The 72,089-nt window shown below is 45.6% G+C and overlaps 1 protein-coding gene across 1 annotated transcript; it reads left to right on the top strand.

Moving 5' to 3' along the window:
- The first annotated feature begins 29,621 nt into the window (after nucleotides 1-29,621).
- fkbp6 (FKBP prolyl isomerase 6) lies at nucleotides 29,622-67,114 on the top strand. Its single transcript, XM_078422249.1, has 9 exons — nucleotides 29,622-29,706; nucleotides 30,983-31,100; nucleotides 31,863-31,952; nucleotides 35,260-35,462; nucleotides 38,779-38,898; nucleotides 44,447-44,644; nucleotides 51,430-51,539; nucleotides 52,689-52,774; nucleotides 67,029-67,114. Exons 1-8 carry the CDS (start codon nucleotides 29,671-29,673, stop codon nucleotides 52,747-52,749), a joined length of 936 nt encoding a protein of 311 aa, XP_078278375.1. The 5' UTR covers nucleotides 29,622-29,670; the 3' UTR covers nucleotides 52,750-52,774; nucleotides 67,029-67,114.
- Nucleotides 67,115-72,089: the final 4,975 nt, after the last annotated feature.

Genomic DNA, 72,089 nt, shown 5'->3' with positions numbered 1-72,089 from the left:
GATGGAGGGAAGGAGGGAGGGGGGGGGAGTTAGGGGAGGAGGGGTGAGGGAGGTGGGGAGGGAGTTGGGGAGGAGGGGGGGAGGGAGTGGGGATGGAGGTGGGAAGGAGTGGGGAGGAAGGGGTGAGGGGGGAAGGGGGGGAGGGAGGGAATAGGGGCCCCATGCTGATCTGTGTATGTTAAGTGACTTGCACAACTTTAAAAAACTGGCAGTTGCTTTTCGCAACAATGTTGCAACAATCTCACACAAGCATTGTGACGTCACAAGCTGAAGATGTAAATTTAAAACCGAGCTGATCTCTCATTGGTGCACGGGTGCCATTGTGACATCACGCACTGAAGCCCCTTCAAGAAAAGGGTTAGAAATGAAAATTTATACTTTAATATCTCTCTAGCTTTAAAAAGGTAGCTTCAATTTGAACGAAAGTACTTACAATAGTTGCCCATGTTAATGGTGAATACGGCGGTACAAAAATCGTAGCGCTTTGGTGTACCGTCTGGGAGGAGTAGGGTTTGGACCCTTCAAGAAAAGTGTTAGAAATGAAAATTTAAACTTTAATATCTCTCTAGCTTTAAAAAGGTAGCTTCAATTTGAACGAAAGTACTTACAACAGTTGCCCACGTCAATGGTGAATACGGCGGTACAAAAATCGTAGCGCTTTGGTGTACCGTCTGGGAGGAGCAGGGTTTGTAAGTTATGGACAGAAATCTTCGGAATCTTCCGTATATACATACGGAATCTTCCGTATATACATACGGAATGTTGGACCGCAGAGTTTTAGTAGTATATAGACTAGACCGAGTGGGCCCGTTGGGCCCGTCCTCGTAGGGTTTCCATTGTAACCGGGAGGGGAGGAAAGGGGGAGGGTTAGGGGAGGGAAGGGGGAGGGAGGAGGGGAGGGAGGGGAGGGGGGAGGGGGGAAGGGGGGAGGGAGAGGGGAGGGAGGGGGGTAGGGGGGAGGGAGGGGGGAGAGGGGGGGATGGGAGGGGGGAGGGGGGAAGGGAGGAGGGAAGGGGGGAGGGAGAGGGGAGGGAGGTGGGTAGGGGGGAGGGAGGGAGGGGGACCTCCCCTTTTCCCAGTACCCCTCTTTCCCCGTTGGGCCCGTCCTCGTAGGGTTTCCATTGTAACCGGGAGGACGGGAGGGCGGGAAGGGGGAGGGAGGGAGGAGGGAGGTGTGGAGGGAGGAGGGGAGGGGAGGGAGGGGGGAGGGGAGGGAGGGGGGTAGGGGGGAGGGGGAGGGAGAGGGGAGGGGGGAGGGGAGCGGGAAGGGGGGAGGGAGGGGGACCTCCCCTTTTCCCAGTACTCCTCTTTCCCCGTTGGGCCCGTCCTCGTAGGGTTTCCATTGTAACCGGGAGGGGGGAGGGAGGGAGGAGGGAGGTGTGGAGGGAGGAGGGGAGGGTGAGGGAGGGGAGGGGGAGGGGGGAAGAGGGGTAGGGGGGAGGGGAGGGAGGAGGGGAGGGAGGGGGAACTCCCCTTTTCCCAGTACCCCTCTTTCACCGTTGGGCCCGTCCCCGTAGGGTTTCCATTGTAACCGGGAGGGGGGGAGGGAGGGTGGAAGGAGGGGGAGAGGGGTGGAAGGGTGGAGGGAGGGGGGGAGGGAGTGGGGGAGGGTCGGATGGAGGGAAGGAGGGAGGGGTGAGTTAGGGGCTGAGTGGTGATGGAGGTTGGGATTGAGGGGGGAGAGAGTCGGGATGGAGGTGGGAAGGAGGGGGGAGGAAGAGGTTGAGGGGGAAGTGGGACCTCCCCTTTTCCCAGTACCCCTCTTTCCCCCACCACCAAGCCCCCACCGCAACGACCCCTGTTGTCCCCCTACCCAGTCCCCATTCTCAGACCCCCCCCCCATTCTCTTGGAATAAAAAAAAATACTTTTTTAAAAAAAGTGCTTTTTAATTGCTTGTTTTGAAACATTCGCGGTTAAGTGCTTTTTAAAAAAACATTCGCGGTTAAGTGCTGGTTTTGAAACATTCGCGGCTACTTAGTGCTTCTGTCAGTTGCTTTTCGAGGGAGGGAGTAGGGAGGTGTGGAGGGGGGAGGGGAGGGGGAGGGGAGGGGGAGGGGAGGGGGGAAGGGAGGAGGGAGAGGGGAGGGAAGGGGGTAGGGGGGAGGGGTAGGGAGGGGGGAGGGGGGAAGGGGAGGGAGGGGGGAAGGGGAGGGGGAGGGAGGGGGGGAGGGAGAAGGGAGGGAGGGGGGAGGGAGGGGAACCTCCCATTTTCCCAGTACCCCTCTTTCACCATTGGGCCCGTCCTCGTAGGGTTTCCATTGTAACCGGGAGGAGGGGAGGGAGGGAAGGGGGAGGGAGGGAGGGAGGAGGGAGGTGTGGAGGGAGGAGGGGAGGGGGAGGGGAGGGGGGGAGGGGGGAAGGGGGGAGGAGGGAGGGAGAGGGGAGGGAGGGGGGGAGGTAAGGGGGAGAGGGGGGAAGGGGGAGGGAGGGGGATCTCCCCTTTTCCCAGTACCCCTCTTTCCCCGTTGGGCCCGTCCTCGTAGGGTTTCCATTGTAACCGTGAGGAGGGGAGGGAGGGAAGGGGGAGGGAGGGAGGAGGGAGGGGTGGAGGGAGGAGGGGAGGGGAGGGAGGGGGAGGGGAGGGAGGGGGGAGGGGGAGGGAGGGGAAGGGGGGAGGGGAGGGGGAAGGGGGTAGTGAGGGGGACCTCCCCTTTTCCCAGTACCCCTCTTTCCCCGTTGGGCCCGTCCTCGTAGGGTTTCAATTGTAACCGGGAGGGGGGAGAGAGGGTGGAAGGAGGGGGGAGGGGGAGAGGGATGGAAGGGTGGAGGGAGGGGGAGGGATTGGGGGAGGGAGGGATGGAGGGAAGGAGGGAGGGGGGAGTTAGGGGGGAGGGAGTTGGGGAGGAGGGGGGGAGGGAGTGGGGATGGAGGTGGGAAGGAGGGGGGATGAAGGGGTTGAGGGGGGAAGGGGGACCTCCCCTTTTCCCAGTACCCCTCTTTCCCCGTTGGGCCCGTCCCCGTAGGGTTTCCATTGTAACCGGGAGGGGGGAGGGAGGGTGGAAGGAGGGGGGAGGGGGAGAGGGATGGAATGGTGGAGGGAGGGGGGAGGGAGTGGGGGAGGGTGGGATGGAGGGAAGGAGGGAGCGGGGGAGTTAGGGGCTGAGTGGTGATGGAGGTTGGGATTGAGGGGGGAGGGAGGGGGGAGGGAGTGGGGATTGAGGTGGGAAGGAGGGGGGAGGAAGGGGTTGAGGGGGGAAGTGGGACCTCCCCTTTTCCCAGTACCCCTCTTTCCCCGTTGGGCCCGTCCCCGTATAGTTTCCATTGTAACCGGGAGGGGGGGAGGGAGGGTGGAAGGAGGGGGGAGGGGGAGAGGGATGGAATGGTGGAGGGAGGGGGGAGGGAGTGGGGGAGGGTGGGATGGAGGGAAGGAGGGAGGGGGGGAGTTAGGGGCTGAGTGGTGATGGAGGTTGGGATTGAGGGGGGAGGGAGGGGGGGAGGGAGTGGGGATGGAGGTGGGAAGGAGTGGGGAGGAAGGGGTTGAGGGGAGAAGGGGGGGGGAGGGAGGGAATAGGGGCCCCATGCTGATCTGTGTATGTTAAGTGACTTGCACAACTTTAAAAAACTGGCAGTTGCCTTTCGCAACAATGTTGCAACAATCTCACACAAGCATTGTGACGTCACAAGCTGAAGATGTAAATTTAAAACCGAGCTGATCTCTGATTGGTGCACGGGTGCCATTGTGACATCACGCGCTGAAGCCCCTTCAAGAAAAGGGTTAGAAATGAAAATTTAAACTTTAATATCTCTCTAGCTTTAAAAAGGTAACTTCAATTTGAACGAAAGTACTTACAATAGTTGCCCACGTTAATGGTGAATATGGCGGTACAAAAATCGTAGCGCTTTGGTGTACCTTCAGGGAGGAGTAGGGTTTGTAAGTTATGGACAGAAATTCTTCGGAATCTTCCGTACATACACATATACATACATACATACGGAATGTTGGACCGCAGAGTTTTAGTAGTATACTAGAAAAGAGGGCCCGTTGGGCCCGTCCCCACACCCCCCATTCTCTCCTCCCCCAGCCCCACTCTTACTCTCCAAGTGTGCCCGTTGGGGAGGGCCCGTTGGGCCCGTCCCCACACCCCCCATTCTCTCCTCCCCCAGCCCCACTCTTACTCTCCAAGTGTGCCCGTTTTTTTTTTTTTCCTAATCAGATGTTTTTTTTTTTTTTCCTAATCAGATGTGCAGTACTTTGGTCAACGTGGGTTGTTTTTAAATGTGCTATACAAATAAAAGTGACTTGACTTGACTTGACTTGACTTGCAATAACAAAAAAGACTTCTTGGAAGCTTTTCGAAACAATGTAGCCGTCACAAGCTGAAAACTAAATCCTTGCTGAAAACTAAATCCTTTTCTGGAAACTTTTGGAAACAAATGTAGCCCCTTGAAGAAAAGGGTTAGAAATGAAAAATTTAAACTTTAATATCTCTCTAGCTTTAAAAAGGTAGCTTCAATTTGAACGAAAGTACTTACAATAGTTGCCCAGGTTAATGGTGAATACGGCGGTACAAAAATCGTAGCGCTTTGGTGTACCGTCTAGGAGGAGTAGGGTTTGTAAGTAATCTTCCGTACATACACATATACATACATACATACGGAATGTTGGACCGCAGAGTTTTAGTATTATATAGATAGATATAGATATAGATAGATAGATAGATAGATTACAATGCATATAACAACAACAGTAAACCCCATCCCTCCCCTTCCCTACATAATCATGAAAACAAACAAACAAAAACAAACAAATAAATAAATAAAAATACATTTTAAAAAAACATAACTACAATGTAACAAAAAAAGACAAAAGCACAAAAACATGAGGCAAGGTAATTTTCACAAGTCAAATATTTCAGTATTTTCACTGCTGGATTCAAAGAAGGTACAAAAGCATGTGGCATTGAGGGGATAGTTTTACTTGTCCTTAATATGCTGCAGCACTGGGTTCCATATGTTGAAAAACTTTTGAGGGTTGCCAGACAATTCATATCTCAACCTCTCTATGTGTAATATGCCCATTAATTCTCTTAACCAAGTCTCAAACTGAGGAGCGGAGTCTGATTTCCATAGTTTCAAAATACATCTGTTGGCAATTACCATACCATAAACCAAGATTGTGCGAGCATTATGGTCTAGCTTCTCAAGCGTTGTGGAATACCCGAATAGAGCAGTTTCAGGGTCCGGAGTTAAAGTGACGTTTAAAACAGTGGAGTACCATTGAAATAAAAGACACCAAAAGTTGTGAAGTTTTGGACAAGTCCAAAAGTGGTGAGCGAGTGTACCCTCAGCGGTCTTGCATCTATTACACAAAGGTGAGAGATCAGGAAAGATTTTATGCAGCTTAACCTTAGAGTAGTGTAATCTGTGTATAACCTTGAATTGAATCAGTTGTAGCCTAGAATTAATAGAACAGGATTTTATACTTTTCAGTACTTCCTTCCAGACATCGTCATCAATTTCAATGTTAAGGTCTTCTTCCCAGGTTTGTTTTATTTTTAAAGTAGATTTATCTAGTTTGTTTAAAAAGATACCTACAAACGATGAGATTAGGTTCTTTGCTTCCGGGGGACCCAGCAAAATTTTGGACAACAAGTCGTCTTCGGGCAGGGACTCAAAAAGCGAATTGTTTTGTCGAACATAATTTCTCAGCTGTAAGTACCTGAAGAATTGAGTTTTGGGCAATGAGAACTTGGATTGTAGCTGATCAAATGATGCAAAGTGTCTATTTATGTAAAGATCTTTTATTGTAACTATCCCTTTACAGCTCCATTCTTTGAATGCTGTGTCTGTAAATGATGGGGGGAAAGCGTGGTTATGCCAGATTGGGGCGTGCATTGACGTATTCGGAAGCTCACAAGCTTTCCTAATTTGGTGCCATATTCTCTGAGCATTGGACAGAGTGAAGTGATCCTCTCTAAGAGAGGTGAGAGATCTGGGTAATGAAAAAAGGAGAGCAGGGAGAGAAGTTTTTGGGGTTAAGCTTTTTTCAATCGCCAGCCAAGGTGGCAGGTCATATCCAACTCCCCGTTCATATGCATACTGCCAGTATACCATGACTCTAACATTGGCCGCCCAATAGTAATATAAAAAGCACGGTAACCCCAGTCCCCCATGTTCCCTCGTTTTTTGAAGATAAGCTTTTGAGATCCTGTGTGCTTTATATCCCCAAATAAATGGCATAATGATAGAATCGATTAACTTAAAGTAGGATTTGGGGATAAAAACAGGAACATTCTGAAATAAATACAGAAATCTCGGCAGGGAGACCATCTTTACTGCGTTCACGCGGCCAATCAAGGAAATAGGCAACGTTCTCCATTTCTCTATGTTCTCCTTTAGCTTGTTCAACCTTTCGGTAAAGTTAATTTTAAAAAGGGTCTTGGGGTTTTTAGATATTTTAATGCCCAGATATTTTATACTATCCGGATTTGTTTTAAACTGCATGTTGGCTAAGAATACAGGGTCTAATTCTGCTGTTATCGATATAAGTTCACTCTTCTGCCAGTTTATAGTGTAACCTGAGACCTCGCCAAAGGAATTAATAAGCTGGAATAGGTAAGGAACAGAATGTTCAGGGTCAGATACAAAGATGGCAATATCATCCGCATAAAGCGAAATCTTATGTTCCACCCCACCCAGTATTATCGGTTTTATAAGCGCATGCCCTCTTATGCCGATTGCCAGCGGCTCAATGGCTAACGCAAAGAGGAGCGGCGAGAGGGGGCAGCCCTGTCGCGTACCCCTCTGAAGGGCAAAAGGGGGTGACCTATCCTGGTTTGTGAGTATGGAAGCGGTGGGATGAGCATATATAAGACGTACCCAGGAAATAAAAGAGGCTCCAAGACCAAACTCTTCCAGCACTCTGAATAAATATCCCCACTCAACCTGATCGAAAGCTTTTTCTGCGTCTAAACACAGAATGGCTTGTTTGGAAGAACTATCGAATTTGTGATACATAATGTTCATTACTCTTCTAACATTAAAGAAAGAGAACCTATTGGGGATGAACCCGGTCTGATCCGTATGGATAATGGATTCTATACACTTATTTAGTCTAGTCGCCATTATTTTAGTAAAAATCTTGAAATCCAAATTAAGCATAGAAATTGGTCGGTATGAGGAGGGATTAGTTTCATCCCTATCTTGTTTCAATAAGAGAGAAATATTAGCATTGTACAATGACGGTGGGAGCTTTTTCAACTCGATTGAGTGGGAGAGCATCCTGTGCAGAATCGGAGTTACCTGGTCAGCAAACTTCTTATAAAATTCGACTCCAAAACCGTCTGGCCCAGGGCTCTTGCCGTTTTGCAACGACCTAATTGCATCCTTGATTTCTACAGAGGAGGGTTCTGAGTTTAAGGCCTCACAAGAGGCACTATCTAATTTTGGTATGTCCAACTTTTTTAACCATGCATTGATATCACCGTTAGCTTTGGATTTATACAGCTCTTGATAATACTCCTCAAAGCGTTCATTTATTAATTTTGGATCGGTTAAAGCAACACCCTTGCCTGATTTTATTATATGTATGGCCGTACTTGCTTGTTGCCCTCTAAGCTGACGGGCTAACAATGTATGCGGTTTGTCCCCTAATTCAAAATATCGCTGTTTCAGTCGCAGAAGCTGGTCACTGACTTGATTTGTTAGAATCGTGTTATACTCATATTTAAGACTGAGCATATTTTGCAGCGTTTGGGGGTTGTTTGTGCTCCGATACAACGTCTCCATTGGAGAAAGCTCCGAATCAATTTCTTGTAGACGTCTCTCTCTGGATTTCTTTAAAGACGCTTCATACGAAATAATATGACCCCTCATAACTGCCTTGAAAGCTTCCCACAAGGTGGAGTCCGAGACATCAGAAGTGTCATTGGTCTCCAAATATTCTGTAATTTTTTCAGACATGTATTTACAGAAAGTTCCATCATTAAGCAAGGAAAGGCGTAGTCGCCATTTAGCACATCGTTTAGACAGCTTAAAGTCAAAGATAATTGAGGTTGGAGCGTGATCTGAGATCAAAATGTTATGATATTTGGTATTTATTACATTAGGTATGAGTTTCGAGTCTAATAAAAAATAATCGATACGAGAGTATGAATTGTGCATTTTAGAAAAAAAAGAGTATTCTCTGTCTGTGGGATGCTGTATCCTCCAAATGTCAACTAAATTGGTGGAGGAGATGAGATTTTTCAAAACCGTGGATGCATTCGAAGGGCTACACATTTTATTTGATGACCTATCCAGGTGCCAGTCAAGGATTGTGTTATGGTCCCCTGCAACAATCACATTCGTATTAGAAAGGTCAGGTAGCTTATCAAAGATTTTGCGAAAGAAAGCTGCATCATCAATATTCGGACCATAAATGTTAAGCAGTGCTACATGAACAGAGTAAAGGTACCCAGTTACTATGAGAAATCGACCATTCGGGTCACTTACTGAAGAAATATGTCTGAAATCTATGTTTTTCTTAACCATAATTGCCACCCCGCGGGCTTTGCTAGAAAATGTGGATTGAAATATCTGATCTGCCCATCTGCAGCGCAACTGTCTCTGCCCCAATGTTCTAATGTGAGTTTCTTGGAGGAACACAAGGTCGGCAGATAAAGACCTAAGATGTGAAAACACCTTAGCTCGTTTAATTGGGTGGCCCATGCCGCGGACATTCCAGCTCACCATGGTAACCCTCCCACGCACATCATCATCCCCAGGTACCATCAGAAGGTGTAAATTGTATTACATAAGCAGCGACATAATAATTTGCCTCAAACAAAAAAACAGGAAGACCACCAACACAAAAACACACACAAAACTCGGACTTTCCCTCCCCCCATCCCCACTCTCCCAAACAAAGTGAGAGAAAATATCCTAACATACTGTAAACGGGGGTTACTTCAACTATCTAGCCTGTTAAGCCCAAAGGCTAGCTAAAGGCTAAATTGTGAAACCGCTAGCTAGTTAACTACAAATTCAGTCGGCATCCCCTCCGATGAACAAACAAAATTACGGATCTGTTCAACAAAAAAAACGATTCCCTTTGAAAAATTAGCAGGAACCCATCCTGTAAAATCATCCTATTCCTGAAACGAATTAAGCACATTAAACAAAGTTAAAGTTAAATCTATTGAGTCCAATGTCTACCTTTCGTGTGAATGACCATGTTGGCTTAGTATAATTGTAAATTGTTCCTAGTGTGTGTAGGATAGAGTTGGTGTGCAGGGATCGGTGGTCGGTGCAGACTCAGAGGGCGGAAGGGCCTGTTTCCACGCTGTATCTCTAAACTAAACTTAACTAATTAACTGGCTCCTGCTATGTTGGACTGGGGGTGATGATATTAAATAATGCCCCAGAAAAATCCAATGTGGATAAAACATTTTGGGTTTGGGAATCTAATCAAAACAGTCATGGACAGTACTAAATGTAGTATTTAAAATGGGTTCCTTGCTGGATTCATATCAATTAGCAAAAAAACATTGCTAATGCACTATTTAAAAGGTAGATAGGAGCTAATCAAATTTTCGTGGTTGAGAGAATATCCTAATCCTACAGGAAATAAATGCTGATCTTTTATTCATTGTTCAGTGCCAGCAAAATGATGCCAAATAATATCACTTAATTCTGAGTCAACATCAATATAGAAGCGTATTCACTGCACTTCAATAAGAGGTTTCTAGCTAATCTATATTGAGTGAAATGCAAATGCAGGCTATTGGAAATGGTTGCTTTTGGAAGGAATGCCTGAGAAACAGCTCTGCAGAATCCACCCACTGTCCGGTCCAGAGAGAGCAATTGGCTGTTAGAAATTGGAGCAGAGGGAAACCATACATCTTCAGAGAAAACACAATAAGCACTTGTTTATAAATAATGTCTTTGCATACTTTTTATTGACCTTATAACAGCATGGGCAACAATGTTTTCAAAACCCAGCGCAAAAATCTTTGTAAAATAAAATATATACCCATGGTCATGTAGCAGTGAAAGATTGTTATATTTATGTTAAAGCCAATTAAAAAAATATGAATCTCTAAATTGAAATAAAATCAAATATTTGGTTAGGCAGCTTCTATCGAGAGAGAAACTGAATTATGTTTCAAACTTTTGGGTGTGCAATCTGTATAAGGATGACGATGATTCAGGAAACCGATTACACTGCTCCCTTATTGCCAGCCTTTGTATGTCAAGTCATTGATCATTTCGCCTACTGCTAATCAAGTAGCACACCAACTCCTACTCAATGGCAAAACTGTCTCACCAGTGACAAAGCAGAAACTCCAGCAGTGCTATGAAGGTAACTCTGATAACTCTGACAACTGTGTCAGCCTTTCACAATGAAAGAACAAGATGCTGCTATCTGCACAGCCAAAATAGGTAAAGCTGCAGGTCTGGATAACATCATGACTGAACAGATCAAGCACTGGGACCAACTGCAAAACAGTGGTTGCTGGCCATGTTTAACACCTGCATGGAGAGATGTCCCATCCCAAAGATCTGGCGTCGCGCACGTGTCGTGGCATTGCTGAAGCCAGGTAAAGATCCTTCAGCAACAAAGAGCTACAGGCCAATATCACTTCTTTCCCACACCTGCAAGCTGTTTGAGCGACTCATCTTGACACACCTCAGCCAGGTGATAGAACCATCCCTAATAAAGGAGCAGGCAGGGTTCTGGCCTGGGAAGTCCTGCACAGGTCAGCTTCTCAATCACACCCAATACATAGAGGATGGCTTCCAGGAAGGTGTTATCACAGGCGCTGTTCTTGTTGACCTTTCAGCCGCTTAAGATACAGTAAACCATCGCCGACTGTTACACAAAGTACTTAATTTGACACAGAACTTGCACCTAACTAACCTGGTGAAGACTCTGGTTGAAAACAGACGCTTCTTTGTCGAGCTGTCAGGAAAGAAAAGTCTCTGGCGCAGGCAGAAAAACAGCCTCCATCAAGGAAGTGTCCTGGCACCCACCTTGTTCAATGTCTATGCTGACGACCAGCCTATCCATCCCAACACCAGGAGTTTCATTTATGCAGATGACCTGTGTATTACAACCCAAAGTGCTGACTTCCTTGAGGCAGAAGCTACTCTGTGTGAGCCTTTAGTCAGCCTGTCCTCATACTACAAAGAGAATCACCTGAGAGCCATTGCATCTAAAACCCAAGTCTGCGCCTTCCACATGAAGAACGTATGCAAATCGAAGGTTGAAGATCATATGGAATGGAGTCGGATTGGAGCACTGTGACAGTCCAGTCTATCTCGGTGTGACTCTTGATCGATCTCTGACCTACAAAGCACATATCACCAAGCTTAAAGGAAAAGTCAGTTCCAGAAATGCTCTTAGCAAGCTGAGTACCTCAAAATGGGGGATCAAATTCTAAAACCATTCGATCAACACCTCTGGCTCTCTACCTCTCCACTGCCTGCGCAGTATGGGATCGCCGAGCTCATGCAAGGAAGATTGGTCCTGTGCTAAACACAAGCTGTCGCTGCATCAGTGGATGCGTGAAATCTACCAAGACTGTCAACATCTACCTACTCTCTGGCATTGCACCTCCTGGATCAGAAGAGCTGTAGCCAGTCAAAAAGAACGCCTCAGACAATCAGAGGATGAAAGACACCCCCTATATGACCACCCTTTGCTACCTCAGTGTTTGAAATCACGCAGAAGTTTCCTCTCTTCTGTCCATCCCCTGGACTGTAGTGCATCGTCCAGAAGGCTCAAACTCTGGGAAGAGAGACTAGAGAAATCTCCGGAAGACACTCACATGGCAATCGATCCCTCTGAGAAACTCCCACCAGGTTCCGACCAACCGTGGATAACCTGGCGCAGTCTCAACAGACTGCGGACAGGCATGGGGAGGAGCAAATCAAACATGCTGAAGTGGGGATGTACTGAAGATGCGGCAGACTGCAAGTGCGGACGGGGCCTCCAGACTATGGAACATCTCCTGAGCTGTGACATGCTGCATGACACATGCACTGTAAAGGATCTTGCAGAGGCCAACGACGTGGCACTAAAATTTGCTCGCTATTGGCAAACAGCTGTGTGATGGCACGAATAAATAAATTTAGCAGGTAGGAACCCATTACAATAAGTTCAGTGGCCATCAATGTCAGCTTTACTGTTGCACTCTCTTCAGCCCAGTGAAGACCTACAAGATGCAGCTCTTGATGCAATGCATTCTTACCTACACCACTTGGTCACGGTGGCGCAACGGTAGAAATGCTGTCTTGCAGCGCCGGGGACCCGGGTTCGATCCCAACTATGGGTGCTGTCTGTACGGAGTTTGTATGTTCTCCCTGTGACCACTGGGTTTTCTCCGAGATCTTCAGTTTCCTCCTTCACTCCAAAGACGTACAGGTATGTAGGTTAATTGGCTTGGTGTATGTGTAAATTGTCCTTAGTGTGTGTAGGATAATGTTAATGTGCGGGGAACGTTGGTCGGTGCAGACGCGGTGGGCCGAAGGGCCTGTTTCTGCACTTTATCTCAAAACCACCTGATAATATCGTTCTATTTAATTATCACAGGATGTTTTATCTAATGTTTTCTCTGAAAACCAGTTCATATTTGGTTGTAATAATTTATTTTCTATTATTTTGGACATTTCAACGTTCTATTAGGTTTTCCATTTTCTTTACTGCTTGGTCACATTAAGCATTGAGTTTAATGTGATCTCTTCATCCTTGGTTATCTTAGCAACTTTAATGTTCCCCTTTTTCTTTCAGTCAATGATGTTTCATGGAGCTGATGAGAATCCACATGGGTCATTGGCTCAAGAAGTTTTTTAATCTATGTTGAAATTAATCTTGGTGAAGCTTGTGTTCATTTGCAGGATTTCTAAGGCTATTCTTTTTATTTCAGCTAATTTTCTTCGTGATTTATTTACAATCATGTGTTGGAAGAAGCTTCCCAGCTTTAAATAACTAATTATTCCACCTTTGTAAAGACAGTTCATTTTCTTATGGGATAAAGTTATACTGATGATTAATATCCACTAAGGGTTGTATGCTTGCACCAAGTTACCATAGGGAAATAAGTTGGCCCCAAAGATCTTTTGGTTTGTAATAGGTGAAAAGCTGAAAGGAATCCTGAAGTGTTTATGCAACCAAGATGTTATCCTCGTTGCCTTGGAGATAGCAAGCAGCACTTGATGGTGTCGAGTGCGATGTACTATTTACCAGGTTGTGGGGATCTGAGCTGGGACCTCTGCTGTTTGTGATATATATAAATGACGTGGACGGTTTGGTTAGTAAGTTTGCAGATGACGCCAACATTTCTGGGGTCGCAGACTGTGAGGAAGGTTGTCAAAGTGCAGCAGGATATAGATCAGCTACAGAAATGGGTGGAGTTTAATCCGAGAAAGCGTGAGGTGGTGTACTTGGGGAGGTCAGATGTAAGGGGAAAATATACAATTAATGGCATGATCCTTAATAGCATTGATGTGCAGAGGGATCTTGGGATCCATAACTCCCTGAAAGTGGCAATGCAAGTAGATATCGTGCTGAGGAAAGCATGTGGTATGTTTACTTTCATAGGTATGGGCATTGGGTGTAAGGGTCAGGAAGTGATGATGCAGCTTTATAGGACTTTTGTATGCAGAACTGGTAATCCTAATGCAAGGAGGATGTGCAGGCTTTGGAAAGGGTGCAGAGGAGATTTGCTAAAATGATAGACACAAAATGTTGGAGTAACTCAGTGGGACAGGCAGCATCTCTGGAGAGAAGGAATGGGTGTCGTTTTGGATCGGGGAGTATCAATACAGGGAGTCGCTGGACAGACTTAGATGGGTTTGAAGTATATAAAATTATGAGGTAGTCAGACCTTTTTTCCCAGAATGGAAAAATCAAATACAAAAGGACATCACTTTAAGGTGCGAGGGGCAAAGTTTAAAGAGATGTGTGGGGGAAGTTTTTTAACACTGGGTGGAGATTACCTGAAAGGTGCTGCTGGGGTAGGTGGTTGAGGCAGATATGACAGGCATTTAAGAGACATTTTGATTGGCATGTGGATATGCAAGGAATGGAGGGATATTGACTGAGTGCAAGTACATAAGAGATGCTCTTGGAATCATGTTCGGCATGGGCATTGTGGGACAAAGAGCCTGCTCTTTTGCTGTCCTGTTCATTTACCAGGCTTGGCAATTATTCTCAGTCCTTTCAGGGGTTATTGCAAAAAAAATAAGGGTTTGTCTATGGGGTGAAGAAGAATAATCAACGGCATCTAAGTTATGTAGAGCTAACTGGTGAATCTTTTTTGGTTCATCATGACGATACAGAAATCAGTATTACGGTCATATAATTAATCTGACTTTGGGGTGGGTGTGGGTATCGCTTGTGCTGTAGAATCTGACTATGAACTACTAACTTGCATTTGTCTCTTGCACCCCCCAGTCCAGTAAGGACAATTATGTCATGATTGAAAGAGGAAATATGCAGATGATACTAAGATAGGTGGTGTAGTTGATAATGAGGTAGATTTTCAAAGTCTACAGAGAGATTTGGGCCTTTTGGAAGGGTGGGCTGAAAGATGGCAGATGGAGTTTAATGCTGATAAGTGTGAGGTGCTGCATTTTGGTAGGACAAATCAAAATAGGACGTACAGGGTAAATGGTAGGGAATTGAGGAATGCAGTAGAACAGAGGGATCTGGGAATAACTGTGCATTGTTCCCTGAAGGTGGAATCTCATGTGGATAGGGTGGTGAAGAAGGCGTTTGGTATGCTTGCCTTTATAAATCAGAGCATCGAGTATAGAAGTTGGGATGTAATGTTAAAATTGTACAGGGCATTGGTGAGGCCGAATCTGGAGTATGGTGTGCAGTTCTGGTCGCCAAATTATAGGAAGGATGTCGACAAAATGGAGAGGGTACAGAGGAGATTTACTAGAATGTTGCCTGGATTTCAGCACTTAGGCTACAGAGAGAGGTTGAACAGGTTGGGTCTTTATTCTTTGGAGCATAGAAGGTTGAGACTTGATAGAGGTTTTTAAAATTTTGAGAGGGACGGACAGAGTTGACGTGGGTAGGCTTTTCCCTTTGAGAGTGGGGAAGATTCCAACAAGGGGACATAGCTTCAGAATTGAGGGACAAAGGTTTAGGGGTAACATGAGGGGGAACTTCTTTACTCAGAGGGTGGTGGCTGTATGGAATGGGCTTCCGGTGGAAGTGGTGGAGGCTGGCTCGATTTTATTATTTAAGAGTAAATTGGATAGGTATATGGATAGGAGGGGATTAGAGGGTTATGGTCTGAGTGCAGGTAGATGAGACTAGGTCAGGGAGAATGGTCGGCGTGGACTGGTAGGGCCGGACAGGCCTGTTTCCGTGCTGTAGTTGTTATATGTTATATGTTCTGACCATTATTGTTGGGATTACTCTGTTATTGAAGGTTGTAATTTGCAGGCATTTTTCTCTGGTCATGGACCTTAAAAATTGATTTTTGGACCAAAGTTGTCTATTCCAACCATGGAGGCAGCATGACAATAACAATAGTGTTGCATTTGGATTAACCCTCTGCATGATTGGACAATTGGTAGAATGGTTGTCTGGTCATCTGATAGTGACTGAGGAGATCCAACCCTTCCGGTGATGGCCACGTGGACTGCTAGCGAGTCAACGTTACCTAAAGCGAACCCTAGTTCCGATTCTGACGTACATGCACTCTGCATTTGGGAATTGTTCATGGGATGGTGGTGGCCAGAGGTTGATCAAGATCTTGAATGTCCTGAAATCGTGGTCTACTTACAGCCCACAATGATGCAGCTATATTGCAGCCAGCTCTTCTCTCCTCGAGAATTCTTGCATTGTTGTTGGGCCATTTTTTTGTGCTGGTCGACAGTAACGCTTCCAATCTCCCTAAGTGGCTATTACAATTCTGCATCTCCTATAGTGTGGACCATAGACCCTTGGGTTGTTGCCTTCCATCACAGTGAGGTGGTGTTTGGAGTCACTGTGATGGATGTTGGTGTTGGGGTCGTGTGTCCTGTGTTCTTTTCTTTTTTGCTGTGTCTTGTGACTGCTGAAATTTCGTTCGGTATTTATACCGAATGACAATAAAGTTCTGTTATACTGTTATGAAGCAGCCACTGCTGGACAGGGCATGGGTCAGAAGGCAACAGAGCCCAAAACTGAATAGTGATACAGGTCCTATTGGTGGAGGTAATCCTTCAGAGTTGAGGCCATCTGGAAAGGTCAACAGAAGGAGAAGAAAAAGATCTTATTTTAATTGAGGAGAGCTCAGAAGTTAAGAAACTCAGCAGATTGACTGAATTCATAGCTGATAACTGTATTTGTATGTAAATGTTATTTAGAATTATATAAATAGTTCTATACATGGAGGCAATGGTGTTTTGGTTCAAGTGAGGGAGTATATACCAAATACATAATTTTTTCAAGAGTTGAGTACCTATGTATGATTCATAATATTATGAAATAGCAGCCATTCCTTTTATAGACACAAAAAGCTAGAGTATATCAGCGGGACAGGCAGCATCTCTGGTGAGCAGGAATGGGTGAGGTTTCGGGTCGAGACCCTTCTTCAGACTGGTTAGTGATAAGGGAAACGAGAGATATCGACGATGATGTAGAGAGATAAAGAACAATGAATAAAAAATATGCAAAAAAGTAACGATGATACAGGAAACAGGCCATTGCTTGCTGTTTGTTGGGTGAAAACAAGAAGCTAGTGCGGCTTGGGTGGGGGAGGGATAGAGAGAGAGGGAATGCCGGGGTTGCCTGAAGTGAGAGAAATCAATATACCACTGCCCAAGCAAAATATGAGATGCTGTTCCTCCAATTTGTGTTCAGCCTCACTCTGGTAATGGAAGAGGCCTGGGACAGAATGGTCTGTGTGGGAACGGGACGGAGAATTAAAGTGTTTAGCAACCGGGAGATCACATAGGTTCAGGTGGGCTGAGCGAAGGTGTTCAGCAAAACGATCGCCCAGTCTACATTTACAAACTAATCTCCTCTGTCTGTATGTGCCATGTGCCTATCTAAAAGCCCTTTATACATCACTGACCTATCTACCTCTGCCATCCCTGGCAGCAGATGCCCTGCACATCTCCTTTAAACTTTCCCCCTCTGACTTTAAAGCCATGCCATCTAGTCTTTGACATTAGCACCCTGGGAAAAAGATTCTGATTGTCTAACCTATTTATGCCTCTCATAATTTAAGATATTTTTATCAGGTCTCTCCTCAATGTCTGAAGCTCCACAGAAAATAGTCCCAAGTTTTTTTCAACATCTCCTTTTAGCTAATACCTTCTAATCCAGGCAACATTCTGGTAAATCTCTTCTGCACACTCTCCAAATCCTCCCCATCCTCCCTGCAATGGGGTAACCATAACTAAAATGGCGCCTAACCAAAGTTTTAAAAATGTGCTAAATAGCTTCCTAACTCTTGTACTCATTTGCAGTGTCCAAGGAAGGTAAGAATACTATCTGCCTTCTTTACCGCCTATCTGCTTGTGTTGCCACTTTCAGGGAGCTGTGGATCTGTCTCCCTAGATCCCTCTGTCCATCAATATTGGTCCTTCTATTAACTGTATACCGTTACTTTCTACCTCCAAATATGCAACACCCCGCACTTGCTCAGACTAAGCCCCTTCTGCCATTTCTCCACCCGTATCTGTAACTGATCAATATCCTATTAAAAACCTTGACAACCTTCCTCACTGTCCACTGTTCCACCAATTGTGGTGTCATCTGCAAATCTACTAGCCAAGCCATCTATATTTATGTCTAGGTCGTTTATATGCATCACAAACAACAGAGGTCCCCACACAGATCTCTGTGGAACACCACCAGTCACAGACCTCCAGCTGGAAAAGCACCCATCCACCTCATTTACATTCCTCCAGTTTCAGGAACATTCTTCCCAGTTTTTTCAGGCAACTGGAAGTTCCGCTCATCAGCTAAGGTGCGGTCCAGACCTCCCGTCTATCTCAATGGGGACCTTTGAACTTTCTTTAATCGGACTTTATCAGACTTCTGTGTTATATCTTTGTACTAAATGTTGTATCCTTTACCTTTGCACCGTGGATGGCTTGATTATAGACAGAAAATAGGTGCAGCAGGAGGCCATTCGGCCCTTCAAGCCAGCACCGCCATTCATTGTGATCATGGCTGATCGTCCACAATCAATAACCCGTGCCTGCCTTCTCCCCATATCCTTTGATTCCACTAGCCCCTAGAGCTCTATCTAACTCTCTCTTAAATCCATCCAGTGATTTGGCCTCCACTGCCCTCTGTGGCAGAGAATTCCACAAATTCACAACTCTCTGGGTGAAAAAGTTCCTTCTCACCTCAGTTTTAAATGGCCTCCCCTTTATTCTAAGACTATGGACCCTAGTTCTGGCCCCTGATACATTATGTTCATGTATAGGTTTTTTGTTTACTGGATAGCACGCAAACAAACGCTTTTCAATGCATCTCAGTACACACGACAATAATAAACAAGCACTACCCTTTCTCTTTGATAGTTAAGTCAGTTCTGAATCCAATTGACCAAGTTACTGTAAATCCCAGGAATCTTAATCTTCCTGATCAGTTTACGATAAGGGACTTTGCCAAATGTCTTACTATTATCCTTTTCCTTGTCTTGCTGAACAGCAAATCCAAAGATTGCATGCACATTACTCTGACGCAGGTTCAAATTGACTGCTGCGAGATTGCTCTGGATCTCTCTTACTTGTGATTTTAATTTCTGCTTTTAATTTAGTACCTTGAGATTTTGTGATGACAGTGGAGCATTTTATGTACCAGGAATCAATATTAACCACTACTTGGTACTTAATACGAGAACAAACTGAACTAATGAACCTGTTGTTGAGCTGTCGGTGGAAGCAAAGCCTTTTTTATTTCCTTCCACCAAAGCTCATTCCATGCTGGTTGACTAAAAAATTGCATGCTCAGGATATGAGACATGCTGGCAGAGGGGATTTCTCGGGAGCATTTGCCACCCACGCTCAGTGAGCTGCTGCTCTGTTTAGGGTGCTTTTAGAGCCCTCGGTTTCCTCTGAGCGTCAAGAAGCTGAAATTATTTCCGATCATGCTTCGTTATTGCTGGAAACGTCAGTGAACGTTGAACTCTGGAAAAATAATCTCTCCACTTTTCTTTTCTCCCTCCCGTTGCTCTCCTAATACTTATTGTCACAGGCAGCACACAATGCCCAAGGATGACTGCCACCCGTGGTGTAAACCAGGAGAACAAAGAAAAAAGGCGAATAGCTCCCTTGTGTGGCACTGTGTCTGTATGCCCTATTGATCAAATGTCAAGCTGAGAATTGATTGCATTGTGACCTCCTTTGCCTGACAACCCCTTTGTCTCACCTTTTGGGATCAGGCTATTAATACATTCAGAACTTGGATGCCGTGACTTTGTCATTAATAAGTGATTGATGAGGCTGAGCTCTTGAACATGGGGATGGCAGATTACTATGAAAAATGGTACTGAATGACTAAGCTGTTTTGAAGTGGAACCATTTCTGGATGGAGGTTGATGGCCATTGAAAATGACAAGGATGAAAATGCTTAGCTGCAACATATATTTTTCCGTTGGGTTGACATTTAGTTAATTGTCCTCGCTGGTCCAGATAGTTTGCTGTAGAGCACTCCACTGTCAGAGTTTGCTGGGAGCTACAGAAAAGTAGTGGTGCTGCTGGAAGGTGCAGATGATTGGCACACAGATGAACCATGAATTACTCTCCAAGTAGCTTGTTAATAGTCTGCTGCAGTGGAATAGCAAACTAATGCAGGACAGAAGAGCCTATTAAGCCTACTGATTGTGTCTTTTTCTTTTACAGAGGAATGCAACATTTCCCAACTTATTTTCTTCATTTTTTAGCAATTAGCCAGTTCCTTTTGAAATTGAATTAAACTTGTTATTTTATGGAGATTTGGCTATTGGCATTAATCGCCCTTGAAAAGTTGATGAGCTGCAGTCTTGATCTGCATTCTTCCAGAGAAGATACTCCTGTTGGAGAGGGAGACCCAGGACCTAGATGTAATGAAGATGGAGGAATGGCAATGTATATTGATGACAGTGGTATGCTACTTGGGGAGATCACAGTAGGTTGTGGCGTTCCTCTGCACCTGATTCTCTTGACTTCTGTTGTCGATGTCAGTAGTATGAACAGTTGCCAAGGCAAATAACTGCAATCCATTTTTGTGCATGGTGTACAGTAATCGCTGTACTTTTAGAGATGGATGTTTGAGATAGTGGACTACTTTGTTTTATGTAGTGTCAGGCTGCGTGGGTGTTTCTGTAGCCGCACGCATCCAAGCAAATGGGAAGGATTCTGTAATGCTCCTGACGTGCCCCTGTAGGTTTTACAGTGTGTCATCTTTGTATCCTGTAGTATATGTATGGCTGGTGCAGTTGAGTTTCTATCCAATGATGACCCATTCTTTCTTCCTCACTCCCCCCCCCCACCCTCCCCCTCTCCCACCCCCAAGAATGTTGATTTGGAGCACTTAGTGACAGGAATACCATTGAAATGTGAGAGCAGGTGATTAGATACTTATTGAGGTGAGTAATGCCTGGCACTTGCCACTTATCTGCTGGAGGAATGCAGCCGGTTAGGCAGCATCTTTGGAGGGAAATGGACAGGCGGAGTTTTGAGCCAAGAACCTTCCTCTGGACTGGGTGGAGAACTTCTTCAAAGTAGGCTTACACGGAAGCAATATAGCAGTAAACTGGAGACACAAGAAAATTAAGATACTGGAATCTGGAGCAAAAAGCTAACTGCTTGGGAAGCTCTTTGGGACAGGCAGCATCTGTGGAGGGAAAGGGCATTTGACATCACGGAAACGGCACATCCAGAGGAAGGAGCTCAACCCAAAACATCAACTGTCCATTTTCCACTGCAGGTGCTGCCTGACCCAGTTGAGTTCCTCCAGCAATTTGTTTTCTGCTCCAGATTCCAGCATCTGCAGTCTTTTATGTTTGCATTTTACTGCTGAAGGAACTCAGTGGGCCGAGCAGTATCTGTGAAAGTAAAAGCATTTAATATCAAAACAGCATTTGACAGAGCATAGCATCAAGAAACACTACCAATGGACGTTTAAAGACATCAAGAGATAAATCTGCCAGTGGTTGGAATTATATTTCAGACAAAGAACATCATTCTGGTTATGGCCAATTATTCCCAAATCCAGGACATCATTGTAAGGGTCCCTCAGGGCAACCATTTTCAACTGCTTCAAAATCAGAAGTGAGAAAGTTTATTGACGATTGCATGATGCTGCGAAGATAAGCTGGAGTAACTCAGCGGGTTACGCAGCACCTCTGGAGAAAAGGAATGGGTTGTAGTGAGTCCAGACGAGTGGTATTATCTAAATCCTTTATTAGTATAAAACCCGTAACAAACGCGACAGACTTCTTTCTGGACAAACACTAACTTCACTCACTAATCTAATCTCTACCTAACGTTTGGCGCCAAGCATTTAAATACCCCGCGCTTCCTCACCCCGTGACCGTAACCCAATCCGAGGGTTCTATTACCTGGCCAATCCCTATGTCCCTACATGACCCCCCCCCCCAGAACCCTCGAAACCATACCTCACGGGCGGCCGAACCTCCCGCCCAGAACGTGTACGGATGGGGGAAACCGATACCCCCAGCGTGACAGGAGGCGGGGGGGACGCCGCCGCTGGAGGCGATGGGGGGTCCACTGGAGCGGAGGGTGCAGGTGACGTGGGGCACTTGATGAACAACGGCAGCCCGGGACCAACCATAGGCGGCGGAGGCCCAAGAGGTGGTAAACTGGGCGCCGCTGACGGGACCAGTCGAGCAGCCACAGGCCGGCCCCGGCGCGGCGGCTGAGCCACCGACACGGGGAGGTCCTGGTCTAAATGGGCCGGCTTGAGACGGGACACTGAAACCAGCTCCTGACGATTTCCTACCTGCAAGGTGAAGGTTACAGTCCCTCTTTTGAGCACCTGGAACGGGCCCTGGTAAACCGGCTGAAGAGGGGGACGGTGGCAATCTTTCCGAAGAAACACGAAATCACAGCTCCGCAATTCCGAAGGAACGTGAACTGCTGTGCTTCCGTGACTAGAGGTGGGGACTGGAGCCAGAGAACCCACCCGTTCCCGGAGGGAGCCCAAGACTGACGTGACGGATGGCGGCAAGGCGGGAGTGGAAGGGAGAATGTCGCCCGGCACCCGCAGGGGCGAACCGTAGACGAGCTCAGCCGAAGATGTGCCCAGCTCAGCCCGCGGGGCCGTACGGATGCCGAGGAGGACCCAAGGCAGCTGGTCAGCCCAATCGTAGCCAGTCAGGCGAGCACAGAGGGACGCCTTCAGCTGCCGATGGAAACGCTCAACCATCCCGTTGGCTTGGGGATGATAGGCGGTGGTCTGCTGTAATCGAGCACCATAAAGCTGCGCCAGCACGGCCCAGAGAGACGAGATGAACTGGGCTCCCCGATCTGTAGTAATGATAGCCGGGACCCCGAAACGAGCCACCCAATGCAACGCCAGGGCCCGTGCACAGGAGGCCGCCGAGGTGTCCGACAACGGGAGCGCCTCCGGCCAACGAGTGAACCGATCAACCACCGTCAGTAGATGAGTGTAACCCCTAGAATAGGGCAATGGACCCACCAAATCCACATGGATGTGGAAAAAACGGGCGGGGGGAACCTCGAATGTCTGGTGCGGGGGCTGGACATGACGATGGACTTTGGAGGTCTGGCACGGAATGCAGGCGCGTGCCCAGGCTGCCACCTGCTTTCGCAGGCCATGCCAGACAAACCGGTCGGCCACCATGGCTGAAGTCGCCCTGATGGACGGATGTGCCAGGCCATGAATGGCCTCAAAAACCTTACGCCGCAGAGCGGCAGGCACCACCGGGCGAGGGCGTGGGAGAGTAACGTCGCACCACAACTTGGTACCTGTGGGGCCACACGCCACCTGCTCTAAACGCAGTCCCGAGGTTGTGGAGGCGTACACCGCGGCAGTTCCTTCCAGGCGCTGAGCCTCCGCTAGCTCCTGGAAATCCACCTGTTTACCAACCACGGCTACGGAGGGAATGGCCGGCCGGGACAGGGCATCAGCAACGGCATTCAGCCTACCCGCAATATGACGGACATCGGTCGTAAACTCCGAAATGAGGGTTAGGTGCCGCTGCTGGCGAGCCGACCACGGATCCGAAACCTTAGCAAAAGCGAATGTCAAAGGTTTGTGATCCGTGTAGGCCACGAAAGAACGGCCTTCTAAAAAGTAACGGAAGTGCCGGACTGCTAAATAAAGGGCCAGGAGCTCCCTATCGAACGCACTGTACTTGAGCTCCGCTCGAGAGAGCTGCCTGCTGAAAAACGCAAGAGGCTGCCATTCACCGTCAACCTGCTGCTCCAAAACTCCACCCACCGCCACGTCTGAGGCGTCCACCGTCAGAGCTGTGGGGGCGGAGGAGCGCGGGTGCACCAGCATGGTGGCATTGGCGAGGGCCTGTTTGACCGCAACAAAAGCCGTCTCCGCAGCTACGGACCATACCAACTCCGCAGGGTTACCTGCGAGACATTGAAAAAGGGGACGCATAACCCGAGCTGCTGCAGGCACGAACCGATGATAAAAATTGACCATGCCCACAAATTCCTGCAAGCCCTTGATGATAGTCGGGCAGGGGAAAGAGCGGACCGCGTCCACCTTAGCTGATAAGGGAGTGGCACCGGCCGGAGTAACCCGGTGACCCAAAAAATCCACCGCGGACAGGCCGAATTGGCACTTGTCCGGATGGAGAATCAGGCCATGGTCTTGCAGCCTCTGGAACACCGTGCGGAGGTGGACCAAGTGCTCCTGGACCGAACGGCTGGCAATCAAAATATCGTCTAGATAAATAAAGACAAACGGCAACCCTCGACCCACCCGGTCCATCAGACGCTGGAATGCCTGAGCTGCATTTTTAAGGCCGAAAGGCATACGCAACCACTCAAACAGTCCGAACGGGGTGATGGTCGCTGTTTTCGGAATATCCGGCGGGTGGACCGGGATCTGATGGTATCCCCGCACCAAATCAATTTTTGAAAATATTGTCGCCCCCTCCAGGCTAGCTGAAAAGTCCTGAATGTGTGGAATCGGGTAGCGGTCCGGCCGTGTTGCTGCGTTGAGTCGACGGAAGTCACCACATGGTCTCCACCCCCCAGATGCTTTGGAAACCATGTGCAAGGGGGAGGCCCACGGACTACTCGAAGGCCGAATAATTCCCAACCTCTCCAAGTTTAGGAACTCCTCTCGCGCCCTGGCCAGCTTGTCGGGTGGGAGGCGCCGTGCCCGGGCAAAAACCGGCGGCCCTTCGGTTGGAATGAAATGGACGACCCCGTGCTTCTCCGAAGGTGAATCAAAACGCTGGACGAGGAGCTGCGGGAAGTCGGCCAGGACCGCATCGAACTGACCGGGAGCCGTGGTAATGGACTGGATGACTAGGCTGGGTGGGGCGGCGCTTGTAGAAGCCTCTGGCCCAGTATCCCGAGGCCGTACATCAGCCGAGGGTTGTAGGCCCCTCCCTCGGACGTCTGCGACCAAGGAAAACGCCCATAGGAAATCTGCCCCCAATATGGCCTGGCCCACATCCGCAACGATGAATTCCCAACGGTAAGTCCTGGACTCGAAGGACAGGGACATGGTCCTTTTACCGTATGTACGGATGGTGCTACCATTCACTGCAATTAGGGGCGGGCCCTTTTCCCCCACTCGAACTTCACAGTCATAGGGGGGCACAATACTTACGACCGCTCCTGTATCCACCAGGAAAACGATCCCGGTACTCTGATCCGTAGCGTAGAGGCGGTGGTTACGGCCAACCGAGACTGCCTCTACAGTCGATCGGCCCAGGCGTTTCCCGGAAACGAACACGGGGATCTACAGCTTCGGGCCTCGCTGCCCCACCGCCGATGGAAAGAGCACCAGCCACGCCTATCCGGCTCTGTTGGTCGAGCCCGCTGCCAATGAACAGGCGCCGCCGCCCTCTCTTGGCGGGCCGGCTGCGCAATAGCGGCCGATGCGTCGCTCTCCCGGCCGCACCCCCGACTGCCGCTGGGCCTCGAGACCCGGTTAACGGAGCCGTCTCGGGCGTTGCGTTCCCTCACGAGCGTGTCTGCCTTCTCGGCGAACGCTACCGGATCTTCAAAAGGGACGTCTGCCAACACCAACCTGACGTCCCCAGGTAACTTCTCCCGGAAGGCCGCTTCGAATACCATGCACGGCTGATGGTCGCCCGCCAAAGCCAGCATCTCGGACATCAGCTCCGACGGCAGCCGCTGCCCCAGGTCTGGCAAATGGAGGAGCTTCAGAGCCCGCTGGCTCTGGGCCCAGCCGAAGGTCCGCAGCAGGAGCTTCTTGAGCCCCACGTACTGGTTCGTTTGGGGTGGACTGGTCAGGTATCGGCTGACCCGCGCAGCCACCTCCGCCTGCAGACAGCTCACCACGTGGTGGTACTTCTCCTGGTCTTCCTCCACCTTTTTGAGATGGAACTGTGATTCTGCCTGCACAAACCACAGGTGCGGCTGATGGGCCCAGAACGGCGGTAGATGGATTTCGCCCGCGCTCGCTCCCGCCTGCGACATGCTGCTGCTTTCTTCCTACGTTCGAGGTCACCAATGTAGTGAGTCCAGACGAGTGGTATTATCTAAATCCTTTATTAGTATAAAACCCGTAACAAATGCGACAGACTTCTTTCTGGACAAACACTAACTTCATTCACTAATCTAATCTCTACCTAACGTTTGGCGCCAAGCATTTAAATACCCCGCGCTTCCTCACCCCGTGACCGTAACCCAATCCGAGGGTTCTATTACCTGGCCAATCCCTATGTCCCTACAGGGTGACATTTCAGGTTTGAATCCTTCTTTAATCTCAATGTTCCCTTCTATTTGCACCTCCTCCTCAAAGCCATTGCAGTGGGTCAACATAATGGCTTTCAGGCCTCTGCTTTGATCACTGGGAAACCGTGACTCCCAGGAACAACCTTTCATTAGGCAGCCTGAGCAGAACATTGATTGGCAACTGGTCAATGCCCCCAAGTGTTCATTTAGGTAGAGAAGCACAGATCTGAAGTTGATTGCTCTGAGAGCCTGAGGTGGCTCTGGGATAGCTTTGGGGGGCTATGTGCTGGGAGATTGGGGGAGTCTGGTACAGTGCCTATGAGAAAGATATTGCCCAAAAAACCATGAAAGTAATGAATCACCTGCTGGACATTTGAAGTCAACTCCTAAAAAGCTCCCTGTGCTCTCCGGGGAATAGTTATGACCAATAATCTTGCATTCATTTGCTTTCCAATGAAAGTTTAATGTATAAAAAGCAATAAGTTGAAGAACACATCCAGTGTCATTACCTGACAGGTCAGAGAGTGCTTTGTAATTTAGCTTTTAGATGAAGATTACTGCTATAAAAATACCCTAAAGTAAAATGTTGAAAGGTCGCTTTCTGTAAGAAATGAGCCATTAAGCATCAGTAATAAAGCAATGTACATCAACATACCTTGGGCCAGATTGGATTTTGATATTGAAATACATTTTAAATGCGGCATTGTATTAACATCTCCAGTGTGTTACATGTGGATATGTTGGAGCTAGACTAAGATTGGAAATCATAAATTGAAAGCAACTGCAGTCTAAAAGTACATCAGGGATTAAGAGAAGATGTAATATTATCAAAGACTTTGCGATGGTGAGTTTTTGTTAGTGGAAATGGGAATTTGATTTTAAAAGGATAAGGCAGGGTTTATTGCGTTACATCCTATCAATAATCCAAACATGGTCAATTTGTTATTGCAGGATTGTGTGTCTCTTGTCTCTATAATAAAATATTTCATGGATCAGAGATTCCAGCTTCGCACTTGATGGAAAGCCCGGTAGCATTTTCATAGATCCGATAACATACCTACAATTCAGCCTGGAGAAAGGACGGTGATATTTTCCAGATAGTACCGTTTTAATTCATTTTGTGTCAAATATTAACTGGAAGAAATTAATGACATACTGAATGAGATTAAAAGGGAGATTTTCCTAACCATGAGATAGGAAATGTACAAATTAATCTTTATGATTATGACAGCTAAAGCAATGAACGCACTTCAGCTACTGTGACTATAAGGTTGGCGTATCCTGATTTTAATCGGGATAGTGAAAAGACTCGGCATTGTTCGTCATGTTTACTCTGAAAGGTTTAAATACAAGCTTGAAATTAAAAATCACTAATAAGATAAATAGATGATCATGTTGTGAAAACAGAGACACAAGGGACTGCAGATGCTGGAATCTAATGTGAATGCAAAGTGCTGGAGTATTGCTGTGGGTCAGGCAGCATCTCTGAAGGATGTGGATAGGTGACATTTTGGGTTGGCACCCTTCTTCCCGACTTGAAACGCTGCCTATCCACATCCGCCAGAGATGCTGCGTGACTCTCTGAGTTACTCCGGAACTTTGGTTCCATTTTGAAAAGAGTAACCTGAAGACTCGTGCCACGTAATGGTTGAGGTGAGCTGTTTGCTTGTCCCTCTATAGAGAAGGACCCGAGGGAAGTTGACGCATTGACAGAGGTTAGGATTCATGTTTGATGTTGAACTGGCTTGTTTTAGACAATAGACAATAGACAATAGACAATAGGTGCAGGAGTAGGCCATTCAGCCCTTCGAGCCAGCACCGCCATTCAATGCGATCATGGCTGATCACTCTCAATCAGTACCCCGTTCCTGCCTTCTCCCCATACCCCCTCACTCCGCTATCCTTAAGAGCTCTATCCAGCTCTCTCTTGAAAGCATCCAACGAACTGGCCTCCACTGCCCTCTGAGGCAGAGAATTCCACACCTTCACCACTCTCTGACTGAAAAAGTTCTTCCTCATCTCCGTTCTAAATGGCCTACCCCTTATTCTCAAACTGTGGCCCCTTGTTCTGGACTCCCCCAACATTGGGAACATGTTATCTGCCTCTAATGTGTCCAATCCCCTAATTATCTTATATGTTTCAATAAGATCCCCCCTCATCCTTCTAAATTCCAGTGTATACAAGCCCAATCGCTCCAGCCTTTCAACATACGACAGTCCCGCCATTCCGGGAATTAACCTAGTGAACCTACGCTGCACGCCCTCCATAGCAAGAACATCCTTCCTCAAATTTGGAGACCAAAACTGCACACAGTACTCCAGGTGCGGTCTCACCAGGGCCCGGTACAACTGTAGAAGGACCTCTTTGCTCCTATACTCAACTCCTCTTGTTACGAAGGCCAACATTCCATTGGCTTTCTTCACTGCCTGCTGAACCTGCATGCTTCCTTTCATTGACTGATGCACTAGGACACCCAGATCTCGTTGAACTCCCCCTCCTCCTAACTTGACACCATTCAGATAATAATCTGCCTTTCTATTCTTACTTCCAAAGTGAATAACCTCACACTTATCTACATTAAACTGCATCTGCCATGTATCCGCCCACTCACACAACCTGTCCAAGTCACCCTGCAGCCTTATTGCATCTTCCTCACAATTCACACTACCCCCCAACTTAGTATCATCTGCAAATTTGCTAATGGTACTTTTAATCCCTTCGTCTAAGTCATTAATGTATATCGTAAATAGCTGGGGTCCCAGCACCGAACCTTGCGGTACCCCACTGGTCACTGCCTGCCATTCCGAAAGGGACCCATTTATCCCCACTCTTTGCTTTCTGTCTGTCAACCAATTTTCTATCCATGTCAGTACCCTACCCCCAATACCATGTGCCCTAATTTTGCCCACTAATCTCCTATGTGGGACCTTGTCGAAGGCTTTCTGAAAGTCGAGGTACACCACATCCACTGACTCTCCCTTGTCAATTTTCCTAGTTACATCCTCAAAAAATTCCAGTAGATTTGTCAAGCATGATTTCCCCTTCGTAAATCCATGCTGACTCGGAATGATCCCGTTACTGCTATCCAAATGCTCAGCAATTTCGTCTTTTATAATTGACTCCAGCATCTTCCCCACCACTGATGTCAGACTAACTGGTCTATAATTACCCGTTTTCTCTCTCCCTCCTTTCTTAAAAAGTGGGATAACATTTGCTATCCTCCAATCCACAGGAACTGATCCTGAATCTATAGAACATTGAAAAATGATCTCCAATGCTTCCACTATTTCTAGAGCCACCTCCTTAAGTACTCTGGGATGCAGACCATCAGGCCCTGGGGATTTATCAGCCTTCAGTCCCATCAGTCTACCCAAAACCATTTCCTGCCTAATGTGGATTTCCTTCAGTTCCTCCATCACCCTAGGTTCTCCGGCCCCTAGAACATTTGGGAGATTGTGTGTATCTTCCTCAGTGAAGACAGATCCAAAGTAACGGTTTAACTCGTCTGCCATTTACTAAAGGTCTTGTCTACATTCACCTCTCATGGATTATTAAATAATGGGCAAAGCTGTCCAAGACATTTAAAATAGTGAATCCTGTCTCAGTTCTGACCAATCCCAATCTGGGAGTGAAAACAACCAGAGTTTGTGTCATCACTGGAGTAAGACCAATTGAATGCCATTTTCACCGATCTAAGAGGACCGCGCCAGACAGAAATGACCATGGCTTCTTTCAAAGAAAATCCTGTGTAAGATTGGCAATTCATGTACTAATTCTCATCTGTTTTGCAGCAGCTTTTCATCCATTAGAGCTCTCTTGGTGGAAATCTGTGGTGGAAATACAACCTTGCGACTGGGATCTCAGAATGATCAGAGCACCTGAAGATCCAGTGGACCAGCCGGTAACTTTTCAGGATATTATTTTAATAATTTTGTTTCAAGAGATCTGACTGGCCCGTCATCTACTTGCAAATACAGCTGGAATTTGCTTGCTGTTTAGAGAGTATAGGATCTGCGATTTTCCTGCTGCTGTATTGTGACATAATTTTCCGACCTAGTGATGATAATGCTCCTCGCAAATTAGAGGAACAGCACCTCATATTTTGCTTACAACCCAGTGGTGTGATTCCTCTGATTTTATGTAACCCTTGCATTCCGTCCCTCTTCTTTCCTCCTCCCCCCCACCCCACCTCCCCATGCAAGCCGTCCAACTAGTTCCACTGTTTGCAACCATGTATCCCACCATTATCACCGCTTCCCCAGCCAACAATGGGCCATTATTGGCTCCATCCTTCCTTGGTCATCTGTTGCCACCCTAGATTTGTTCTGGCATTTTGTTACCTCGAGTTCGCTCCCCTCTACTTTCAGTCTGAAGAAGGGCCCTGACCCAAAACGTCATCCATCCTTTTTCTCCAGAGATGCCGCTTGACCGGCTGAGTTACTCCAGCACTTTCTCTGATAGACTGTACCAGAGACTGATACTCTCATAGACTGTACAGAGACTGTACCAGAGAAATTGTGCAGTCCTCTCTCCCCCCCCCCCCCCCCCCATTGAGGCATGAAGAGACACAAAGTAATCATTTCTTGATTGCCCTTCAGCAGTATGATCTGCAGCTTCTCCTGTGAAGCCGTTCTATTCCCAATCTCTGCTTTGTTAGACAATCATCCTTGGGAGGTAATATTGGTTTTGTCAACCCCGAACTAAAGGAAAATGGTGATGTGGACTTCTGATCCCGAGATATCCAGCATTATGAATGCTTATGAGAAGCTTCATTGACTTGGATTGGGCTCTGATGCTTATCAGGGTTAAATGGCGCTTGATTTGTCTCATGTACAACTGCACAGTGAATTTTTGTTTTTTGCATATTTACACATGCAGACCCTGCCATGTTTTGGCAGCATGTCCAAAGTCCGGTCCAATAAATAGCATTGAACCAGACCGGGGTAAGTGGCATTGGACTGGACTGGGGGTAAATAGAATTTCCAAATTAGTGTATGTAACATGACATGTGTGGAAAATGTAGTATGGAGGTCAATATGGCAACACGAGTCTTCCTCCAAAAGGTAGGAGATTACATGAGGATTAGGGAAGAGTGCTATTAAGGGAGAATCTATGTCTGATTAATTATCATGGGTACTTGGCACATGTAAGTGATGTTCAATTACTTCTCTTTTCAGAGCCCTTTCCACTACATGTCTCTGAGAATGCAAGATGTCACTGGTGATGGTGGTGTGTTAAAGGAGGTTCTCCGACCTGGATTGGGCAGAATTGTCCCACTTACTGCATCAGTCTCTGGTACAGTCAATCATGGGGTATTCTGAACTGATGTTGGTTTCAAGAAAGGGGTGATCGCATTTTGTTAGATTCTGCCTTGCAACTTAGTGCACTGCATGGTACTGCTTGGTAACCTAAAGCCTTCCATTAGTCTTCCTCTGTTATCCTTTCCCCTTCCCCATCTGTTGACCCATCCAGCCATTCATTGACTGTCATGGCAAGGAAAAGGTCTCCAGTTTCAGGCTGGTCCTGGTAACTGAACAGCAGCCAGGCTGTTTAAAGTGGCAGTTCCTGTAACGGAGACAAACCACACAGGAATTCTGTAAGGCAAACAAATATGGCAGGTTGTGAGCGTCAAGAGTGGGTCGTTGATGAAATTCCTTTTCTGATGTCCTTCCTTGCCGGCCCATCTACAGTTGCAGGAGTAGTAACTTCAATTTGGATGGGGGTTAACTCATTCAAAATTAAATTTAACTGGCCATGAATCCATCTTATGTATTTTTGGATTAGATGGTGAAGGAGATAAATTGAGCAGATTCCACGCCCAGCTTGCTCTTGGAAAGCACTGAATTGGCTAGCCTTCTCCACTTTCTAGTTCCCCTCGGAGCCTCTGGAAGAGTTTCTGCCCTGAATCACGGGTTCTGTACTTGCTTGGGCCATATAATGCCCACAGTGACTGAGTGACAGAATTGGTCATCTATCTGAATCATTTGAATCTGTTTTGGCAAATTTCTTGTTAGGGTTTGCAGCTGAGCTTCATTTTCCTGTACATCTTTCTTGCAGTTCATTACAGTGCGTACAGTGAATACACCGACAAGCCGTTTGATTCCAATATGCATAGAAATATGCCAAGGTTCATGAAGATCGGTCAAGGTGCGTACAAGCTGCTCCATTTGGGACGTAAACGTAGATTGTGGGAACTCTTGCTGATGCTTTGGGAGTGATATGTTGCAAGTTGACATTGTACCCCGACACTCAGCTTTAGACCTGGCATTGCTGGGACAGAGTGAATGAAGGCAAAGGGAGCCCTCCAGCTCCTGTTAGAACTGCTCTCTACCTGCCACTACACTCTCATTTACAACTTTATCTGAGGGGGGTTATGATGTTGCAGCATGTTCTCATCTTGCTGCAATAATACAGCAGCTTCCATATAGCGAGTGAAAAGAGGTTATTAAAGTTGTAAAATGATTCACCACATGAATTATTGAAAGCGTTGTTATTGTAATTCTAATCCAATTTGCTCTTTAGACTTCAGAGATACAGCATGAAAAAGCCCACTGAGCTTTCAGCCCACTGAGTCCGCCCGCGCTGGCCAATCATCCTCGTGCACTAGCACTATCCTACCCACTAGGGACAATTTGCAATCTTTACCTAAGCCAATTAACCCGTAAACCTGTATATCTTTGGAGTGTGGGACGAAACTGGAACACCTGGAGAAAACCCACTGGGTCACAGGAAGATCGTACAAACTCCGTACAAACAGCATCCGTTGTCAGGATTGAACCCTGCCTCTGGCGCTGTGAGGCAGCAACTCTACTGCTGCGCCTCTACTCTTGGTCTTGTACTCCTTGTGGAAAGGCTGAAACTGTGAGGGGCTGATCCTGTGGACTGATTTCTACCTTGCGGCTTGCAGCCAACCAGCCTTCACGCAGTAGTTTAAAATCAGGAGCTCTTGTTGTGGTTACAAACCATGTGTCCTCACCCTGCAGACTCCCTCAGATCTATTTCTGTCCACCTAGTGTTGCGGCTGTAAAAGCCGAGTAATTAATGGGGATCACAGACAAAGGTGGGGGTTATCCTGCACCAGTAAATGGTGCCTTCTGGCAGTGAATGCAATGAATCGTGTCTCTCTGTAATTTCAACTACTGTGTGATCCCAGGGCCCTCGAGTTGAGGTCTCTCATGTGCTTTCTCTAACTGCAAAGTCTATGTAGTGAAGATGGACACACAAAACTAGAGTAACTCAGCGGCTCAGACAGCATCTCTGGGTCGACCCGAAACGTCACCTATTCCTTTTCTCCAGAGATGCTGTCTGACCCGCTGAGTTACTCCAGCTTCTTGTGTCTATCTTCGGTTTAAAGCAGCATCTGCAGTTCCTTCCTACACAAGTCCAAGTGGTGGCTGGGTTCTGTTGCACAGAGTTCAAAGCAAGGGAATAAGCTTAGTTCTCCTTCCGCTCGCAGACTAATATGAAACGATCCGGTGGTCGGTTTCTCATAAACATTCCTGCATGCTGCTTAAAGCTACTGGTGTAGTTCTTATTTCTTCCACGCACCCTAGCCTCTCAAAGTGACCTCTGTTCATTTGAAGCAAGCCTGTGTGGAGACTTCATGCTATTTATGAGATGGGGCCTGGATTCACACCACTGAGTCTGTTTATTCCTGGAGACACACAGTGCACCAGCACCATCTAGGCACAAATCTTGAGTACTTCATCTCCTGGGCTTTCACGTATTGGAGCTGCTCCTGCTATCAATGAGAGATGGTTTGTGTGCCTGAACTCTAGGATCCTGCATTTTCAATACCCTCTGTCAGGATAGGCAGCTAGCTTCACTTGTAGGCCAAATGCAGGCGAGTGATGCTTCGGTCATAAAAGGGAATGTTATCCTAAGGACCATTTGTGTCGTGGGTTGGGACATTAATCTCGATGAGTGAATTAAAAATATTTTTAGTTGGTCACCGAAATGAGGTTATACAGTGTGTACCTCCAACCTAGTACGAAGTTAACAGCTGCCTTGAGATGTAACTGCAGCCTATTGTGCCATACTTAAAATGGGGCCACATTTTGGGGCATTGTAAATTGGAGTGACTTGGGAGCATTTGATTCCTGAGCTTGTGGTCCACTTTCCCCTCAGTAAGATCATCATATTACTGAACTCACAAAACCTCAATCTTTCACACAAGAAGGATCTTTAGAAGCTACACTCAACAACAGACTACTCCACTCAACAGTGTTGGAAATTAAGAGAGTGAAAATAACTGGTTTGTAACTGGTCTTTGCTTGTATTGGCTGCTCTCTTGAGGCAATGTGAAGTATAGACGGGGTCAATGGAGGCTGGTCTGTGTGATGGACTGGTCTGCATTCACAACTCTGCAATTTCTTGTGGTATTGGGCAGGGCCTTTGCCATACCAAGCTGTGATGCACCGGGATATGATGCTTTCTAAAAATCAGTAAGAGTCATTGGCAATAGGCTGAGTTTCCTTGAGAAAGTGGAAGCATTGGTGTGCTATTTGCCCCACTACAGTGGGGTCATCTGCAAATTTGTACATGGAATCGGTGTAGAATTTGGACACAGTCGAGATTGTATGAGAACACAGCCTTGCAGGTCACCGGTTTTGGAAATTATCATGGAGGACATGTGGTCACCCATTCTTACTGATTATGTTCTGCTGGTTAGGAAGTCCGAGATCAAGGTCTGGAAGTGGTTGCTGAGTCCCTGGTCTCGGAATTTGGAGATGCGTTTGGTTGGAATTGAAGACTCCTATTTATTGACTTTATCTGACATAGGTGTTATCCAGATTTTCCAGGAGTGAGTGTGGGGAAGGGCAGTGTTGCCTGTCATGGACATGTTGCTGCATCGAGTGAAATGAAGTGGGTCTCGGCTGCCTGGGAGAGTGGAGTTGATCTGTGCCATGACCAGCCTCTCTAAACACATCATGATGGATGTCAGAGCCACCAAGGTGGTAGTCATTAGGGCACGTACCTTGCGTTTCTTTCACACCGGGATGGTAGTGGTCCTTTTGAACAGATGGGAACTTCGGATTGGTATAGGGAGAAGTTAAAGATGTTCACGAATACTGCTGCCAGAGGACTCGGCCAGAGACTCCATCTGGGCCAGTTGCTTTTCGTGGGTTCATTCTCAGGAAGGTCAATCTGACGACCATGATGTGTAGGAAGGAACTGCAGATGCTGGTTTACACTGAAGATAGACACAAAATGCTGGTGTAACTCAACAGGTCAGGCAGCATCTCTGAAGAAAAGGAATAGGTGACATTTTGGGTCGAGACCCTTCTTCAGACTGAGGTTTGATGCTCAGAAGCTAATTTCTGAGCTCAGTCTGAAGAAGGGTAAAGCTGCACTTGAGGTTCCTGGGGCAAATAACATAATTTCACTTTACCCCCCCCCCCCCCCCCGACCCTGTTGAAACCAAGCAAAGAACCTGGTGCCTCGTGTGTTTCAGATATAACGCTGCCTGGTATGGAACTAGCAATACTTACAATGCGAAAAGGCGAGTTCTCCCGCTTTCTTTTTAAGCCACAATATGCATATGGGATGATGGGCTGTCCCCCGCGGATCCCACCGAACGCCACTATAATGTTTGAAATGGAGGTCCTGGATTTTCTGGATACAGTGGAGTCCGATGAATACTCCTCTTTGTCACAGGTAAGCAACTCTGCAACCGGCAGAGTCGGTAGTATTTCTGCTGTTGTAGTTTGTGACGGTCTTGGATGTGGATTGCTTATCTTGTTGGTTTAAAGCTGCCTGAGATACCAGCCTGACACCTGTCCTTGGAATTCAGTCCTGTTCTATGTGTGCTTGCACTTGTTTATATTTCCTATTGAATGTTCTGAGTCCGGAGATTTAAGCTGCACTGCTTTTAGCATGGCAGCTTTTCAGATAGATAAATGTGATTGTCATTGGTTTTAAATCCAGAGTCGGAGGGAATGCAAATCGACTCTCTGCATCGGAGCACAACATCCCTCACAATAGGGCGGCACGGTAGCGCAGCGGTAGAGTTGCTGCTTTACAGCGAATGCAGCGCCGGAGACTCAGGTTCGATCCTGACTACGGGTGCTGCACTGTAAGGAGTTTGTACGTTCTCCCCGTGACCTGCGTGGGTTTTCTCCGAGATCTTCGGTTTCCTCCCACACTCCAAAGACGTACAGGTATGTAGGTTAATTGGCTGGGTAAAGGTAAAAATTGTCCCTAGTGGGTGTAGGATAGTGTTAATGTGCGGGGATCGCTGGGCGGCACGGACTTTGTGGGCCGAAAAGGCCTGTTTCCGGCTGTACATATATGATATGATATGATATGATAATAGCAGGAGTTAAGTATTTTGAGCACAGTCACTGTTTCTATGTTTATTACATGGTGGACATTTTTTGAAGATTTTTCATTGAACTTGCTCATGCCTTCTTTTGGTAAAATGTTATGATCCTGTGATTCTGGCATTGTCTTCTATCTCTAAATAATTTGTGAAAAAAACGTAAAAAACTGCAGACGCCTTACATCTGAAATATAAACAGAAAATGCTGGAAATCTTTAGCTGGTCGGTCAGCATCTGTGGGAAGGAAAACCATTACTGTTTCGCCGTGAACGTGCTGCCTGACCTGCTAGGTCTTTCTAGCATTTTCTGTTTCTATTCTGTATGATTTGCCTGTTCCCCATCACTTTCATTTTTTTTGCTTGTCTAGTTTCTGAACTGAATTTGGAATTAATTTGAAGTCATGTTCTGGAATTAAATACAAATTGCTGATTAAATGACCAGCTCTTTTTCCTTTACTTTTCGTGCTCTCCTCTCCATTAACCATGGTTTCTCTGAACTGTTCACTGTGAGATTATTATTCATTGTCTCTGCGTTATTTCCAGTGGCTTTGTAATGTTTTAATTAAATCTTTCATGTCATTGAAGGGTGGTCTGTCCCAGTTGCTGTAAAAGTTCACCACAAGTTCTGTGTAGACCCACTCTATTCTGACCACATCCCAGCACCGCCAGGATGTGGACTATAACTAGTCCTTGGGAACTAGTCTCTGGACCCTGAGTGTTCCTGCACCAGGTTTGCATCGTTAATGGTGTTTAAGTGATAGGAGCAGAACTAGGTCATTCGACCCATCAAGTCTACTCTGCCATTCAATCATGGCTGATCTATCTTTCCCTTTTAACTCCATTCTCCTGCCTTCTCCCCATAACCCCTGACACCCGTACGAATTAAGAATCTATCTATCTCTGCCCTAAGGTTTTCCATGGACTTGGCCTCCACAGCCTTCTGTGGCGATGAATTCCGCAGATTCACCACCCTCTGACGATAAGTTATTACACAGAAATAATGTTAACTGTGGCAAAGGAGCATCGTTTCCCCAGGGTGCGAGCAGAGACATCAGGGTGTTCTTTCTGAAGATGATCCCTTGTGTAAAGAATTGTCCAAAAACAGCTGAGAATTGAGAATTGATGCTTAGCCATTTGATGAGAGTTGGTGGGAATTGACTTGCTTAATTGACATGGATTAAGTGAATGTCAGAGAAAAGATTTGCAAAGATAGAGAGGATTAGAATGAATCCATTGAATAGTTAAACTTGATAAAGTATAAAACACTGAAATTAGTTCAGATGGCACGCAATTGTGAAAGGTTCATCAGAGCACATTGAAGGATAGCAATAGTTGGGAGAAATGGAGCTCAAGTGAGTGTACCTTACTATGGAGTGCAGAGTGAGATGGGCCACGTTGGGCATATTCCCCAGGAATGGATCAACGGAGAGTGATCTGAACGAAGAGAAATTAGTAAGAAAAGTGGCCAGTAAATCTTGTCTTCCGGATTGAGAATTGAGGGGAAGTAGTTGAATGTTGAAGTGAAAATTGAGTCTTTAAGACCTGTCCAGAAGAGAAATATTTTCAGGGAATCTTTGAGACACACAAATCACAGAAGGGCATAAATAATGTGTCGTTTAAAAACGAGATTATATTTATGAAGTAGGAGTAGTAATGGATGTGGGGAATTTTTTTTCAAGTGCATTTGTAGGACAAGGTAGAAGTATCACTTATTTCAACTCCACTCCAGGAAAGTGTTGATATATTCACAAAATGCTGGAGTAACTCAGCAGGTCAGGCAGCATCTCGGGAGAGAAGGAATGGTGACGTTTCGGGTCGAGACCCTTCTTCAGACTGATATATGTTGTGACGACTGATTCATTGCCCTTTACGATATCCTCTGCAGTCCAATAGTCCTTGTGCTTCCTGTGGTGACTCAGTGATGAAAGCTGACTATGGACACAATGCTGGAGACCATTTGGCCGTGTGAGTGGTGAAGGAGAGAAAGGGAAAGGGTTGATTTGCTGGGCTGAAGGGAACATGGGAATCCTGTTGCCTAGGAAGGAACTGCAGATGCTGCTTTAAATTGAAGGTAGACACAAAATGCTGGAGTAATTCAGCGGGACAGGCAGCGTCTCTGGAGAGAAGGAATGGGTGACGTTTTGGGTCGCGGCCCTTCTTCAGATAGTAATCCTGTTCCTACGACACAGGACAGGGAGAGCAACTGAGTTACAATCTTGGACATGGAGAAGCTTTCCTCACACCTTTACCCATCTTACCTACTTTTAACCTCCACTGTGTCCTTTTAAACCACCTAACCCCATACTGATACGGGGACTGCTGCCACCCATCTGCCTACCGGTGCACCAAGGGCAAACCTTGTGAATGTTGGCACCTGCAGAGGAAACCCCTGTAATTTCATCTGTTTGAAACAGACCACTGGTGTGGTTACAACAACTTTTCAAAGACACAACAATATGTCAATAAATGGTGAAAATATAAAATGGCCTAATGCTTTATTTCATCCAATGGGATCCACTCTGAGTAAAAATCCAATTTGTGAATGAGGGTTGACTTAAAGCAACTGATGTTTTCTTAATCAGGACGGGGTATGTCCTCCCTTTGACACTGTTTATTGCTCTCCCTAAGATAATGTTTTGTTCCTTCACTTTAGGCAGAGCAGGTTAAATACCCTTTGGACAAACTGCTGAAAGTGGCCGATACAGAGAGGGAGTTGGGGAACCATTTCTTCTACCAGAAGCGATACGAGGATGCAAAGGACCAGTACAAGAAGGTACAGAGAAATGTGTGGAAAAATAACACTGCATACTGACACCGTGAGTTACATATAAAGCTTGGTGTGGATGTAGGACTAACATCCCAGAGGCTGCAGTGATTAGCACACCTCCAGATGCAGGGACAGTTTCTTCCCAGCTGTTATCAGGCAACTGAACCATCCTACCAAAAACTAGAGAGCAGTCCTGTGCTACTATCTACCTCATTGGAGACCCTCGGACTATCTTAATCGGACTTTACTGGACTTTATCTTGCACTAAACGTTATTCCTTTTATCATGCATCTGTACACTGGATGGCTCGATTGTAATCTTGTTTTGTTTTAATGCTGACTGGTTAGCACGCAATCAAACGCTTTTTGCATACCTCGGTGCATGTGACAATAAACTTATCTCAAACTCAAAAGTTATATCTCTGGTCTCCTTTCTGCGCTTGCACTCCAAAATGAGCCACATTTCTAGTTCAGCCAAGTTGTTCCAGTAAATAATTGGCAGTGTTGGAAATTCTCGTCAGTAGTGCTATTGACTGCATCTTGCCTCTGATGTTTTGGCTTTGGCAAGACTCGCCAGCTCCATGCCCCATCACAGCTCCAAGCCTCAGTCTAAACAAGTTGAATTCCAGACGTGAGCTGGGATTGACTGCCCTTAACATGAAAGCAGTACTACTTGATTGTGGTGTTAAAGTGCTACGTGAGTTAAGTTAAAGTGCTACTTGATTGTAGTGTTAAAGTGCTACATTAAAACAAAGACAGTTTCGAAAAGGGTCACAAGGCGGGCATCACACTGGTGGACCTCACCGCCGCTTATGATACTGTGTGGCACCAGGGCTTGATCTTGAAGCTCCTCCGAACCATCCCTGACCGTCATTTAGTGCTGTCTCTTGCCAACATCCTTGCCAACCGCAGTTTTGTACTCGAGACCAGCGACGGACAATCTAGCCGACTGCGACGCCTAAGAAACGGAGTCCCCCAAGGCTCGGTACTGGCCCCCATGCTCTTCAATCTCTATATCAGCGATCTGCCATGCACGACCTCGCGCCAGTATGGATACGTAGATGACTTGGCCCTACTGCACCCGGACAAGAGCTGGTCAAATGTTGAGGATGTGCTCTCGGCGGATATGGAACTTGTCGCGGGCTACCTTCAGACCTGGAGACTAAAACTGAGTATGGCAAAAACCACCACAACGGCCTTTCACCCCTACCCTACAACCCATTTCCTACATACCTCAGGGTGAAACTAAACCGGCAGCTGACCTACAAGCAACTAAGGAAGTAGCCTCAGAAATAGTGGATGCATTAGTGATAATTTTTCAAAACTCTTTAGATTCTGGAGTAGTTCCTGAGGACTGGAGGGTAGCTAATGTAACCCCACTTTTTAAAAAGGGAGGGAGAGAGAAAACGGGGAATTATAGACCAGTTAGCCTAACATCGGTAGTGGGGAAAATGCTAGAGTCAGTTATTAAAGATGTGATAGCATCACATTTGGAAAGTGGTGAAATCATCGGACAAAGTCAGCATGGATTTACCAAAGGCAAATCATGTCTGACGAATCTTATAGAATTTTTCGAGGATGTAACTAGTAGAGTGGATAAGGGAGAACCAGTCGATGTGTTATATCTGGACTTTCAGAAGGCCTTCGACAAGGTCCCACATAGGAGATTGGTGTACAAACTTAAAGCACACGGTATTGAGGGTTCAGTTTTGAGATGGATAGAAAATTGGTTGGCGGACAGGAGGCAAAGAGTAGGAATATACGGGTCCTTTTCGGAATGGCAGGCAGTGACTAGTGGGGTACCGCAAGGCTCAGTGCTGGGACCCCAGTTATTTACAATATATATTAATGATTTGGACGAGGGAATTGAAAGCAACATCTCTAAGTTTGCGGATGACACGAAGCTGGGTGGCAGTGTTAGCTGCGAGAAGGAGGCTGCAGAGTGACTTGGATAGATAGGCGAGTGGGCAAATGCATGGCAGATGCAATATAAAGTGGATAAATGTGAGGTTATCCACTTTGGCGGCAAGAACAGGAAAGCAGAGTATTACCTGAATGGTGACCGATTGGGAGAAGGGGAGATGCAACGTGACCTGGGTGACATGGTGCACCAGTCATTGAAAGCAAGCATGCAGGTGCAGCAGGCAGTGAAGAAAGCGAATGGTATGTTGGCATTCATAGCAAGAGGATTTGTGTTTAGGAGCAGGGAGGTTCTGCTGCAGTTGTACAGGGCCTTGGTGAGACCGCACCTGGAGTATTGTGTGCAGTTTTGGTCTCCTAACCTGAGGAAAGACGTTCTTGCCTTAGAGGGAGTACAGAGAAGGTTCACCAGATTAATCCCTGGGATGGCGGGACTTGCATATGAGGAAAGACTGGATAGACTGGGCTTGTACTCGCTGGAATTTAGAAGACTGAGGGGGGATCTTATAGAAACATATAAAATTCTTAAGGGGTTGGAGAGGTAGATGCGGGAAGATTGTTCCCGATGTTGGGGAGTCCAGAACCAGGGGTCACAGCTTAAGGATAAGGGGGAAGTCTTAGGACCGAGATGAGAAAACATTTCTTCACACAGAGAGTGGTGAGTCTGTGGAATTCTCTGCCACAGAAGGTAGTTGAGGCCAGTTCATTGGCTATATTTAAGAGGGAGTTAGATGTGGCCCTTTTTGCTAAAGGGATCAGGAGGTATGGAGAGAAGGCAGGTACAGGCTACTGAGCTGGATGATCAGCCATGATCATATTGAATGGCGGTGCAGGCTCGAAGGGCCGAATGGCCTACTCCTGCACCTATTTTCTATGTTTCTATGTTTCTAACACCTTGAAGCTCTCCGTGCTAAAGTCTCTGCACGGAACAACCTCCTGCGTTGCTTGGCCGGATCGTCATGGGGCGCCAGGACATCTACTCTTCGATCCAGTGCTCTTGCACTCGTGTACAGCGCCGCTGAATACGCCGCCCCAGCATGGTGCCGCAGCGCTCATACCAGCAAGCTAGACGCCACCCTCAACGACACCATGCGGATCATCATTGGCTGCCTACACCCTACTCCGACGGATCTCCTGCCGGTGCTCGCAGGTATCGCACCCGCCAGGCTTCGCAGAGAGTTCTTCACTCACAGGCTGGTGTGCAATATACAGGGGCATCCGCTGTTCTCTGCACTTCTCCTGGAGCTGGCAAAGGGAGAAGACCATGTCTACTGTTGACCTTCCAGCCCAGAAACCGCACTGTGATTCTGGGTAGACACGTTCTGCCAGCTTCTGCAGGCGGATCAAGATGACCCGAGCAAAGACCTTGCCGACGATGTTGAGGAGGGAGATGCCTCTGTAGTTGTTGCAGTCGCTTCTCTCACCCTTGTTCTTGTAGAGGGTAATGATCGTGGCATCCCTTATGTCCTGCGGTACAGCTCCTTCTTGCCAGCACTGGCAGAGGACTTCACGCAAAGGAAGCAGTAAGGAGGTCTTGCAGTACTTGATCAGGTCAGGGGGGATCCCGTCGCTGCCTGGGGCCTTGCCTGAGGCCAGGCTGTCGATGGCCTTGCTGAGCTCTTCTACCGTTGGCTCTCCATCTCATCCAAGGTCGGCAGGCACTCGATGGTGTCATGGGTTGAGGAGGACACAGTTCTCTCTCTCGAAGAGGTTGGAGTAGTGTTCCACTCATCTCTCCATCTGCTGTGATTTGTCTGTGATTACTTCCCCAGTGATGGATTTGAAGGGGGCTGTTTTGCTCTGGACTGGTCCTAGTGCCTTCTTAATGCCATCGTACATTCCCCTGATGTTCCCTGTTATGGCGGCCATCTGGATGTCCTCACTAAGCTGTGTCCAGTACTCATTGGCGCAATGCCTGGCAGTCTGCTGAGCCTTGCTCCTGGCAGCCCTGAGGATCTGCAGGTTCTTCTCGTTGTCTGACCGCTTGTACTCGGTTAGGGTGGCACGCTTGGCTTCGATGACGGGAGTCATCTCGGTCAACTTGGCCTCAAACCAGTCGTGTGTCTTTGAGATCTTCTACCCAAAGCTAGCCAATGCTGTGCGGTGCATGGTGTCCCGCAGAGTTTCCCACGTCTCTGTTGCAGAGTCTCCAGGACACGAGGTGCCAAATTCTCTCCCAAAAGCCTCTGCAAAACTGTTGCATGATGTCTGGATGGGGCATCTTGCTGACATCGATGCGGGGTTTCCCCTGCTTCTTGGTATGGTTGAACCTCTTTGGTTGCAGCCTGATCTTGCAACACACCAAGGAGTGGTCTGTGTCGCAGTCCGCACTGTGGTAGGAGCGTGTGTGGAGAACGTTCTTGAAGGTGGCACGTCTGACTAGGACCAGATCCAGTTGATGCCAGTGCTTTGAGCGTGGGTGCCTCCAGGAAACCTTGTGCTGGGGCTTTGTCTGGAAGTACGTGTTGGCGATGCACAGGTCATGGTAAGTGCACAGCTCGAGCAGTCGCTTTCCGTTCTCATTCATTTTGCCCACACCAAACTGCCCAAGGCAGGAAGACCACGATTAAATGGTCCAGCCACATGGATAATAAATATTGGCCATGCAACAAGCACTTGCAAACTAAAAATAGTCTTTTTAAAAGCTTCTCATCCTCTAATCCTAAGTGCACCTTTTTTGCTGAGTGATTCATATGTAACAATGCAAGCATGCTTCTCGAGGATCAGCCCAATAAAGACACTTCCTGGAACAGCTGCCAAGCAGAGTGACTTTCTTGATGCTGTGTGATGGGTGATGTGGGAGTTGAGTTTATTTTATTATTGTCACATGCACCGAGGTACAGTGAAAAGTGATGTACAATCTACTTGGCTTTAAAGCATGTAATTTTAATGAAACAATTGGAGAAACATTTTTTTTTTTTTTTTTAATATTTTAATGGTACATTTCAGGCCACCTCTGTCAATAACACACAGAAACACAGAATATGCAGAATGTATCTGATGGTCATTAAAACAGAAAATGATAAAACTGTCAGGTGGTATATATGGAGAGAGAAGCAGTTACTGTTTACTCTGATTTCATTTGAAATTTGCAAACACGTGCTTCCAACATGTTGACTGAAGAGGCTGCAAATGCTGAGATCTGGAGTTGGAGGGAAGTGGCGATTGATATTTTGGGTCGGGATCCTTCATCTGGACAGATGAAGTCCCTTCACAGATGGAACCCCCCACACATAGTTCCTCCAGTAGATTGTTTGTTGCTTCTGGTATGTCGCTGGGTGAGGTTTCCTAAAGGAACAGACAAATTAGAAATTTTATCTTCAAACGTCTCGTTAATATATTTCCATGTAATCCCAGAACTTAATTCCATTTTCCCTCTGTTTATCCTCTCTGAACATTCTGAATTATATTCGCTCCTCCTGACTTTGCTTTAGGGTTCCTATATTGTAGCATTGCATCTTTGGCAAAACGAGTGAAGAAATCTGGATCTAAATTGCTAATCCCTGGGTTTTAATTGCACGTTTGTTTTTCCCCGCACCCCAGCTCTCCACAGCAAGCCACACCGAGTGGAGGAGCAGAGTGGTAGAAGTGTCCCATGTATTTCCATTTCCCTTATTTTCATTGTTTCTCTGCAGGCCCTGTCCATGTTTGCCAACCGCCAACCGGCTAATGAGGACCAAAACCAGAAGATTCACTCCTCCAAACTGTTGCTGTTCCTGAACCTGTCCATCGTCTCCCTGAAGTTGAACATACCAAGTCGTGCACTGGTTTATGGGGAGAGGGCTTTACAGATTGAAAGCAAACATCCCAAGGCACTCTTCAGATGTGGCCAGGTGAGTAGATTACACTCTGTACAGCTTCCAGATGGGTAAGCCCATGTTACCATAAGACATAGGAGCAGAATTAGGCTACTCCTCCATTCGATCATGGCTGATCTATTTTTCCCTCTCAGCCCAATTCTCCTGCCCTCTTCCCATAACTTTTGATGCCCATACTAATCACAAACCTATCAATCTCCACTTTATGAATTCCTAATAACTTGGCCTGCCCCACCATGTGTGGGAATGAATTCCACAGATTCACCACCATCTAGCTAAATAAATTCCTCCTCATCTCCATTCTAAAGGTATGTTCTTTTTTTCTGAGGCTGTGCCCTCTGGTCCTAGATTCTCCCACTACTGGAAACATCCTCTCCACATCCACTCTATCTAGGCCTTTGTATAGGAAAGTAACTGCAGATGCTGGGACAAATTGAAGGTATCACAAAGTGTTGGAGTAATTCAGTGGGTCAGACAGCATCTCTGGAGAGAAGGAATGGGTGACGTTTCAGGTCGAGACCCTTCTTCAGACTGATGTCGGGGGGGGGGAGAGACAAAGAAAGGATGTAGTTGGAGACAGGAAGACAGTGGGAGAACTGGGAAGGAGGAGGGGAAGAGAGGGGAAGAGAGGGACAGAGGAGCTATCTAAAGTTAGAGAAGTCGATGTTCATACCGCTCGAGTGTAAGCTGCCCAAGCGAAATATGAGATGCTGTTCCTCCAATTTGCGGCGGGCCTCACTATGACACTGGAGGAGGCCCATGACAGAAAGGTCAGACTGGGAGGGGGAGTTGAAGTGCTGGGCCACCGGGAGAGCAGAGATGCTGCCTGACCCGTTGAGTTACTCCAGCATTTTGTGATACCTATCGAGGCCTTTCATTATGTGATTTTACCTTTCTGAAATCGGTGTTGAAGCGGAGGGATCTTCATGGAACACCACCAGGTTGTAAGGCTCACAAGCCTGGAATTTACTGGATTAGTCCCATACCCCTTCTTAAAGAAAGGAGCAACATTAGCTATTCTCCATTCCAGAGTAACCTCGCCTTTAGCTAAAGAGGATACTTAGTTATTGTTCCGTATCCCTCTATGCCCTACTCCTTCTGTGAAGGTGCCTCTTAAATATTGTTATTGTACCATCACCTGGATCACGTGTGGCTGCGCCTAACGGCTGCGGCTCTCTGGCAGTCTGTTTGTATTTTTTTCCTTTTTTTTTTTTGTTTGTGTCGGTGTTGGGATGGTTTTTGTTTCTGTTTTTGGCTCTGTATGTGTGGGGGGTGGGGCGGGGGGTGGGGGAACCTTCTTTTATTAGGTCTCTTCCCCGGGGCGCAGCTCGGCCACGGGGCCTTCCATCGCCCGCGGGGCCTTCCATCGCCCGGCTCGGCCGCTGGACTTAACATCGCCGGCGCGGCTCGGCCGCGGGACCTAACAGTGCCCGGCGCGGCTCGGCCGCGGGGCCTTCCATCGCCCGGTGCGGCTGCGGGACGGTTCAGCGCTCGGTGCGGCTCGGTCGCGTGGCCTTCCATCGCCCGGTGCGGCTCGGCCGCGGAACGGTTCAGCGCCCGGCGCGGCGCCTTTCATCGCCCGGCTCGGCTGCGGGACTTAACATCGCCGGCGCAGCTCGGCCGCGGGACATTTCAGTGCCCGGTGCGGCTCGGCCGCGGGACTTAGCAGCGGCCACGGGGCCTTCCATCGCCCGGCGCGGCTCGGCCGCTGGACTTAACATCGCTGGCGCGGCTCGGCCGCGGGACGTTTTGGTGCCTGGTGCGGCTCGGCCGCGGGGCCTTCCATCCCCTTGCGGGTTTTATTCCCTGGGTTCAGTTTTTGTAAACCAGTCTCTTTATATGGGATTTTTGTCAAACACTTTTATGAAATTCCATTTCAACATCCTCTGCATTTCCCCCAGCATTCTTGGTCAGTCAAACACTCTTTGCTTTTAACAATTCTGTGCTGGCCCTCGTTCAAAATGGTTTGAAATGTAAAAAAATAACTGCAGCTGGTGGAAATCTGAAACAAAAATAGAAAAGCTGGACAAGGCAACATCTGTGCAAAGAGAACAGTCAACGTTTCAGGTCTGCAACCCTTCGCCAGAACCTATCATGGTTTTCCTGTTATTATTTCTGCAAGTTTTCCCACCACCAAGTTGAAAATGAGCAGTCCAAGTTTGCCAGAATGTGTTTGCAAATCTTTTCTGATCAAGGGTATTACTTTGCTATTTTCCACTTCTCCAGAAACTCTCCTTTATCTAGGAAAACAATGAAAGCCTTTCCACCATGTCTATCTATACCTCGTATAGGAACTTAGAATCTATATCTCTATCTATATACTAAATCTCGTGTATTTGTTTGTTTGTTCCTGAACTATCGCCAAAACAGTACACGATAGCGCAACAATTGTAGGCCCACCTAACTCACCGTCGTCCCTGTGGTGCTAATGGAAAAGGTTTCATTGCAATTGGTGTTATAATTTTAATTAAAGTTATTCACATTTTAAAGTTAAAAGCTATCTCCTAGGGGGGGAGGAGGGAGGATACGAGGGGTTGAGCGGGGTGGAGGGGAAGGGGAGGTGGAGGGGGGGAGGAGAGGGTGCTGCACCAATGCAGGAGAGGATTGGACCCAACGGGTCCACTTGGTCTAGTATACATATATATTACTAATACTCTCATCTTGTCTATTTGTGGGTTTGTGGATATATTTGTGTTCGAAATACAGCCAAAGCGGTACACGAAAGCTCAACAATTTTAGGCCCACCTTACTCACCATTGTCCTGGGGTTCAAATGTTTATTATATTTTAAAAGTTTCTTGTAAACCTCCTCTGACCCTCTCCAACGCCAGCACATCCTTCCTCAGATTTCATCATCCCCATTTCTGATTTCATCACTTTTGGCTGTCTGCCTTCCACAGCCTCCGACCTTATCGTTTCCCAGCCCCGCACAGCCCGGTTTTACCTTCTCCCCAAAATCCATAAACATAAACACAAGAGCCCTGGCAGACCCATTGTTTCCACCTGCTGCTGGTCCACTGAAAGGATTTCCACAAACCTCGACTCCATCCTATCCCCCCCCCCACCCAGGACAAATCTCTCCCGACCTATGTCCAAGATACCTCGCATGTCCTTCGTCTCTTTCATGACTTCCACTTTCCAAACCCCCACTCCCTCATCTTTACTATGGATGTTCATTCACCCTACACTTCCATCCCCCACCAGGAAGGCCTTAAAGCCCTCTTTTTTTCCTCGACCGCAGAACCATTCAATTTCCCCTCTACTCCGCCTCGCGGAGCTGATCCTCTCCCTTAACAATTTCTCCTTTGACTTCTCCCACTTCATCCAAGTCCAATGCGTAGCTATGGGCACCCGCATGTGTTTATGCTTTATTCTTAATTGTTAACTGTATGTTTGTGTTGTCATTTGTGAGCGGAGCACCAAGGCATATTCCTTGTATATGTACATACTTGGCCAATAAACTTATTCATTCATTCATTTATTCTATGCCTGCCTCTTTGTAGGGTACTTTGAACAATCCCTGTTCCAGGCGTACACTGGCCCTATCCCCGAACTCTATCTCCGTTACATTGACATCTGCATCAGTGCTACCTCCTGCACCCATGCTGAACTCACAGACTTCCATCAACTTCACCACCAATTTCCATCCTGCACTCAAATTTACTTGGATCATCTCCGAAACTTTCCTCTTCTTTCTTGAACTCACAGTCTCCATCACAGGAATAGACTATCGACTAACGTCTATTATAAACCCACTGCCTCCCACAACTATCTTGACTATACTTCTTCACACCCTGCTTCCTGCCAAGACTTTACCCCCTATTCCCAATTCCTCGGTCTATGTCGCATCTGTGCCCAAGATGAGGTGTTTCATACCAGGACATCTGAGATGTCCTCATTATTTAGGAATTGGGGGTTCCCCTCTCCCATTATAGATGAGGCCCTCACTCGTGTCACCTCAGTACCCCGCAGCTCCGCCCTTGTTCCCCCTCCCCTTAGTCGCAACAGAGACAGAGTCCCCCTAGTTCTTACCTTTCACCCCATCAGCCGTTGCATATGGCACATAATCCTCAAATTTTCACCACCTCCAACAGAATCCCAACACTAGTCTCATCTTCCCATCTCCACCCCTTTCCACCTTCCGCAGAGACAGTTCCATCTGCAACTCCCTGGTCCCTCCCCAAGTACCTTCCCCTGCAACCGCAGAAGATGCAACACCTGTTCCGGTACCTCCTCCATCGACTCTGTCCAGGGACCCTGACAGTCCTTTCAGGTTAGGCAGAGGTTCACTTGCACCTCCTCCAACCTCATCTACCGTATCCGTTGTTCAAGATGTGGACTCTTATACATCAAACCTGAGCTTTAACTTCTTTGCTGGCATCTGAAAATGTGACTGTGTCAGGTCAATTGTTGTGCTCTCCTTGTTGTTAGTATCAACATGTTCCCTGACATCTGTTGTCTCCATTGGCCCTGCAACAGGTTATTCACCTTGATATCTTTACCGTAGGATCAAGAGGCAAGGGAACGAGGGACTTGATTGAAGGTTGCAGAAATCCCTCCTGTTATGGAAATCCCTCCTGTGATTACTATCCTTTTTTTTTTTTTAATTTATTTTTTATTTTATAATTCTATTTTGATTTTGATTTTCCAGTTCCATACATTCCACAATGATACACATTCTCATTCACCTTAAACCCTCCGTAGTTAACAAATACTGCATATCCCAAAATAAATCATACCACAGGTATTGGAAGCACTACAAGGATGGGTAATGACTTACTGGACATTTGATCATATCCAAAACTTAACTACACACAAAAACAAAAACAAAAACAACTAACACCAACATTTGGGGTATACCTCTATAATATTTCATCACTACTTCTGGAGCGGTATGAAATCAAGGAAAGTGAGATAGGACACGGAAGTAGGATACAAAGATCCGCTTTAAACAAATGATGGCCGTACGGGCATGATGTACAACATCCATTTTTCCCACCTTTTCAAAAATATTCCCTGTTGCAATCTTAAAGCAAAAGTTATCCTTTCCATTATAAAAATATCATATACAATGTTAATCCAGTCATCCACATTAGGTTTTCCAGGTTTCAACCACTTCCTAGTAATAGCTTTCCTGCTGGCAGCACTTAAGATCTGGAAAATATACTTATCTTTAATAGAAGCATTTTGTACTGGTAAAGCACCAAAATATAAAAACTCAAATTTAAATGGAATATCCATATAAAAAACTTTTTGTAAAACTTTATGAATCTCCTGCCAAAATGGGATCACTGATACACAAGACCAAAATATGTGAAAATGGTTTGCCTCAAGGCACCCACATTGTCGCCAGCATGAAGATGAATTTGTGTAATGCCTTTTTTGAACTGGTGTAATAAAAAACCTAATAAGGGTTTTCCAGCAAAACACCCGCCAAACATTTGAACTTGAAGTTTTCCATTGTATCTCACATAAGCTCTCCCAGGTTTCTTCCTTTAGAACCAGATTACCTTCCCTTTCCCATTTCTGTTTTACATACAGTGAGTTGCCTTTTCTCTGCCGTAAACCCTTGTATAATTTTGAGATGGTTTTCTGTTTTGAGCCTCCATGGTAAGCATCAATAAATACATTTAACAAAATATTATCCCATTTTACTTCTGCACATTCCTTTTGTATTTGATCTATATAATGGCGAATTTGAAGGTATCTATAGAAATCATCATTATTCAAACCAAATTGCCTCTTCAGATTCTCAAAGCTGTTCATAGACCCCTTATGTAAAAATGTGCAATATGATGTCAAACCTTGAGAACTCCATCTTTTAAAACTAGTGTCCTGTCTTTTTGGTACAAAATCTGGATCAAACGTGCACCATCTCACAACCTTCACAGCATCCCTCAGATGATTTTGGGTAACGACCTTATTCCATACCTTAAGTGATAATCGAATCCATGAGTTTCCCAAATTAATTAACTTATTTGTTAACTCCTTATCTCTGATTGCAGCCTGAATCGGAAATTCCTCTGTTATAGCAATCTCAATCTCCTTCCATCTAGCACAATAGTCGGGGTTGCACCAATAAATTAATGTTCTCAGCTCAGCAGCTGCATAATAGTCTTTCAAGCACGGGAGTGCAACCCCACCTTTATTTTTGGTCAGTTGTAACCCCTGGTATCTGATTCTTGGTCTTTGTCCCTGCCAAATATACCTCGAGATTTGTTTATCCCATTCTTGAAATTGTTGGTCTGATATATCTAGTGGAAGTGATTGAAAGAGATACAACAGCCTCGGTAACATAACCATTTTGACCGATTCAATACGAGATCCAAAATTAAGATAAGGTATTAGGTCCCACCTCCTAATGTCTTCCCTGATCTTATTGTTCAATGGGAGGTAGTTAAGCAAGTGCAGTTTAGTCAGATCTATTGGAATGTTTATTCCCAGATATCTCATGGATTCAGCATCCCACCTCAAATTAAACTTTTCCCTTACTTTTACTGAGGGGCTATATTTGAAACTAAGAATTTGTGTTTTTATAACATTTAACTATCCATTACTATCCATGTCCCTTCTTCCTGCCTCTCCATGTTGCAGAGTGCCATGTTGGCAATTATCTCAATCTATTGTAATCCATTCCCCCTTGCCTTTGATGCCAAATGTGTGTTTGAGAGAGGCGCACGATCACAGTAATCCTGCACTTCCTGACCTTTAGATGACGTCCTCTTTCCATCTTCTGCGCCATCCACTTGTATGTAATCCTCGTGGCTAACCAAGTTGCTTGTGTGGTCCGTCTTGTGCCAGGCCTGCATGCTGCTGCTGGACTACAACAGAGCCAAAGATTTCCTCATTAAAGCACAGAAGCTGGAGCCTTTCAACCCGGACATCAACTCTGCCCTGGTGAAGCTTGACAGGTGAGAATAGTCTCTCCTGGAAAACTCTGATCTGCAGATCATTGTCTCGGCACGTAATTGTAATGGTTGAAACAATGCATGGACCGTTTTCAGACACTGCACGTGGTAAGGAAGCCTTGCCCACTGTGGAAAGTATTTTGGTAAACTGAGCACATGATTTTCCGATTGCGTCAGAGCCACACAGCCAGAAAATGTCCCCAGTACTTGTTATCATAGAAAATAATTCACAATTTGTACCTTTTTGGTATGGTTGTTTTAATTATATTATTGCAGTAATAGTTTCATCATGGCATCAAGTCTTGCTTGAGTTGAGGCTGGGTTCTGGAATATTGGTTTGCAGGAATTGGGCAACAGCCCTCCTGGTTTTCCGAGTAAATTGGTAGACCTTTCAATGTTAACATGAAAATGTCAAAGATTTTCTGTAAACCAAATTCTGGAACAAAATACACTTAAGCAGTATCTGGGATATTCAACAGAAAAGAATGAAACATCTTCTGAAATTCTGGTATTTCTTTTGAGACTATTTGCTTTGGAATTTGAAATCCAGGCAGAGACAAAATTTGGTAAACGGGCAGAGTGTTAACTCTGAGGATAGCTGAGCAACACTGCTATTTGGTTCAGAGATATACGTGTAATGCATCCTCTATCCTGAGGGGCAACAATGTGCTGTGTATCGTTGTATTATACTGATTCTGGCACTAGGTGGGGCTAGTGGACTTCATTGTGATGGATACGAGCGGCGGTGTTATAGTATGGATGGAATCTTTATTGTTATGCCACTGTTTTTAAAAACTTGTACAGGAAACTTAAATATATTAAGCATTGGATTACCAACACTGTGACTTGGTTTAATCTAGTTTGGATCTAACACCTTGATTTTAAAACCACCTGCTGTGAACTTTCTACTGCTGTAATCTAGCCACTCTGTTCCAGGAGACCGCAAGGTGTTTCACTGTCACCCACATGCATCTCACCAGATAACTAGTCAGGATGGCATTGATTTTATTTTTCATATATGTAAACTGCAAATGAGCCAAGAATGAAAGAGGTGGTAGCCAACAGAAAGTAGAAGTTTCCATAACGAATGCTGAAAGCATGGTGTTTCCAGCTGCTAAATTTCTCCATTTGATCATTCTGCTTTTCACACAGCTGTTTTCGAGAGTGGAACTTGAAGGAGAAGGAAATGTGCAGCAGGATGTTTGCTGCCTAGAAACATGCGACAGTCAAAGACTAAGGTGAGCAATTAGTGACCACTGTCTATTTAAACAAAGTCACTTCCCTTGGTCACAATAGACAATAGGTGCAGGAGGAGGCCATTCGGCCCTTCGAGCCAGCAGCACCATTCAATGTGATCATGGCTGATCATTCTCAATCAGTACCCCGTTCCTGCCTTCTCCCCATACCCCCTGACTCCGCTATCCTTAAGAGCTCTATCTAGCATTCAGAGAACTGGCCTCCACTGCCTTCTGAGGCAGAGAATTCCACAGATTTACAACTCTCTGACTGAAAAAGTTTTTCCTCATCTATGTTCTAAATGGCCTACCCCTTATTCTTAAACTGTGGCCCCTGGTTCTGGACTCCCCCAACATTGGGAACATGTTTCCTAACTCTAACGTGTCCAACCCCTTAATAATCTTTTATGTTTCGGTAAGATCCCCTCTCATCCTTCTAAATTCCAGTGTATACAAGCCTAGCCGCACCAGTCTTTCAACATATGACAGTCCCGCCATTCCGGGAATTAACCTAGTAAACCTACGCTGCACGCCCTCAATAGCAAGAATATCCTTCCTCAAATTTGGAGACCAAAACTGCACACAGTACCCCAGGTGTGGTCTCACTAGGGCCCTGTACAACTGTAGAAGGACCTCTTTGCTCCTATACTCAACTCCTCTTGTTATGAAGGCCAACATTCCATTGGCTTTCTTCACTGCCTGCTGTACTTGCATGCTTCCTTTTAGTGACTGATGCACCAGGACACCCAGATCTCGTTGTACGTCCCCTTTTCCTAACTTGACACCATTCAGATAATAATCTGCCTTCCTATTCTTACCACCAAAGTGGATAACCTTACACTTATCCACATTAAAGTGCATCTGCCATGCATCCGCCCACTCACACAGCCTGTCCAAGTCACCCTGCAACCTCATAGCATCTTCCTCACAGTTCACATTGCCCCCCAGCTTTGTGTCATCTGCACATTTTGCTAATGTTACTTTTAATCCCTTCATCCAAGTCATTAATGTATATTGTAAATAGCTGCGGTCCCAGCACCGAGCCCTGCGGTACCCCACTAGTCACTGCCTGCCATTCTGAAAGGGACCCATTTATCCCCACTCTTTGCTTTCTGTCTGCCAACAGAAATTTTCTATCCATGTCAGTACCCTACCCCCAATACCATGTGCTCGAATTTTGCACACTAATCTCCTATGTGGGACCTTGTCGAAGGCTTTCTGAAAGTCAAGGTATACTACATCCACCAGCCCTGTCCATTTTCCTAGTTACGTCCTCAAAAAATTCGAGAAGATTAGTCAAGCATGATTTCCCCTTCGTAAATCCATGCTGACTCGGAACGATCCTGTTACTGCTATCCAAATGCTCCGCAATTTCGTCTTTTATAATTGACTCCAGCATCTTCCCCACCACTTGGGATCGAGGATGACTTACGGAAGATAGACACAAAAAGCTGGAGTAACTCAGTGGGACAGGCAGCATCTCTGAACAGAAGGAATGGGTGACGTTTCGGGTCGAGACTTTTCCTCGGACTTACTTGCACTCCAGTTTTGAGAAGGCAGATCAGCCCAATGTGGGCCATACAAGGTGAAGGCACTGGATGGCTGAATGGGTGGACAGTTTGAATGGTTTATACACCTCTTTTCACTGGGCTTTTGCTTGCCCCCACCAGAGACCCGAGGTCCTCAATGCCTTCCTGAATGTTCATAGGCCAGAGATTGTCAAGATTCAGAAAGGTTGATATATTTTTATTTAAGGAGGCTTGGAGAACATCCTTGCACATGTAATTTTCTGCCAGGAATGTTAACTTGAGAGAATATGCTGAAATTGCTTCATTTACCCTGCCTGTGGAGTTGGAGGTGTTTGCAGTGATATTGTTGGTGGTTGGTATCCTACCATTGCTTTAAGGTGCTTAATGTCCATGACCCTGGAGTGTGCAGGAGTGTGAGGACCATTGCTGCTCTGTACATTAGCATCATTGATGCGTTTGAGATCTTCTTTTAAATGCTCTTTCTAAAGATGGCTAAAGGCTGTGCTGAAGCACCTGCCGCACAGTGAATTTCAATGTTGATGTCTGCCTTCACTAGATGGTAGCCCCCAAGATAGAGGAACCAGTCTACATTTTCTTGTAACTTTTTTTGTCGGGTGGTGTTATGCAGCAGTACAGGTTGGTTGAGGACCTTGATTTGCAATCATGCTCCGTTCTCTCTAGTGCCTTCAGTGGATGAGTTAGTGATGATTTGGAGCTTGAGTGTGTGCTCACAAGTGTCGTCTGTGCATCACAGCTAATTGTCTAAGGTTGGAGTGAGCTTTGTTTTGGTGCGAGAGGGAAGAGGTTGAACAGTTTACAATTTATCTTGAAAATCAGCTCCAATCCAGAGGAGAGAATCCCATCTTATATATTGTGGGTGAACCTGTAAAGTTATTCGCATGCTGGTAGCATTGAACATGGGATGGCTGTCCTTTCTCCATTTGGATCTCCTCAGTTCACACTGGGTCACTGAACACTGTTTCTTTGTAGGAAACAACATACTCTGCACCTAATTATTGACTTTTCCCCACTCATTTAATGTACTAACACCAAAGTGTAATCAATTTATAGTATGCTTATCTATCATTATGTCCACACTTGCCACCCATCTGTATTGTCCTTTGAACGGAACATTCTTTTTTTAACCTTTTTACCCTCTTTCTGCCTCCCCACTAACCATACTATCAAGCAAAAACTATTTGTATTAATTAAGTCTTGGCCCTTCCTGACAATATGAAATACTCCAACCATCCGTATCCCTATGGCCATTAATTACTTGAGTCCATTAGTTTTCTGTCTATTCCTCACATCCAAATCATAGTTCAAAGGAAGGGAATCTTTTTTCCAATGTCGTCGTTTATCTGTTTAAAAAAGGAGTGAGGCATGAGAAAGGAAATTATCTGTGGTAGGTAAAATTTTAGAGTCCATTATTGAGGGAGATATACAATAAATATAAGCAGCAGGGAGTAAATGAGGTTCTTGAGGAATATAAAGAATGTAAAAGGAATCTTAAGAAGGAAATTAGAAAAGCGAAAAAAAGATATGAGGTTGCTTTGGCAAGTAATGTAAAAGTAAACCCCAAGGGGTTCTACAGATATGTCAATAGCAAAAGGATAGCGAGGGATAAAATTAGTCCATTAGAGAGTCAGAGTGGACAGCTATGTGCTGAGCCGGAAGAAATGGGGGAGATATTAAACAATTAATTTTCTTCGGTATTCACCGAGGAGAAGGATATTGAATTATGTGAGGTAAGCGAAACAAGTAGAGTAGTGATGGAAATTATGAGGATTAAAGAAGAGGAGGTATGGACACTTTTGAAAAATATAAAAGTGGATAAGTCTCCAGGTCCTGATAGGATATCCCCTAGGACATTGAGGGAAGTTAGTGCAGAAATAGCAGGGGCTATGACGGAAATATTTCAAACGTCATTAGAAACAGGGATGGTGCCGGAAGATTGGCGCATTGCGCATGTTGTGCCTTTGTTTAAAAAAGGTTCTAAAAGTAAACCTAGCAATTATAGACCTGTTAGTTTGACGTCTGTGGTGGGAAAATTAATGGAAAAGATACTTAGGGACAATATATATAATTATATGGATAAACAAGGCCTGATTAGAAACAGTCAACATGGATTTGTGCCTGGAAGGTCATGTTTGACTAATCTTCTTGAATTTTTTGAAGAGGTTACCAGGGAAATTGATAAGGGCAAGGCTGTGGATGTTGTCTATATGGACTTCAGTAAGGCATTTGACAAGGTTCCACATGGAAGGTTGATTAAGAAGGTTAAATCGTTGGGTATTAATAGTGAGGTTGCAAGATGGATTCAACAATGGCTGAATGGGAGATACCAGAGGGTAATGGTTGACAACTGTATGTCAGGTTGGAGGCCAGTGTCTAGTGGAGTACCCCCAAGGATCTGTGTTGGGTCCACTGTTGTTTGTCATTTACATTAATGATCTGGATGATGGTGTGGCAAATTGGATTAGTAAATATGCAGATGATACTAAGATAGGTGGAGTAGTTGATAGTGAGGTAGATTTTCAAAGTCTACAGAGAGACTTGGGCCTTTTGGAAGGGTGGGCTGAAAGATGGCAGATGGAGTTTAATGCTGATAAGTGTGAGGTGCTGCATTTTGGTAGGACAAATCAAAATAGGACGTACAGGGTAAATGGTAGGGAATTGAGGAATGCAGTGGAACAGAGGGATCTGGGAATAACTGTGCATTGTTCCCTGAAGGTGGAATCTCATGTGGATAGGGTGGTGAAGAAGGCGTTTGGTATGCTTGCCTTTATAAATCAGAGCATCGAATATAGAAGTTGGGATGTAATGTTAAAATTGTACAGGGCATTGGTGAGGCCGAATCTGGAGTATGGTGTGCAGTTCTCGTTGCCAAATTATAGGAAGGATGTCGACAAAATGGAGAGGGTACAGAGGAGATTTACTAGAATGTTGCCTGGGTTTCAGCACTTAAGCTACAGAGAGAGGTTGAACAGGTTGGGTCTTTATTCTTTGGAGCGTAGAAGGTTGAGGGGGGACTTGATAGAGGTTTTTAAATTTTTAAGAGGGACGGACAGAGTTGACGTGGGTAGGCTTTTCCCCTTGAGAGTGGGGAAGATTCCAACAAGGGGACATAACTTCAGAATTGAGGGACAAAAGTTTAGGGGTAACATGAGGGGTAACTTCTTTACTCAGAGGGTGGTGGCTGTATGGAATGGGCTTCCGGTGGAAGTGGTGGAGGCAGGCTCGATTTTATTATTTAAGAGTAAATTGGATAGGTATATGGATGAGAGGGGATTGGAGGGTTATGGTCTGAGAGCAGGTAGATGAGACTGGGTCAGAGAGAGTGGTCCGCGTGGACTGGTAGGGCCGAACGGGCCTGTTTCCGTGCTGTAGTTGTTATATGGTTATATGGTTATTGAGGACGAGGTTTCAAGGTACTTAGAAGTGAATGATAAAATAAGCCAAAGTCAGTGTGGTTTTGTGAAGGAGAGGTCTTACCTGAGAAATCTTTTGGAGCTTTTTTAGGAAGTAAGAAGCAGGATAGACCAAAGAATCAGTGGATGGTGTTTACTTGGATTTTCAGAAGGCCTTTATTAAGGTGCCACACATGAGGCAGCTAAACCAGATCGGAGCCCATGGTATTAGAGGCAAGGTACTAGCATGGATAGAAGATTAGACGACTGGCAGAAGGCAAAGAGTGGGTATAAAGGGGGTCTTTTCTGGTTTACCTGCCAGTGACCAGTGGTGTTCCACAGGGGTCAGAATGAAAGGATGTACCTTTAGAATGTAGAGAAGGAGGAATTTATTTAGCCAGAGAGTGGTGAATCTGTAGAACCCGTTGCCACAGATGGCTGTGGGAGCCAAGTCATTGGGTATTTTTAAAGCAGAGATTATAGGGTCTTATTAATAAGGGTGCCAAAGGTTACAGGGAGAAGCCAGGAGAATGGGGTTGAGAGGCAAAAATAGATCAGCCATGATTGAATGACGGAGGAGAATTGATGGGCTTAATGGATTAATTCTGCTCCTATGTCTTATGGTCCTGAGGCTCATTTGGCTTTAATCCCTCTTTTGTTCACAGCAGAAGGCCCCGAACTGGCCCCTGCCAATTCTTCTAGTCATTTACCCCCTGCGCCTCAGACATATTTACATTTATCACCGCCTTCCACTTCTTCATCCAAGTCTCTTTCCGTCCACGAGTTTAATCTGCCAATAATTCCACAAGCCCTAGCTCATCATAAACCATCCCATCCATGAGGTAGTTAATACTGGCTTGTGTGTCACCTCATCACACTGACATTGCTGACAGCCCGGGAGAAGTTTGTGATGACTCTTAGACAACCCTTGCCTGTTCTTGTCCTCTTCGTTTGCTGGCATCGATCATTAGCCCTGCATCACATGGTCATCCCCTCACCAGCGCTCCGTGTTTGTGCTGGCCAGCTCTGAAGGATTCAACAAACTCCGTTTTGTGTAAAGCGATAGCCTTGGAGCGAATGCAGAAAGTGCTTTTGCCACGAAGTACACTGCTTACTGTCTCTAGGGCCTCAGCACTAATCATCATCTCACCTTTTGTGAATTTTGTAATTATAATTACAGGAGAGAGCTTGACAAAAAGCTGTAATGTATATCCTTTCAGGCTGAAGAAGGGGACGTGCAGCCAAGATGCATGTTGAGGCCATTTGGGGGAAATTAAAGGGGTTATAAACGGCTAACCTCTGCGTCCCTTCATTCTTCTGTTTTGGCTCAGTGGTTCCTCACTCACTTTTATCAGAAGGTCATGGATCCAAACTGCACCTCAGTGATTTGATGATCTGGAGCTACTTAGACATATCAGCTATGTGACAGAACTTCACATCTGTGGTGCCTTCATTTAAATGAACGATTAAATTGAGACCCATCTCTCCTGTTAGGCTGAACAAACATCATAATACAATCTGAAAAGGGGCAGAGAAGATCATCTTGGTATCTTCACAAATATTTATCACTCAACTCGTCACTTTTTTTTAAATTATATTTTCCTGTCATTAGCTCACAGCTGTGGTTAGAGGAGGTTCTGAGCAAGTTAACTACCAAATTTGTCTATTATAGTAAAGACTGCTTCAAAAGTATTTGGTTGTAAAACAATTTGGGATATTCTGGAGGTGGAATATGTTCTCTTTTACGGGTGTGTGTTTTGTTTTTGGTTGGAGTGGACATGGTTACACCATATACCTATCCCACTTGCTTTGAGAATGTAACGGACCTTTTCCTTGGAGCACAGTGACATTTCTGCCCTGCAGTGTGTTTGGGTGAGTAATACCAGGATGTTGACACTGTGATGAAGGAGTAATGCAGTTTAGAACATGTGCCGATGAAGGATGTGGGAACATCTTGTAGTTGATTCCAAATGTTAGAGGTTGCAGAAAGAGAATTCTGTAGTAGTCATCCCGATTGTTAAAGTGCTTCCAACATACTTCAGGTACAGGGACCCAGGAGCAAATATGAAATTAATAGTCAGGGCACAAATAAAGCAAAGTGGACCAAACCAGGATTATTTTGGCTGAATATCCAATGAATGGTGTTCCATCATACTCCTGATAAATCTTTCATCACCCAGTAAATGCTAAAAGGGACAAATTCCTTATGGTGCCCTCAACTGCGGCCACTGTGGCGCAGCGGTAGAGTTGCTGCCTTGCAGCGCCGGAGACCCGTGTTTGATCCCGACTATGGGTGCTGTCTGTACGGAGTTTGTACGATCTCCCCATGACCTCATGGGTTTTCTCCAAGATCTTCGGTTTCCTCCCACACTCCAGAGATTTACAGGTTTGTAGGTTAGGTGGCTTGGTAAATGTTCCTAGTGTGTGTAGGATAGTGTTAATGTGCAGGGATCGCTGATCAGTGTGGACTCGGTGGACCGAAGGGCCTGTTTCCACGATGTATCTGTAAACTAAACTAAACTGAATCTGACAGACTGCATGCTGACATAGCTAATTCACCAAGTGTAGGCAGCATCTGCATGACAACCAATTACGCTCAAATCCACATGTAAATTATTCAAATTCACAACTGTTGCCTGAACAATCCTGTTCCTGAGTTAAAAAAAGAAGTCCTCACTTGTCATATCATATATATACAGCCGGAAACAGGCCTTTTTCGGCCCTCCAAGTCCGTGCCGCCCAGCGATCCCCGTACATTAACACTATCCTACACCCACTAGGGACAATTTTTACATTTACCCAGCCAATTAACCTACATACCTGTACGTCTTTGGAGTGTGGGAGGAAACCGAAGATCTCGGAGAAAACCCACGCAGGTCACGGGGAGAACGTACAAACTCCTTACAGTGCAGCACCCGTCGTCAGGATCGAACCTGAGTCTCCGGCGCTGCATTCGTTGTAAAGCAGCAACTCTACCGCTGTGCTACCGTGCTGCCCGTGTCTGTCCAAGCCTGGGCTCGCTCCTGCAGTAGGCTGGAATGGGGGGGGGGATCCAGGTCCAGGAGGAGCTGGTGAACATTGTGAGAAGTGTTAAAAGGAAACAATTCTCACCATCTTTTTTGAGGTGTAACATGAACCCGTGCTCCTGGATTATTGTTAGTGAAGTGATGTCCGTAGATTCATTAAGTGTGCACATTAGCGGCCATTGAATCAAGATGACACTAAATTACGTGCAGGAACAGGAAGTGCAGCTCCTATGATTTAAGCTGCAATTGGGGCGCACAGACATGTAGAATTTTGGGATAGTTTGACGTATTTACTGTTGATTTTCCAACTTCCACATTTGGCTTATTCATGCAGTTGAATTCTCTTTTATTTTGTACAGGGGTATCCTTGTTTGATTTGCCCATGGACTCTCCAACTATCCCCGCAGCAAAAGTGGAACTAATTTGATGTAACTTTTGAAGATACTGAGAGATGCGCCCATGAACAGGGTATTCAGATCAAGACCATTTTCAGGTCGAGATCAAAGATTAGGCAGGAAGCAGCAGTACAAGGTGGTGGGAGGACGGATGGGTTGAACTAGCAAGCAATAGGTTGATACAGGTGAGGAGGGATTTTGTTGGCAGATAAGTTAGGTGGGGGAGGGAAGGGTTGAGAGAACCACAGATGCTGGGAGGAGATAAGCGGAGGAGCTGCATATTCTGGAATGTGATAGGGATGGAAGTACAAAATGGAACTTGCTGAGGGATGGAGACAGATGGGGATAACCGAGGGAGAGCCGGGGAAGGGGATCCAGCTGGAATAGTGTAAGGGAAGGGGAGAAAGAAACAGGGTCATAAGTAGCTGGAGGGGAGAAAAGGCACATTTAGACACTGTGTTAAATTGGCTTCACAGCTGCCTGTTCTAATTGAGGGGGAGTTTAAGCAGTGTAGTTTGAGTGTTCAACACAGAAAGTTCTACTTTTGTCCTGCCCTCAGCCAGCGTAACCACCCGAAGCAGTTATTAATACACTTTTTAGCACTGTTTGTGCTGAACTGCTTTACCTACATAGCAGTAACCCAACTCCAAGGCCTTTCATTGAATATGATTTGTTCTCAGCTTTGAAGTACTGTTGAACCAAGTTTGAGAGGCAGAAAATAAATATATTGCTTGCAAGCCAAATAAAAAGTTTACTTTAAATTGAACTAGAAAAGGAACACTTGTGAGTGAGCTGCAATGTTTCTAAATATGCTGTTGATTTTACAGCAGTTAGACTGCTGCTGACATTTGAGCAGCTTTGAAGTGTGGCGGGATTTGTCTGAGTATTATTGTGCATTACATTCCCTAAAATTGGCATGGCTGTGAATTTTATTTGTGATTCAGCAGGGATTCATCAGTTGGGGTTGCCCACCACAGTGGAGACGATTGTGAGGGAGCTCCACTGAGGGTTGGGGACTGAATGTTCACACATCAACTGGAAACTGGAGAGCTTCTAATCTTCACACAGTAGAGAGGGGAGAGGACACACTGCCCATAAATTCAGGCTGCCTTAACGTAAGAAGCAGATTATCACCCCATCAATTTTGACTCCTGAAGCGGATTCCGTTTCCTGGAGAAATATCCCAGTAATCTCTTGCAGTTGACATGGTTTGAATGTTTGCAGCTGGACCATGATATCCAGTATAACTGCTCTTGGGTTTAATAAGGTTTTTTTGATACCCGATCAGTCAACCTCTGCAATCCACCTGCAGATCAGGTTTGAAATATTTTCTCAATCAAACCATAAACTTTACATGATAAATGCGACAAAAATCTAAAAAGTAGAATTGAGTGTTGAGATTGGAAAGTTCATACCTGGTTAAGTTTGGTGTTGAGGTGGGGAGGAATTCTTCTTGCTGCAGTGACATGCTGAATTACATTTGGATTTTGAGCTGTCTCACTGATCTCGTGTCGGTGTAACCGAACCTGCTTTGTTAAATATATATTATATTTTTGAAGCAAAGATATTGCATGGTCCGTTAAGATTCAATCGTGCGTTAAGTACCGGCCTTGTTGCTGGAGCTGCTTACAACTATAGATATCAACATACTTCGCCTTGTCCTCTCCTTATCTGTGGGTGTTCAATTCCTCATCTGTTTTGGTTTTGACTATTTTGTTGAATTGAGCTTAGGCAGACCATGCATTGGGGGTACAAACCCTGGGCTGAATTTGCCCAGGAGTTGGGGTCCAGAACACCAAGGGTCAGAATGATGGGTAGGTTTGCAGCTGAACCTTGTATATTTCCTGCTCCCTAAATTCACTGGAAAAATGATTATAGCATTGTGTGACATCTCAAAGAAAGCGAAATAAAAGTCTATTTAGGTATTGATAGGAGTAAAATAACAAAAGTCTGGAAAATCTACCAGTCTCATACCATCAAAGTCCTAAGGACTTGTGTCAGGAAGGCAATTGGTATATTAGTCTTTAGTACCAGAGGATCTGAATGGGCGGCACGGTAGCGCAGCGGTAGAGTTGCTGCTTTACAGCGAATGCAGCGTCGGAGACTCAGGTTCGATCCTGACTACGGGTGCTGCACTGTAAGGAGTTTGTACGTTCTCCCCGTGACCTGCGTGGGTTTTCTCCGAGATATTCGGTTTCCTCCCACACTCCAAAGACGTACAGGTATGTAGGTTAATTGGCTGGGTAAATGTAAAAACTGTCCCTAGTGGGTGTAGGATAGTGTTAATGTTACGGGGATCACTGGGCGGCACGGACTTGGTGGGCCGAAAAGATATGATATGATATGATAGAAGGGAGGATGTTTTATTGCAATAGGATAGAGCCTTGGTGAGACCACACATGGAGTTCTGTGTATACCTTTGATCTCCTTACTTAAAAAAGGATGTATTGATGTATTTCATTGAAGGGAGTGTTGCGAAGTTTAATTAGTCTGGTTCCAAGAATGGTGGGTTGTTGCAAGACGAGACTTACTGTAGATGTGGTCTGTATTTTCTGAAATTTAGAAGAATGAGCGGAAATCTAGAAAATTCTTGCAGGGCTTGCGAGCTGGTTGCAGGGAGGATGTTTTCATTGGCTAAAGTGTCCAGAATCGGGAGGCACAAATTCAGAAAAAGGGGTTGGTTGTTTAGAACAAAGATGAGGAGAAATTTCTTCACACTGGGTGGTGGATGTTAGGAATTTTTTAACCCAGTGGGCAGTAGAGGCTCAGTCATTGAGTTCATTCAAAATAGATTGATAGATTTTTGGATATTAGTGGAATCGAGGGATGTGGGAACAGGGCGGGAAAACGGTGCTGAGGCAGAGGATCAAATGAGCGACGATTGGCAGAGGGGCTCAAAACGTCGATGAGCTCCTTCTGCTCCCAATTCCTATCTAATTACCTGCTGAATGTTTCAACTCCCTATTACCATCTTGAGCCTGTTCACATTTTCTGTGCCTTATTCCCATTTTCCACTTAGACCTTTTGCACTACTGTTATTGCTTAACACGATTTGGGATTAATTTTTCCTATTTTTATCTTCTACATGTTGCTGCTCATTCACACTAACACAGCTGTGTAAAGTCCCCATTCTTTTTCCATGCCCAGAGTTCCATCCAGTTGACCATAGAATTCTCATCTATGCCTTTAGTGGCATGCTTGCCTTATATTGCTAATCTTCACATATCCCTCGGATCCTCCATTGCCTCGCTTCATTCCTTCAATCACTTCACTTCTTCAGCTCCTTCCCCCTGCAATTTCTTCTTTGTGTCTTCATCATTGACTCTCCTTTTGCAGTGCTATATATTTGCAGTTTTTTGTCTTCCCTCTCAGGCCTGATGCAGGGTCTTGACTCGAAATGTCGACCTACACCTTTTGCTTCCACAATATGCTTGACGTGCTAAGTTCTTCCAGTGTTCTGTCTTTATTCCACATTCCAGCATCTGCCACCTCTTTTGTCTTGGTCTGGTCCTGCTGTTGTGCATGTTATGCCAATCTCTGTCTCTTTGAGTGGATCATCCCAAGCCATCCAAGCTTTTTCTGTACAATCTCCCAATAATCCTTTCCCCACTTTCCAACATGCCTTCCTGCACTGTGGATACATGTGAGTGAAACATGTGTTTCTTTTTGGTCTGTTTCTGAATGATCAATATTAAAACATTTGTATCAAGATTTCTTATCTACTGTAAATCAGACTTTTGGAGCCTACGATACTGACAACAAGGGAAATGTGCTGAGATTTCCCACTTTTTAAGAAAGGAGGGAGAGAGAAAATGAGAAATTATAGACCAGTTAGTCTGACATCAGTGGTGGGGAAGATGCTGGAGTCAATTATAAAAGACGAAATTGCGGAGCATTTGGATAGTAGTAACAGGATTGTTCCGAGTCAGTGTGGATTTACGAAGGGGAAATCACGCTTGACTAATCTTCTGGAATTCTTTGAGGATGTAACCAGGAAAATTGACAGGGGAGAGCCGGTGGATGTGGTGTACCTTGACTTTCAGAAAGCCTTTGACAAGGTTCCACATAGGAGATTAGTGGGCAAAATTAGAGCACATGGTAGTGGAGGTAGGGTACTGACATGGATAGAAAATTGGTTGACAGACAGAAAGCAAAGAGTGGGGATAAATGGGTCTCTTTCAGAATAGCAGGCAGTAACTAGTGGGGTACCGCAGGGCTATGTGCTGGGACCACAGCTATTTACAATATACATTAATGACTTGGATGAAGGGATTAAAAGTACCATTAGCAAATTTGCAGATGATACAAAGCTGGGTGGTAGTGTGAACTGTGAGGAAGATGCTATGAGGTTGCAGGGTGACTTGGACAGGTTGTGTGAGTGGGCAGATGCATGGCAGATGCAGTTTAATGTGGATAAGTGTGAGGTTATCCACTTTGGTGGTAAGAATAGGAAGGCAGAGTATTATCTGAATGGTGTCAAGTTAGGAACAGGGGACGTACAATGAGATCTGGGTGTCCTAGTGCATCAGTCACTGAAAGGAAGCATGCAGGTACAGCAGGCAGTGAAGAAAGCCAATGGAATGTTAGCCTTCATAACAAGAGGAGTTGAATATAGGAGCAAAGAGGTCCTTCTGCAGCTGTACAGGTCCTAGTGAGACCGCACCTGGAGTACTTTGTGCAGTTTTGGTCTCCAAATTTGAGGAAGGATATTCTTGCTATTGAGGGCCTGCAGCGTAGGTTTACTAGGTTAATTCCCGGAATGGCAGGACTATCATATGTTGAAAGACTGGAGCGACTAGGCTTGTATACACCAGAATTTGGAAGGATGAGAGGAGATCTTATCGAAACCTATAAGATTATTAAGAGGTTGGACACGTTAGAGGCAGGAAACATGATCCCAATGTTGGGGGAGTCCAGAACAAGGGGCCACGGTTTATGAATAAGGGGTAGGCCATTTAGAACAGAGGTGAGGAAAAACGTTTTCAGTCAGAGAGTTGTGAATCTGTGGAATTCTCTGCCTCAGAAGGCAGTGGAGGCCAATTCTCTGAATGCATTCAAGAGAGAGCTGGATAGAGCTCTTAAAGATAGCGGAGTCAGAGGGTATGGGGAGAAGGCAGGAACGGGGTACTGATTGAGAATGATCAGCCATGATCACATTGAATGGCGGTGCTGGCTCGAAGGGCCGAATGGCCTCCTCATGCACCTATTGTCTATTGTCTATTTTTTAGCTGTGCCAAGTACCTTCTCTCTTAGCCAATTCCTTATCATTTTTCACATTTCACCAAACTATTTAGTCCCTCCTGCTTTGACCCTGTAGTTCTTTGTATTCAGTTGTTACCACCGTTGGCCAACAAAGGGATTGTTAGGACTGACAGCCTGATGCAATGCAGAGGTGCTGCTCCATCATCTTTCAGCTGAGAATTAAATTGAGATCCCACCCGCCTGACGGATGTTACTAAAAACAAACCCAGTGACGTTGTATGAGCAGGAAATTCCCCCAGTGACCTGCCAGCATTTCTCTCTCAGCATTGAACAGATTTCAGCTCATTTATATTGTGTGTGGAAATGGGCTGGAAGAAACTTTTTTTTTTTAAAAGGATCGGCCCTCCAACTGTATTACCGTCACCCACTGTGAACGGGATCTTGTAGAGGAAGGAAGCTGAGGGATAGAAAGGAAGGGTCGGTTACATCTAGAGGTGAGTAGTTTCAGCCTAACCTGGCTGGTGGATACTTGACGGGACCCAGTTGATTGTCCATTCTGTGGCCCAGTGAAGCAGATGGAGAACCAGCTTAATCATGTGAGATTCCTGCCGACAGATTGGGTTAGAACAAATCCTTGGGGTTAAATTATATTCCGGTGATTTATACATTGCTGACACTTGTCCTTTTCTTGACAGGACTTGACAAATCTGATGAAGGCCCAGTGAAGGAATGGAATCTGTTTGTACAGGAAAGATTGAACCTACAAATGTTTCAATTGGAAGCACAATTCAATATGTTAACGTATTTTGGCAAAGCTGGTTAATTGTTTTCTAGGCAACTCGCATGTTCCGGGTGGCACCTCTTCTGTTCCTGAAAAATAGTTGGGACAATGTAAAAGAGTGTCAACCAGCTACGTTGTTCCGGACGTCTAGCACTGCACATGCACTCTGTCAGTTTCTTGTAGATCGCATGAGCGATCATTGTAGAGAAAGAAAAACTGAGCTGCTCGATTGAAGCTGCACAGTGTTCAATATTTTGTGATGGGGACCAAGCTCCTTGGATAATTTGATTTTTTAAAAAATAAATCCACTGGTCGGTGGCATCATTTAGATTTTAAGTGCGTACGTATGTGCTGATAATGCAATGGACATTTGCTCTCACACTGGTAGAGAGGCACCAGTAACCTCAAAGGAGTGAATCAGCTGGCAGTCATTTTTCTGTGTATATTCTATTGTGGAGAGGTATGTTTAATTTTGGTTTAAATAAACAGTACGGTTACTTAAAGCTGTCTGGCCTTTGCAAAGCTTCAATTAAATAGATAAACTACACACAGCTTCGAATTCATATCATGGGCCATCTCTGTGAAGTGAGTCCAATTATAAAGAAGCAGAAACAAAGAACTGCAGGTGCTGGTTAATACACAAAAGTGCCGGAGTAACTCAACGGGTCAGGTAACATTTCTGAAGAACATGGAAGGTTATGTTTCAAGTCAAGACCCTTCTTCTTCCTATCCACGTTCTCCAGGGATGCTGCCTGACCTGCTGAGTTATTCCGGTGCTGTCTCCTATTATAAAGAGATTGGTACTTAACTAATCTTATTCTAACCTTTTATTTGCCAGACTTTTAAATATTTTAAATTGGTTAATTTTTATATGAGAAGCAACATTTGAAACGGAAAGTTTGGCTGGGTCAGGATCTTCTCCCACATCACTGCTATAATATCTGCCTGCTACCTCAGATGCCCGGTGGAGAAGCTACCAGTGCCTTTTGTACACTCTTGTACATTGTCCCAACTATTTCTCAACTGAAAGTAGTCCTCTGGATATTTCTATTCTCTGCTTCTGTACTTTAGTTAACTCTCAGTTTGTAAGTATCATGACTAATTCAGAGACCTGCTACTACCTCAGTCCACTCTTGCTGCATTTAAAGCGAGAAACAAAATGTATCCAGTGTGACCCCTAGAACAACTGATCCCCAAAATTATAGTGAAGATAGACACAAAAAGCTGGAGTAACTCAGCGGGACAGGAAGTATCTCTGGAGAGAAGGAATGGGTGACGTTTCGGGTTGAGTGGTATATAGAGTCAGTCCAATTCCTAATAGTCAAGAAGGAATCATTGGGTGGAACACTTCGGATATAGATTAGTTTATTGTCATATATACCAGGGTACAATAAAATTCCTTGTTTGCACGTAGCTCATAGAATAAACAGTACACTTGACAATGATAAATGAAGTAATAAATACAATACAGTGGCTCTGGCCCGTGTGGAAAGGATGAGAAATTGCACATCCCTTTAACAAAGTGGATCAAAGGGCATAAACGTCTTAAAATCTCCAACAATTAAAACTAAATGAAAGTGGAATCCATGCAATATATTTTGAAATTGAATATCTATAACTTATTTCATATTAAAGAAAGCATGCACTTGTAGTAAGACCATTTTCTGCAGCGAATGTGTTGCCACCTACCAAGCAGGTCCAACCAGAAGAAATTAACTGAGTAATTTGGGTAGGGGCTCCTGAATTCTCCTCACTTCACCCTTGTTCTTGTCTGGATTCACTTAGCATTTTACATGTTATGGGGAGCACCATTGGCCTTGGTAACTTCATCAGTAAATTCTGGCCCATTTGCTCCTGCAAAGTGAGTATTGTGTGAAATGATCCATTAATAGCTCTTGTTATGCTTGAAAGTCACTAGAGAAGCAAAGCCAAATAGCTCTTAATTAGAAACGCATTGGGAATTGTAAAGCAGCAATACCCCAGAAAGAGGATTCTTTCTCAACATTGTGTGTGCCTTATCCCCACCCCCACCCACTTTACAATCAGTGTGAAGAAGGGTCGCGACCCGAAAGATCACCTATCCATTTTCTCCAGAAATGCTGCCTGACTTGCTGAGTTACTCTAGCACTTTGAGTAATTTTGAGTATTAATCAGCATCTGCAGTTCCTTGTTTCTACTCTCCTTTTTCTCTCAGTTGGTATTTTCCCCACCGTGACTCCCTGGCCGCTGTGTATTGTGGCAGATCCTGTCTTCCAAGGAACAGAGCACGAATGGACCCTGATCCATTCTGGGAAGTAGGAGTAGAAGATGTCTCAGTGGGGCCTTTGGTCGTGAAATGTTGAGTTGACCCAGTCTAGGATTAAGACTAGGATTAGAATTTTAGACTAGGATCAGAATTTTAGAATAGGTAATTGACTAAAGACTCAGAACACTGGGGTTTGCTGGAGACTAAGGAGCTGACAGCCATGAGAAGTGAAAAGACTGAACTGTTTGGAACTGAAGGCGTTGGAGATTTTTTTTAAAGAGTTCCCACAGGATTTTCTTCAAGTAAAACATAAAACAAAAGTCGGTGGAATTTGGGTAAGAGACTTCAATAAATCAGTTGTGAAATAAAATGCTTTCCTTCTGCCAGATCTGTAATCTTTGTGCTATATTTCATATCATATCATATCATATATATACAGCCGGAAACAGGCCTTTTCGGCCCACCAAGTCCGTGCCGCCCAGCGATCCCCGTACATTAACACTATCCTACACCCACTAGGGACAATTTTTACATTTACCCAGCCAATTAACCTACATACCTGTACGTCTTTGGAGTGTGGGAGGAAACCGAAGATCTCGGAGAAAACCCACGCAGGTCACGGGGAGAACGTACAAACTCCTTACAGTGCAGCATCCGTAGTCAGGATCGAACCTGAGTCTCCGGCGCTGCATTCGCTGTAAAGCAGCAACTCTACCGCTGCGCTACCGTGCCGCCCAAATTTAATGTATGATATTTAAACAGGATATCCTAGTGAAGCTGGACATCTATGTTGCTGAAGGTTTTGTGGAGGGGTAATGAGAAGCATGACACTAGTCTGGGCAGCGGATGTGTTACAAATCATCTTGACATCTCTGAAGTCACCTGATGTACTCAGCAATCAGTGTTTTGCTTTATTTTTGTGATGCTTTCTGTAAATCGCATGGAATGCTCAGGACTCATGTTAGCATCTCATATTAGGTTGGGTACAGGCTTTTTTTAATGTAGAGTAAGCTGCCTGTTCAACTGTCTCAAATCCTGCCCACAACTCCAAAAATGATGCAGGACTGACATTATCTCGATCAGTCTCCAATATCAATGAGCAAACTGTCGCTTAGTGTCATGGATCCAGAGCCACTAGCTGCTTATTGAAAGTTGTCCAATTTAGTTATTCAATCTTTTGGGTTAAAGAGTCATGGGGAAATATATAGCGAAGAAACAGACCCTTCAGCCTGCCAATTCCATACCAGCCATCAAACACTACAGTCATCCAACACTGATCCTATTTTGTATTCTTTCAACATTCCCATTAACCTCCCCCGGATTCAAGCACTCACCTACACAAAGGGGGAATCTACAGTGGCCTCTTAACCTACCAATGCACACATCTTTAATGTGTGGGCAGAAGCCAGATCACCTAAGAGAAACCCACCCCACACAGTGCCAGGGAGAACATGCAGACCCCACAATGACAGATTGCAGATTAATGTATTGTCCTATACATCAGATTGCAATGGCATTCCTTATTCACATAAAGCTCCAAGAGTAAAGAGTATATATGCAGTAATGATAAATGCAAAATTAAATACAGCAAGTGCAAAACAGCAGCATGTGCAAGATTGTGGTGCAAAAACTGATTAGTGCAAAAGAATATTAAAATAAAATAATAGAATAACCGTTGAAGTAAAGTTAAGAGTAAAGAGTGTGTGGCAACACGTCTGGGCATGGGGGTTTGAAAAGTGATGGGTTCAGGAATTGGTTAGTAGTGGGGAAGAAGCTATTTTTAAGTCTGGACATCTGGGCTTTCAACCTACCGTATCTTCTCCCAGAAGGTGGAAGAGAGAAAAGGTAAAGGACAGCATTGCAAGCATCCTTAATGATACATCCAGGCTTCCTGACGCAACACACCATGAAGATGGACTGGATGGAAGGAGGTGATGAGCTCTGTTCACCACTGTCTGCGGGTTTAGGCAATGGAAAGTAAAGCAGTTACCATACTAGGCTGAGATGCATCACATTAGAATACTTTCTGGACCCGCGTTCAGGATTCTAACAGGGTCTCTGGCGCTGTGAGACTCTGCCTCCTCTGGTTGTACTTTTGTGCTCCATTTATGTTATACTGCAATTTATTTCAGTGCCACAGTACTATTGTAACACTGGTGATAACTTCATTCTTTTCAGGTCATGTACTGTGACGAGCAGATTGAGATAGCCGAGGGAGCCAGGCACTTCTTTCAACCTATCAACAGTCTCACAAAAATTACTTGAGCTTTGAGGACAATGGTCCTTGCAAATTAAGCATTTACTTACACATCTGAAAAAAACACATGGTGTCTTTTCTTTGTTCAGCAAAACTCATTTGTTCTTGTCCATGCTTTTAAAAGGCAGGACCGAAGTCCCACTCTGTAGACTTGAGCGTGTAAATCAGGGTAACATTTTGACCCATCACTGAGGGACTGCTGTATGGGATGATGTGACTTCACTATAAATCTCTATCTGCTGACTAAAGTAGGCTTTAAAGGGCAGAGCCTGTAAATTGTATTTTGAACCTGACGTATTGTATTCAATTGGCATACTAGATAGTATTTGCAGCAGTTTACTCTGCATTTACAGTGTGTTCCCATTTGCTGTCGTGAACAATGTGCTTTACCCACCCATGCATAGTGTGTCTCCATTCAAGTTATGGCAATATTACCACTAATGATCGTGCCCCGAGGGACAGAAACGTAACGT

The sequence above is a fragment of the Rhinoraja longicauda genome, chromosome 26, assembly GCF_053455715.1.
Source record: "Rhinoraja longicauda isolate Sanriku21f chromosome 26, sRhiLon1.1, whole genome shotgun sequence".
NCBI lineage: Eukaryota > Metazoa > Chordata > Chondrichthyes > Rajiformes > Arhynchobatidae > Rhinoraja > Rhinoraja longicauda.
Note: the sequence above shows the minus strand (reverse complement) of the source record. Positions and strands in the feature narration are given on the sequence as shown.

What these genes read in the sequence shown, in the direction of transcription:
- fkbp6 (XM_078422249.1), top strand. Translation starts at nt 29,671, where the DNA reads ATGATCAGAGCACCTGAAGATCCAGTGGACCAGCCG. An exon ending in AAGATCCAGTGGACCAGCCG is followed by an intron (nt 29,707 to 30,982) that starts GTAACTTTTCAG and finishes TTCTCTTTTCAG; the next exon opens with AGCCCTTTCCACTACATGTC. An exon ending in CACTCTTCAGATGTGGCCAG is followed by an intron (nt 44,645 to 51,429) that starts GTGAGTAGATTA and finishes GTCTTGTGCCAG; the next exon opens with GCCTGCATGCTGCTGCTGGA.